This window comes from Prunus mume, linkage group LG3, assembly GCF_029339155.1.
Source record: "Prunus mume cultivar Tortuosa linkage group LG3, ASM2933915v1, whole genome shotgun sequence".
Taxonomy (NCBI): domain Eukaryota; kingdom Viridiplantae; phylum Streptophyta; class Magnoliopsida; order Rosales; family Rosaceae; genus Prunus; species Prunus mume.
Window position 1 is genome coordinate 19,127,579 of NC_142700.1, and position 64,258 is coordinate 19,191,836.

Here is a 64,258-nt window from a genome sequence, read left to right on the forward strand (position 1 = left end):
GTAAAGAAAACATCTTTCACAAAAAAAAAAAAAAAGGGTAAAGAAAGCATCATTGTCGAAAGTGAAAGTGAAAGTGAAAGAAGAAGCATTACATACCAAAAAAAACTAAATTTTAAAAATTATAATAAATAAAAATTATATTAATAAAAAAAAAAACAAGAAGCATTCAACACCCCCAGCCCCTCCTAACCCTCTATCTGCCAGACAGCCATACTTCCATTCCTCACCTCCCCAACCCAGTGCCCCAACCCAAATTGAATCACATGATGCTTTTGCTCTTACTTCTTATGCCTTCGGATATCTTCCAAAGCAACTTGTATTGGGTCCATATGCACCTCTTGGAAAATTACCTTGTCCCAAACCCAGAAAGAATGCTTTTTGAAATTCTATTTAAAAAAATAGAATTATGGGGGGAAATCCAAATAGAGAAATAATTAATCTAAAATGTATCATAAGTTATGAAACAATACATGAATATTTCTTCGTAAAATTTGGTGAAAAATCAAAATTTGTAAATAAAAAATGAAAAGAAATATTAGAAAAAAAGGGGAGAAAATTCATCCATCCCAGCTCATTCCCCTCCCCCTGCTCCTTTCTACCCTCCCTCCCCCTCGATTCTAACCACCCTAGCCTGCTAGCCACCCCTCCACCACGACCATCCCACCCCACACCCACCTGATACCCAACCTAGATCAAATTCAATTTTGTGTATGTCAGTCCTGTTAAAAGAAGAAAAAACAAACCCATATATGGAACTTGAGTTTCGTGGATGTCAAAGGGAGAGAAAGAGAAGAATTAGGTGGTGGGAGGAGGTAGAAGGAGGGTGCTGGATCATGGATGTGAGGTTGTTGGCTGTTGCATAGAGAGAAGGAGATGAGAGATAAAAGGGAGAAGGACGAAGGGTGAAACTGAAGTCACTCGCTGGTTGAGATTTTTCTTATGGGTCATTTAAACCCGGTTGTAATAAAACTACAATTTTGAAACTGAACCGTTCATTTTAATTGAACGGTTGTTAACATCCCGCAAATAAGCTCTGCATATTAACCTCCGCATTCTAGCAGCTCCCTTAGGTCCTAATACGTGACTCCAACCTCGGCAAGCCCTGGTCCCACCACCGCCTCTCCTCTCAAGGTGAGCGTAACCTCCATTCCTTTCTCGACCCACAATTTGATTCTTCTAAATAGATGAGCAGCTTCTGGGTTTAGTTGAATTGCATAGAGATGAATTTGGTTCTAGGTTGGACTCTTTGTCTCTGGACGTCCTGGGTATTGTTAAAGGTTTAGGATTTCACAAGAAATTCGACTTGGCAATAGATGTGTTTGAGTGGGTTAAGAAACGTGAAGATTGTGATTCAATTTTGAGCGGTTTAGTATTCTAACAAAAGTGGGCAGAACTTCTTTGTTTCAGAGTTTGCATAAGGATGGGTTTGCGCTTGATGTTTATCCTTACACTTCTTTGATTACTGCTTGTGCCAGTAATGGGAGATATAGGGAGGCTATTACTGTTTTTAAGAAAATGGAGGAAGAGGGCTGTAGGCCCACTTTGATTACTTACAATGTGATTTTGAATGTATATGGGAAAATGGGTATGCCTTGGAATAAGATTAGAGCGCTTGTTGAGTGTATGAAGAGTGCTATTGCCCCAGATTCTTATACTTATAATACACTTATAACTTGGTATCGCTGCGGGTCTTTGCATGTGAAGGCAGCTGAGGTTTTTCAAGACCCGATAAGGTTACGTATAATGCGTTGTTGGATGTGTATGGAAAGTCTAGGAGGACTAAGGAAGCAATGGAGGTATTGAAAGACATGGAGTTTAATGGGTTTTCTCCAAGCATTGTGTCTTATGCAAGAGATGGTTTATTGGAAGAGGCAATTTACATTCCCATATCTGATTCTTCCTTGTGCTTTCTTGTCTGTCTATTAATTGATATTATGTTTTTGGTTGCTTGGTCAGGATGGTCATTGGTGGTTCCCCTCTACCCCCTAATTAGTCCAAACCCTAATTCAGTCTTCTATCTATGTTCCGTATTGCCAAAACAAAACAAAAAACAAAAACAAAAACAAACAAAAAAGGTTTTTTATACCACATTCAGGAGAAATTTTTTATTTCAGTTACTCATTTGCACACCAAAATAAAGGGATTCTCAGAATTTGGGTGAAATTAAGAAATCTCCTTATTTATGTGTGGATGGATTCATGACATGGTCCACCCATTAACCCAAAGAATTGTGAATTTCTCATCATCTAGTGGAGGAATGGAGATTTCCAAGAGGAGAATCATCATTCAGTAGGAAAATTATTCAAATTAAAATCTTTGGTGGGTTTCCTACAGTGTCGTCCCCTTCTTTAGTGTAGGTAACCAGTGGGTTTGTCTTACCAAAGTGTTTTGTGATACGGTTTTGGAATATTTAACACTAATATAGTCTACGACGCATTTTCTTGGTATACGGTTTTGGAATATCAAAATTACTTGAATGTATGCAACCTTTAACACTAATATAGCATACAATATTTGCAGCAGAATATAGCATAAACTAAAATACACTGCAACCTTAACTTGATCACCCGGTTCTATCACTTTGCACCTCCCCGCTTATGTTTCGTCATTCTCAAAACAGCTAACCAGTTGAGTAGTTCATAAAGAAGATTTGGAATTTCATTGTCAGTCAAACTACTCAAAACTGGAATTCGACCTCATAGTGTACTCTGCCACAAGCTGAGCAAAAGATGACGACTTGTTCTCTAGCAATGTTGCAGGAGAATCATATTCCTCAATAAGCCCTACAACAAGAACAAAGATGCATTAAAAAATGAAAAAGAATTTGAGGTTCAGTGGTAACCAGAGGAAGTTGAATGCATTCATTTGGCAGTACTAACCATGACTCAGAAGCAGAACCATGTCACTATCAAGAACAGAAGTTATACGATGTGCAATAGTGATGACTGTACAGTCAGTAAAGTGTTGGCGAAGGGTCTGCTGGATGAGATTGTCTGTAGCTGTATCGACCGACGCTGTAGCTTCGTCAAGCACCAAGACCTTACTTTTCTTGAGCAGCACACGGCCAAGGCAGACCAACTGCCTCTGACCCATACTCCAGTTCTCTCCATTCTCACAAACTGCAGCAACCATATGAACATAAAAAAAAGAATTTCCATGACGTAAAATGGAATCTAGTGCATCATATATAGCCTGGATCTTAGGGTAGCCATAGAACAAACCTGTAGAATCCAGCTTTCCTTCCTTACTCCTAACTTCATCTCCAAGTTGACATTTATCCAGGGCCTGAAAAAATCAAAAGATGTTTTAACTAGTCCCACGAATTTAGAACTGCAAATCTATAAATGAAGAACATTTAGTAGGAAGAAGCTTCCTTTCATCAGTGTAAAACCAACCAACCTCCCAAATTTGCTCATCTGTGTACTCTTCAAGTGGGTCCAGATTGCTTCTTACAGTCCCTTCAAACATGGTTGGGTCCTGAGGGATAATGCTCAGCCTAGACCTTAGATCATGCAGTCCAATTGAAGATATATCAATACCATCTATCAAAATCTGGCCAGAAGCAGGATCCACAATTCGGAAAAGGGTCTGTATGAGAGTCGATTTACCACTGCCAGTTCTACCCACAATCCCAGTTTTCATTCCTCCAGGAAAGCTACATGTGATACCTCGCAACACAAGCGGCATGTGTGGGGCATACCGGACCTATATGAACATGAAATTTGAGTCACACATGAATGACCCTATATGTTATGAAAGAAATAAACCAGAACAGCAAGTACCTGAAGATCATGTACGTCAACTTTTCCACGTAATGGCCAAGAAAGATCTGGCTGATTGGATTCTATTACAAGAGGAGGCTCACTGGGAAGGGTAGTATACTGTAGTAATCTCTCCACTGATATTATTCTGTTCTCCACTCTGCAAAGATTCCATATAAACCACACTTGTAACGTGTTTAGATTAAGTCCATATGTGACAGCTAAGCCCGCAACACCTTCAGAGTAAAATACCAAAAACAAATAAGAAAACAGATCTAGAGAATTCATACCATTTGCTTTCAAAAGAATAATTAGTAACACACTAAATGAATACCACTTGCCTGGATCAATCACCCCCGCTGGAATAGAGATCAAGAAAACCAAACAGCACCCAAAAGTGATAGATGACAACATATCCAAGCGAAAACATAGCCATTCCATTGCAGCCGCAGTATGAAACTTAGGCCGACCATAACCATCCATCAGTTTCATGTTCGTATCCCTAAATCTCGATTCTTGATCGAAGCTCCTAATAGTTGTCGACCCTGAAATTGTTTCGGCAAAATGTTGTATCACTGGAGCTTTGCATACTCCAACCAACCGTGCTAGTTCTCTTGCTGAAGATATGTAGTATTGCTGCATGAATATAAATTTTTTGAGAATCTTTCTTCACATTTAACATAGTTCATATAGATTGCTGGCTGTAACAGGAGTTAGGTTTTTTATATGGATTCATATTGTCAATTGATAATATTACAATAATACATGTTTATTTCCCTGAACATTTATCTTTCAAAACAATTATAATGAGTAATTAAATAATCTTATGCATTTATATTTTTACTTGGTCAAATTGGTTTAATGTCATTTTATTAACTTTGATCAATGACTTCCTATGTAGGCTTTTGTGTTGTGAAAACCAACTCAATTTGCATGCCAAGAAGTGTGCCATCAAAAGATAATATGCTAGTGGCCAATTAAAGAACTCCAACATATCCATGAAGCAATGATGATGAAGGAAGAAGTGCAACTAGCACAAGAAGAAAAGAATTCAAAAGAATGCATGAAGTAGCTCACCCATGCCTAAAGAAGAAAGGAAAAGAAGTATGGGATGAAAGCAAACAAGAAGAGATGGAATTCACATGCTTGTAAGGTGTCATCCACTCCAAACAACAGCAAATTTAATGCATCTTACCTAAAAAGAGGATGAAAGCCACAAGAAAAGGGAAAAGAATAGAAAAGAATTCAACAATGGAATTATGGCAACCTCACCAACATAGACAAGATGAACTGGGAGTTATGGATTGTATTAAAATAGGAATAGTGGTGTTGGAATTCATCATGATGTTCCTCCCTCTTAGCCCTATAAATAGAGAAGTCTTCAAGCTTCAAAACACACACCAAGCTCACAATCTTCTCTTGAGCTCTATCTCCTTCCTCCAATTCTTCTAGTTCTAAATTTCTGTTTTAGTTTTATTTTATGGGGAACTAACTCCCTAGCTAAAGCTAGGGGGAAAGCTTTTAATATGAGTATGTAATTTTTATTAGTTTGATCCAAACTTAAGCTTTAATGAGAATTTGTAGGTTTGTTCAAATGGAATTTGTAGTTTTTCTTTTTAATTAATTGATGAATGTTTGATAATCTATTTCATGGATTCAATCATGTTTTTCCCATTGTGTAGTAAAAACTTTCATGCTTTTAAAAGATGAGATAATTACTAAGATCGATAGAATTTCGATGAAGATTATTTTTGGATAGTTTGCTGCCAATGGTACAACTTATGCTTAGAATACTCTTAAAGGAAATTAAAAAGAGCTTTAATTATTTTGAACAACTACAACGGAAAATGTTTTGTGGATCAAATTAATAAAAGTTGCATGCTTATGTTAAAAGTGGAACCCCAATGTCTTAGTGTTTTAATCAATTGAATTTTCTTTAAATCAAATCTTGCATAAATCTATTTCTCAATCTTAATTGTTCTATATCAACTCTGTTATTTTCTTGACACTGCTCTCTATGAATACAACACTTGGACTTCTGAGCTACACTGCTATATGATACCTTCGCTTGGGTTTTGCCAAGTGGTACAAATCATCAATCATTTTCCATGTTGTGTCAATTTAGAAGTTTCTAAGAACTGTAGCAGAAAAAGGCTGAAGAAAATGTTAATATATCAACTTAGTGAACTTTAGTGTGAATAAGGAAGCCAAGTTCCTCACTTCCACATCAAATAGAAGGTAGGGCATGTATAGGCATGAATAACAAGCATCAACAGCGCATGATCAACGAAGAATTAACACTAAAGGGACATTAACATTTCCATGTTAGATTTCATGTGCAAATTCATGTATTGATACAGCGTACAAGATAAGAGCAGTCGGACAAAGAAGCGTTACCTGTAACCAGATACAGATTGCAATCACAGGGATAAAAATGATGAAAACCTGCCATGCAACTTGCGACATCACAGCAATAATTCCCAGAAGCTGGATCATTGAGTTGGCAAGGTTCCCAATTTGACCGGGCATGTTCAAGTCCACTACATTTTGGTCTGTTGAAGCCTGCAAGAAATCAATTAGCTACATTGATGAGATTACTGCATTCAGTACAGCAGCAGAGGGAGTGGTAGCTGTTTAAAGCAAAGAAGGAAAGTACACAAAACTCATCTAATTCTCTTTGAATATATTTTGCTTACTCTGTTTAGGATTCGTCCACTTGGAGTGGCATCAAAAAAAGACATGGGAGCACGGAAAATGCATAAATGCATTTTACTAAAGAGTAGAGTGGCTGTCTTGTACCCAGCTGTTGCAAGAAACATGGATCTGAAGAGGATACAAAAAGAACTTCCAACGGCCAAAGCAACATAAACAGTTAGAAGTGTAGAAGTTTCAACAGCAGGTTTCACATCCTCTGAAACAGGAGTTGCCCAAGCCATCCAGTAATTGCTTCCAATTTGAAGGACCTGAAAGAGAACCTGTGCAAGCAAGATAAACGGAACAAGAGCACCTCCATATGCTGTCGTGATATACTTCCAGTAGACTGACAACCCAACTCTACCTTTCACTCTCTCTTCTTCTTGGACAAGCTGCCCTTTCGGTAAATCATCTGTTTTAGAATTTTGACCATCAGTGTCTTCTACGTTTTGGACAACCCCACTAGTACTAGCAAATTCTCCATCTTCTTTGCTAATGCTTATTTTTTCAACTGGCTCCACCTCTGCAGAATTAAGCACGGACAAAGCTTCCGCATGTGCTCCCACAAGTTCCATAAAATCAGTTCCTGAATTAAGAATGTCATTGAACTTTCCTGCTTGAGTAATCCTTCCGTCTTTCATGACCTAATGACAAACAATAAGTTTAAGCAGACAGATACTTAACTAGATAATAACACATCTTATAAATTAAAATTCGAAGAAAAGCTCTGGATTTTTTACCAAGATGAGGTCTGCAGCAGGTAAGAACTCCACTTGATGAGTAACATAGATTACTGTTTTTGAACCCAAGAGACCCAGCAAGCATTCCTGTAGTGCAATTATCAAGCAAACAAATTAATAATGAAGTGTCAATTTTACGGATGCATATGCCAATAATTCTACGCTGTAAATAATTTTGGATACTCAATTTAAACTAGATGTAATCACACTGCAAGACGGAAATGAAATACCTTAAAAAGGTGTGATCCTGTATGAGCATCAACAGCGCTAAAAGGATCATCAAACAGATAAATATCAGCGTCTTGATACAGAGCACGTGCAATTTGTATTCTTTGCTTCTGCCCGCCACTTAAATTGATTCCCCTCTCCCCTATAATTGTCTGATCACCAAACGATAGAATTTCCAGGTCCTTCTTTAATGAACATGCTTCAAGCACCCTCTCATATCTTTCTCTGTCCATCTCTTGACCAAACAATATGTTTTCCTCTATCTTGCCACTCTGTATCCATGGTGACTGAGAAACATAGGCCTTTGTCCCACACATTTTAAGAGTCCCCGATATCTTCGGAACTTCTCCCAGAATACAAGAAAGTAAGCTAGACTTGCCTGAGCCAACAGTACCACAAACAGCAACCCTCATACCTTGGCTCACTTTGAAATTTAGATCCTTCAATGTTGGACTAGGGGATGATAAAGCCCAAGAGAAATTCCCATCGACTATCTCAATTGCTGTATCAGAACTACCTCTTGGAAGATTCTCTATAACGTCAGGCGGCAAGTCATCAAGACTAAGGAATGATGCAATTCTATCAAGGGATACCTTAGCTTGTACTATCATTGAAATTGCTTCCGGAAGACTGTAGATAGGCTCTTGAAGAATCCTGAATGTTGCAAGTGCAGATAAGATCTTCCCCGACTCAAGTGGGATCCCCAGTAGCATGCAAGCAACGAAGGTGACCACTGACACAAATGTGGGAGCACCCCAGAAAACAAATGTGGTCATGGCAGATGTGTAAACAAACTTTCGTAACCATCCTGCCTCAGTCTTCCTGAGCTCATTAATTTTAGACAAAAACTTCATCTCCCATGCTTGAAGCTTGAGAATCCTCATGTTCCTCAAGATCTCAGATGTTGCCTTCATCCTTTTGTCTTTTGACTCCATTAACTTTTCCTGAAACTTCTCCTGCAAGGACCCCAAAGGAACATTTACCCACATAACAACTATTGTTGCAACTAAAGTTACAATCGCTGCGAGACCAAGATTTATGTACAAAATCACTAGGGCCAAGCCAACTTGTGGAATGATCATCCATGGATCATGCATGTACAAAGGGAAGTCACCAACCCTCTCAGCATCGACAGTCATAAAATTGATAATCTCACCGCTAGTGTGGCCCTGCTTGGACTGGCATGACAGGGTCAAACCCTTATTATAGATCGCTGTAACAAGTACCGCTCGGCTTCTTACTGCTGCCTGTTGTGCCTTAAAGAACCAGTGCCTTTGACAGATGCACTCCACCAGCTTCGCAACCATAAATGCAGAAACCAAAGCATAGCCTTCATTTTTGAACTTTCTCCGCCCATAGAGGTATTGAACAAATGTGTCGATTAGATATGGACCGACATAAGAAGCCAATGTGTAAAATATAGCATACAACCCAGTCAAGCCAACCTCTTTCCAGGCTGAGAATATCAATGCCTTCGCCAGATGAAATGTGGTAACTCTGCCATCCACACCACACTCCGCCTCCAGTTTATTTCTAAAATTTGGAAAGGACCCAGCTACACTATCGCCCTTGTATAGTTCAGGAACATCCTCAAGGTCTAATGTCTTCTTATTGCCAAGCGCAATTAGAGGACCCATCCAAGATAAAGTAAGGATGCTGAAAAATCCAGCATTTGAATAAGGGGTAACAGGTGTACCCCCTTTGGAATTATTTGACTCTGCATTACCATTACCATTCAAAAGGGGTTCCTCAAGAACGGTATTTCTGCCCTCTTTCTTCCCAAAAACCCCCACATATATAAAGAACAAACCAGAGATGACGCAGACAACATCAAAAACAAAAGATAGAATGGGCAAGGAAACGTGTTCCTTGTACAGAAGAATATCTATCACAAGGGAATAGCAAGAGATTGAAAAGTAGGAAACCCACCAAACTCTCAATAAATTTGGGAACTTTGATTCAGAAGAATTAGAGAACTGGGTATGCAAGTAGACACAAAGAGCACCCCAAGCAAGTGTTCTAATGGCTAAATCAAAAAGGATCACTAGCTTTTCCTCAGACCAATCATTTCTATGCCAATAGAAGTAGTTCAATAAACAAAAAACAAGACTGAGCCCAGAAACACCAAGACAACAGAGTAAAGTTAGCTTATAATACCAACTTTGAATACTCCCAAACCTCTGTTTTGGACCCTCTCCATCACCCACCTTGAATTTCTTCCACACACAAGAAACGAGCAACACAAATAACAAAACTAGGTGTAATAAGCCAGAAAACCCACATATGAAAACCGGTTTGAGAAGAAAATCGGAACCTGGATACGTTATGAATGATGATGAGTAGTGTGAGAAGAAGGCTGAGAGAGTACCGTGCTTTGAAGAATCAAAAAGCTCCATAATTTGAAGGACCTTCAATAGACGGGATTATATATATATAACATAGAATTATAATTTAGAAGTAGGTTCAAAATTCGAACAAAAAAATAAGTTGCATCAGAATTATGGAAATGTTAAGATCACTGGCCAACAAATAACCTACTGGAGATATACATGTAATAACAGGTCATGCACTACTCTATTTAAACAAAATTATTCTGTATATATTTCTGTTCGAGGAAAATTATTATGTATAGTTGTCTTTGACTAAAGAGATTCTATATGTGATATTTTTATCTGTGGTGGGGAAATGAGAACTTGAATCCAACTTTGACGGGAGCATTTCTGCTCATCACTTTAACTCAAGGTGTGCTCTCATCACCATTCTCAATATTTGAACGTGTCTATTGACATAACCATAGTTTCATAAATACAAAGTAAAGAATTAATTATAGTTATGCTAATGGACACATGTCACATGTTAAGAAGAGTGGTGAGGGTACACTTTAGGTTAAAGTGGTGAGCAAAAATATTTACAACTTTGACACACACAACAACAACAACAAAAGTAAAAATAAAAACAAAAATAAACAAGAAAAAGTATATGCGAGTTAGGTTAGTTGATTAAGATAGTAATTTTGAAATTTGTGTATGCTAAAGAGGAAAGTAAGCAAATCCCGGTTACACAAGTCAGCTCTACAACTTGTGTGACGGGTAAATTAGAGATTCAACCAGCTAAAGTTTGAGTTTACAGTTCTTCCGTATTCATCCTACCAACCAAACTCTATTAGGGCCCTAAGAGCAAGACTCACCACGTGAAGTGGTGTGGTGAAAATGGTTTTGCGTGCACAGCAAGAAAATAAGAAAACTAGAAGCCTGCGTATTATCGGTGGGCAAGTCCACATCACACCCTCCCCACTATTGGACAAAACATTCGACAAGAACTTCAAAATTCAAAGAGAATTCACTGTCATCTTTTAAATCCCAACACATGTTTTGACCAAGTATGTGAAGTGGTACACTCCGAGATTCCAAATTCCAAATTCCAATCCATTATTAATATTATTCTGTATATATTTCCTTTTTAGGGAAATTATTATGTAAAATTGTTCGGGCATGGCAGGAATGTAATCACAAAACAATCATTTTATGTGCGATGCCAAAGTGACTTGGGGAGTTAAGGTTTGGGCATGGTTAGGAGTGGGCGCGGTTCGGGTTGGATCGATTTTTGCCTCAAATTAGAACCGATTCGGTATTATTCATTTGGTTTGGTTCGGTTCGATTTTAATAAAAAAAAAATTTCAAAAACTGTCTGATTCGGGTTGAACTGGTTTCGGTTCGGTTTTGAACCGGATTATAAAAATTATTATTTTAAGTTATTATTTAATACAATTCTCAACTGAATTTTTTTTTTTTTACTTGAAAATTAACAAATTATTCAATTTCATATAACAATAAATATTAAAGTTAGAAAAGAGAGATATTTTGAAATTGAACTTGGATAAATATTAGTTTTTTTTTTTGGTGAAATTAAAAATATAGCATTAAATATAAATATATATTGAAATGATATATTTTTTTAATTTGATCGGTTTGGTTCGGCCCAGTCCGGTTTTTGAAGACATGGAATCGGATTCAAAACCGGTCCGGTTCGATTTTTGACTGGTTGTTGACTTTTTGGGCAACTCAATTTTTCGGTTTGGTTCGATGTGGTTCGGCTCAGATTTGGTTCGCGGTTTGAGTGCCCACCCCTAGGCATGGCAGGAATGAATACCCATGGTCGGCACTCGAGAGTGTCATTAAAGGGGTGGGTGGCACTGGCATGTGATCAAAATTAGCCAAAAAAATGAGAAGGCCCTAATTCTTATTATCATTATGTTCTACTGTTACTATAATATGTTCTACATGTATTAAAATGTTAAGGTAAGTTTCTTGTTTTTCATTTCTTAAATATTGATCAAAATAAGAAAATTGATAAATAAGATTTTGTCAATGGGAGCTGTTAGCGACAATAAAAAATGTCATCTTGCACTCATCATTTGTAATTATATAAGGGAAAAATATATGATGACTTTTATTTAAGTGCCACGAACAATTATTTTTAATAATAATATGAAAATTAGAATAGAAAAGTTGATATAGATCCAACTTCTCATTGAGGAGTTGGGTTTAATCCTCATATTTGATGACTTTGATCTAAGTCCTTTGACTTTTGTGCCACATAGGATTACATTCCTTTTTAAATATATTCGGATGTAATTTTTTTCATTTTTAAAATTATTTTTGTTCCAATGATGCCTCTTATGACTTAAATCGGGTAATAGTGATTGATGTCATAATAATTATACAAATTTAGTATATACCCAATCTTAGACATAGTTTTATAAACAAACCCTATAGCATTTAAAAAACTATAAACACACCCAAAAAGAAATCCAAAACAACTGTCGATTTTTTCAATTTAATAGCTATTGTTTTAGTTTATTTGTGTGTGTAAAATACATATATTGCCCTTCTACTATGGATTTCAGAGAGAAAAATTATATCTGCCAAAAAACCAAATCAGATTCCTTTTCTCCTTTCTAGCTGGTGCTTTCTACCTATTGGAGTAAGAGGAGCTTCCATTAAAGCTCAGTCTCAAATCCAACTATATTCTTCATCTCTGATCTACAATTTTTCATATTTCACCTTTGATTTTTTGTTCTAAAATCATGCTTATATTTATTTATTTATTTTGGATTGTTCGAAACCTCAAAAGAACCTTGATCAGATGCTCTTAGCTCTAATCCTTTTTCGCTACATTGTCGTTATCATTGTCGTCGTCATTTGGTTTTTCACTTGAGATTTTTTATCTTTTGCTTTAATTATGTATTTCTCTTCAGATTTTAGTTAATTTTCGAAATGTATTTTAAGCTTTGATGGCCGATTTATCTTTTGTTATTATTTTAGTTATGGATCTCATTTTTGTTTAACAATGTACTACTATGACAAAGCATTAACAATGTACTTCTTTGACAAAGTATTAACAATGTACTTTTATGACATATTAACAATCTAGGCTCGGCTTGTTTTTAATACACCACGAATTTTTTAGAATAAATTGTTTAGGTTTTTTTTAAAAACAAATCTAAGCTCGGCTTGTTTTGAGTTGGTCTGGTTTATTCTTTCTTCATCCTTTCTTTGGTAGACATGTATTAGAAATAGCAATATGACAGACATTAATCAACATGACAGTAAACTAGCAGTGTTATTACCCTAGACCGGAACATTATAGAGATAGACATACATTACAAATAGGATGTTATAGGAAATTAGTAGTGTTATTACCCTATATTGGAACATTACAAGGGAAGACATACAAGAAATAAGATGTCATAGGAAACTAACAGTGTTATTACCCTAGACTAGAACACTACAGAGGTAGACATGCATTAGAAATAGGATGTCATAGAAAACTAGTAGTATTATGTTAACTCGCAATTGTACGGGCCAATTAGTAGTATAGCAAGACTAGTACGAGGTCGTACCCATGTGGACTGAGAAGTTTAGACTTAGTTATGTACTTAGATTACCGAATTCAAGAAAGTAGGAGGTTAAGTCTAAAACAGAATTTAAAGCAAGAGTGATTGTGATTGTTGAGCAAATGAAGCAAAATGAAATCTGCAAATGAAAGCAAGTAAACAAGTGCAACAAAGAGTACTAAGGCATTCGATTCACTATAACAATTCAATTTTGGTTTACAAGGATTCAAGTGACAAGTCTAATTCAGATTCAAAGATTGATTCAAGCTAAAGTATGATTAAGCTATGGTGTCTGGTCCTAACCTTATATTCCTAATTCCCTAATTTGATCATCTGTTGTCTAACCTAAAATTAAGCATTAGGAATCCATTAAGCATAGAAGAATGTTTTAAACAACCAAATATGTATCTAATCCCTGTTGTCGAATGTCCATACATACTCTTCCTATTCATAGTTCAATTCGAATTAAAGCATGGTGTCTACTCTTAATTCAAACCAAGATACACAAATATGAATGGTAGCTAGGCATTCCGATTAGCATATAAGCTGGTAGGCACAATGAATAAGAACATGAATCTTGAATCAAACTTGAAACTTGAAATTTATAAACCTAGAATATTCATGTTAGGTTACATTGAAGCCCTAGTTATGGATTTAGCCCTCATACTAGGAATGAAACTTAAACATAAATGAGAAAACATAATGAATGCAATAAGAAGAAAAACCCTTTTTCTGAATTGTGGTGTCCAAGGTTTCTCCAAGTGCTTCTCCACTTCTAATGCTTTCTCCAGAGCTTCCTCACGTCTAGAATGATGTATAATAGTTAAGGAGCGATTTAGGATGAGTTTGGGTGAGTGGTGATGGCAGAGAAAGAGGAAATTTGTAAGGAAATTGAAGGAAGGCTTATTGGAGCTAATTTGGTGATTTGAAGCTGTTTAGAGTGTTGGGTTGATTGTTGGAGTGTTTGGGGTTGTGGTAGTGTTTAAGGATGATTTCTGAAGATGTTTAGGAAATGATGGGAGTGTGGAGAATGGATGCATTTAATTGTGAGATTGTGAATTTGTATTAATAGGGAGAAGGAAGTGAGAAATCAGAATTGAATATGGCTAATGCCTACAACACTTCCAATTGAAAATCAAGGAGAGCTGGGAATTTTTCTAATAGGGGATCATAATGGTTTTCCTTGGAGATGGAAAATCCACCCCCTGGGTTTTATTCCAATTGAAAATCAAATTCTTTTCTTATGTGGCTGCTGCACTTGACCAACTAATCCCGCCAGAAACCATAGCTCATGCATAACTCATCCTGACCAAGCAACAATTAGGTCATCCTTTTGTTAGCATGATGTGTATTTTGATGAGCTCACGGATTGGGTTTGCCTTGATCAATTGATACGTTTGAGTAGTCCATCTTGAAGTTCAGACTTTCTTCTTTCCAACAACATGTTATTTGGGCCAATCCAAGTTTGGAGGAAGAAGTTAAGGCCGAAGCGAATTGCTAACTTAGTCTGCACGGTTTTGCACCATTTTACATCTTTTCCTATCCAAAGCCACCATTGCTACCTAAGGCCCAATGAACTGAATAATAAACACAAAAAAGATTAAATGCACAAGTTTAACTCAATAACATAACTAAATCATAAGCTAGAAGGGTACACAAATGATATACAATTATGAACTGATCTGGAACATTACAACCATTAATCAACAACATGTTAATGAAGCTACGATTTTTGAGACATTTTGTTTGTAATGAATTGTTTGGGTTTTTAAAAAAAAAAAAAAAAATTGGGCTGAGCTTGATTTTGGTGCTTTTTAAGATTTTGTTGAGCTTTTTTTAAGTTGATCAATGACAGTCATATAATTTATAGGAACTTCAAACACCAATTTCTTATGTAGTAAATAAGTTTTGGGTGTGTTTCTAAAGTGCATTCCATGCGCGCGGGCCAGGGGGTGTTTAATAATAATTTCAGCCCCTATTTTGAGTATATTAGTGAAGCTCCCTAATAACTAATCATTTAAAACATTCGACATTGAATAGAAAAGGAAAATACAATAAACGGGGAAGCTATTTATATCATTTGGCATTGATATAATTGATTGCTTGTTTCTTTTTTAGTTTCTTTTTAAAATTTGAACTTTAAAACTACAATCAACTTGATGGGGGAAACCTTTTTCATTTGTTATGTATCATCCTTGCTGGACGAAGGTGAGTATTGGGTGGAGATATATTCGTTTTGATTATTCTAGAGATTTTAACTATCATAACAAACAAGGATGGAAAATGGAACAAAATTGTACAAGCTTATTTTAACTATGATGTGGACAGGTTAATGTTGCCAGTGAAATGATGATCTACAAATTAACTTGTCCAGAATGCTTACCGATTAACCTGTCCAGAATACTTACCAACTCTCTAAAAGTAAAAATTGAATTCATATTCACATATATGTTGATTCTTTGTATAGTTTAGTTTTTGTTGACAATTTTTGGCGGATGAGGACTTGTAGCAGTAGGGTTGTATGACTCTAAGATATTCGGCATCAAAAAGCAAGAAATCATGAGATATTAGTTTGAAATGAGCATGATTGTAGAAGAAATTTGTGGGATGTGTCTGCTGTGTTTTTCATTTTTATTCAATGGAACTAGAAGTAAATATTTTAAAAATTATGGACATAAAAATTGATTACGTGGTCATTGTCTAGATCTATGGACTGCAATTGAGAGAACACAATTGATGTCCTGCATCCATTATATCTTAATGAAATTGAACCTGTATCTAAGAAGCCCAAATTAGAATTAGGTGAGGGGTTGTATAATGAGGTGTATGTTAAATGTACTCCATTTGTGATTGACATCACCTACAATGAAGAGGTGTAAATGATTGTAAATTTGCATCACAACCATGATATGCAAATTTAGATGCACATGTGCATCTTTTTTTACATCCATTGCAGATGGGGCTTACATCTGAAAATACGAGGAAAGGTGGAAAAAGTGAGCAAAAAAGTTGTTGAATGTAAACCCACTTGCCCAAGACTAGCGGCTATAGTAGTTGCTGGACAAAACTTCATATGTAGGACCCATGCCTATAGGATGTCATCTCCCTAATGACTATATTGCAAAATTAAATAATGCAATTTTTTTTTCTTTTTCTTTTTCAAAAACAGCTTTAGCCAACAGGTTAATTTTTTCAAAATGAAATCTGGCCCAACGGCTAGTTGATCCAATGGTTCAATTTGAACTCTAACTTTAGCCAAATGCAATAGATACAATAATCCAAGGGGCCAAGAAAAATTCAGATTTTTCTATATATATATATATATACCCACCTCTTTGTTCATAAAACCACAATTCTTCTTCATTCACAATTCTTCTTTACTCTCAAGCATTTGGCTTTATTTTGTTTATTGTGCTTTCCTATCTTTTATGATCATCAAAATGAGTGGAATTGGAGATAGTTCAAAAAGAGCTAAATTGCCAAACTTTTCCATTGAGGAAGATGTCTATGCCATGTATACCTAGCAATTAGTGAAGATCCAATTATTGGAAACTCCCAACAAGTTAATGCATTTTGGACCAGGATTCAAAAACAATTCTTTGTGGGGAAGGAGAAAGAACGTCAAATAATATGGATGATTTTGATGAAGTGATGGTAGTGATAGGTTTGATATTTATAGGAAATCAATGGTATCTGATATAAGAATAAAAGGGTTAAGATGAAAATAAGAGAATCTGATCCAAGGGTTGAGATGAAGATAAAAGAATCCGATCCAACGGCTGAAGATGAAATCAAATTCTATCATATCATATCTTGAATTGTGTGCAAATAAGAAACAATAATGGATGTTGAATTGTCTACAAAAACGTGATAAGATACCAACAGTTCAGATTAAATGTACTTTATAATCCAACAATTCTTTTTGGATGAAATCATATCTTCTCCGATTTTAAATATTTTTAGGTCTATTTGTTTGAAAAAATAAAATAAACCTAACACACACAAAATTAATTCTATAAAGTTAACACAAAAATCAATTTTACATCTTCCCCATTGGGGCCAAAACCACATTTACAACCCCCCGAAGATATAAAAGTGATGTAAAAGTGACTTTACACTCTCCAAAAATACACCCATCCACACTATAAAAAGGATATAAAAGTGCTCTTATGATGGTTTGAAGTAAACTACAAAGGAAGCTGTTATTAAAACTCGGGTTATTTACTGTAGACGTCTCTGAACTTGGCCCTCAGTTGCAATTGGGTCTGTGGACTTTTTTTTTGCCAATTACATACTTTAACTAGACAAATAGTTGCAATTAGGTCCTACCATCCAACTCTGTCAATTTGTCCGTCAAAATGAGGGGTAAAAGCATCCTTTCAAGTCTGAAGAAAAAAACTGAAAAAAGTGAAAAAAATAAATAAAATTAGAAAGTAAAAGCAAAACCCAGAAAACCTCCACTCCTTCCTCGCAAAACACTGCCGCCATTTCCTCCCAATCGGGTCTCGGCTGATTCGTTCCAGTACCAGCCCGGCTTCCTCGGAGCCGTACCCGACCGTACTTCCACCGACGGAAATGACAACGGGAACATTGTCGACGCCATGGAATACTTGACGAACATACTGTCGTCGAAGGTGTATGACGTGGCCATCGAATTGCCGTTAGAATTGGCCACGAAGCTGTCGGAGCCATTAGGAGTGAGAGTTTGGATGAAAAGAGAGGACTTGCAGCCTGTAAGTGTTGTTCCAAGTGTTCAATTGAATAATTTGGATTGGAAAAATTGGGGATTTTTGACAGAAACTTTTTTGTTGAATTTGCAGGTCTTCTCGTTCAAGCTTCGGGGAGCTTACAACATAATGGCAAAGCTTCCAAGGGAGCAACTGGAGAGAGGGGTTATTTGCTTCTAAGTTGGAAACCATGCCCAAGGAGTTGCCTTGGCTGCTAAGAAGTTGAATTGCAGTGCTGTGATTGCAATGCCTGTAACCACACCAGAAATTAAGGTACACTTTTTTTTCTTTTTCATTTTGGAGCTTAATTTCACAATTCTAATTTGTGGGTTTGGCTTATTGAATGTTGTGAAATTTTGTATTGCTTGTTTGCAGTGGAAATCTGTTAAGAGATTGGGCTCCACGGTTGTTCTTATAGGGGATTCATATGATGAGGCTCAAACTTATGCTAAGAAGCGGGCTCAAGAGGAGGGAAGGAACTTCATACCTCCTTTTGATCACCCAGATGTTATTATCGGACGAGGAACGGTTGGGATGGAAATTATGCGTCAAACAAAGAGTTCTTTCATCTTTTGCGCGTTATTATTCATATTTGCCCAAGAGTTCTTTCATCATGTCCCAAGAAAACCCTTTCTCCCAAGCTTGTTTTTCCGCTCTGTTGAAGTTTCAAGGGAGGACCTTGCTAGATCTGTGACTGCTAATCCATGTCTCTTGATAGTAAGCTTGAGGGGACGGATTGTGCCCACTTTATCTTTAATTTTTAATTTTAAGTTAATTTATTTTTTATTTCACTTTTTTCAGTTTTTTTCTTCAGACTCGAAAGGACGCTTTTATCCCTCATTTTGACGGACAAATTGACAGAGTTGGACGATAGGACCCAATTGTAACTATTTGTCTAGTTAAATGATGTAATTGGCGAAAAAAAAAAGTTCAGGGACCCAATTGCAACTGGAGGCCAAGTTCAGGGACGTCTACAGTAAATAACCCTTAAAACTAAAAAAACTAATCAAGCACTCCATGAAGCGGTATGGTGAAAATGTTTTTGCGTGCACAGCAAGATAATTGACAATGTTGGATCTTCTTGTGTTATCATCATATGTTGGACTTCCTAAAGTAAAATAAGAAAGTAAGAAAACTAGAAGCCTGTGTGTTATCGGTGGGCAACAAGTCCACATCACACCCTTCCCCCCCATTGGACAAAACATTCGACAAGAACTTCAAAATTCAAAAAGAGTTCACTACCATCTTTTAAATCCCAATGTGTTTTGACTAAAAGTATGTGAAGTGGTATAGTCCGATTCCAAATTCCATGCGCCTGCCTGATATTTTGGACTTTGATGTTTTTCTAATGTTCATTATTGTGCAGGAGAAAAGTAAACAGACAAACAAACCACAGAGGAAAAGATTTAGTTATGACTATCTGACCACAAGATGTATATCTTGGTTGCCAAGCCATGCCAACCTGATACGACAGCTTTGAAGTTGGAATGTCATGTAATGGCAGACACCAACTTTCAACATAAGGTATATATATTCTAAATTCGTAATAATGCCAATTATCCTTTTTCTTTGTCATGACGCATATAAGTAGTCACTTTCTTCGACATTTCTTTGAGAAAGAAGAGGAAATCATGTGCAGCAAAAAGACAAAAAAGAGGAGCTAGCAACTCACTAACACCTATACTTAAATAATAGGGTGATTAATTTCAACTATCTTATGTAGACACTAGACTTAAAAACTTTGGGAAGAAATACCTCAAATAGTAGTTCGAAATTGCTTGTGCTCTTACCCAAATGATAATTCATTTTTAGGAGAGAAATTCTCATGTAATGGGGATAGAACTTTTTACTATCTCCGGCCAATAATACAATGACACGAAGGATCATTTTTTTCACGTATCATTATGTTATTAATTTGGGATAGTAAAATAGTATTAATCCCTAGATAAGGTTTTTTTCTTTTTTTGTTGCATTTTTAGACCATATTATGCAATACCGGGGTCCACTTGCAACCACGGACTTAGAAATTTTGAGCAGTGTGGGCCACAAATAGGGGTGAAATCAAATTTTTTTTGCATGTGCCATTCCAGCCAAAATGGTGAAAGAAACCGCACAAAGTCGGAACTTGACAAAGTTAAGTGAAAGATGTCAGAATAAAATGTGAAACCTAACCTGCCAATATTAACAATTGTTATTAGAACTCATATTGAAAATGAAAATAGAGGTATATAATTTATAAAACATTGCTACAATTTAATTAACCATTTAGAATTTTTTATTTTTTAAAAAATAATCTCACTTTGTAATGTTAAACTGAATTATAAGAAAAAGAGAAGGGAATAAGATTTTTAATTAATTATAATTTTATATTAACCCGTTGTTCTGTTAGATCAATGAAATATGTAAGTTGACCAAAATTGATAACATATATAAACTACAAAAGGTAGGATTGACAAGAGAACTTTTGGCCAAAACTTACCCCACACAATATAGCATTGAAACAAGAGACTTTGAATTTGCCGATCACGGCAGACGAACAAATATCAAACCCAAGAAATATTAGGCTTTCCCATTGTAGGGTTGGAATATTGCTACTGTATTGCGTCTGACAATTGTATCACGCCGTCTGACCCAAAAAAGGACCCTCGGGACAAATGGAATCGGATATTCCTTGAATATTGAGTCCAACTGTGTGGACCTTGAGTCTGATTTCTGCACGCCAGTCCATCTGGCTTTTGGGTTCTCTTTAAACAAAACAATTTGGGCTCTATTTGCGAAAAACAGAGAATAGCCCAGGTCAAATTTGGGGAGGGTTAAAATAAATCAATTACCCAAAGTAATTTTCACATATTGGATTTTAATTACCATTAATGGTGATTCAATCTAAATACCCAGATCTAATTGGATCATTTTCACCCGGACTCCAGATTGTATATTTTTTAAAATTGAGGATTGATCATCATCATTGGTTATCAATTCCAAACCAAACCAACAAATGCTAAGAGCTGGAAAGGTGAAATAGCACTCGGCACTCGAAACCACAGCCAGAGACTTCCCAGGAAAACAGGCAACTACAAGCCAGGAATAGTTTATTGACAGTAGGCTTTTGCATAAATGGATTGAAAAAAGCAAGGCTAGAAAGTTTATTTATTCTCTTAGAGTTACCAAGGGTTAGTAGGCTGAGCACTTTCCAGCAATTGTGCTTCAGTCCCCATTATTCGATTTTTTTTTTTATAAAAAAAAAAAAAAATACAAGTATTGTGTTTTGGTTGACTCACGCGTATTTTGAGTTAAGAACCTAAAATCAAGTTTCATGTATTGCTAAAGTTAAACTTGTCACAAAATGAACATTCACTTAATCCGGAGTAATAACAAAACCATTATAAAAAAAAAATAGTCCCATAACTTATCTAACAATACTTTATTAATAAATAAATAAAAAAGAACATTTCTTCATATAGATAGAAAAGGACATGCTACTTGCCTTGGTTAACTATATAGACATGGCGACTTGAGTTGATCTTTGAGTTTCCTTGGCATAAATTCCCACTGGGTTAGGTCCTCATAAGGTCTCGGACCCTAATGGGAGGAGATTTCAGGAGAAAATCGAAGGCGGGTATGGGGATATCCAAATTTAAAAAATTTCCGGTTGAGGACGGGTCGAGGATGCTATTGTTATCCCAATACCCATACCTTCGATGAGCAATATATATTAGAAATTTTCCTATGCGAACATCCAAATGTTATTATCCTGCAGACGCCATGTATTTTGTACTACTCCTACCTGTTTTCCGACTTATTTACAAGATCATCCGTACAATAATAATGTATATATATATATTAATATATATATATATAATATAATATACCCATGTAAGAGTAAGCTTATGATTTAATATAAAATTTATTTTGTTTTGCCAAATTGAATTAAGATTATTTGAGTTGTTGAGTTGAATTTTATAATTCAATTGAATGTAATTGAGTTGAATGATAATGAAAGATGAGATTTAAGTGTTATGATGTAGGATAAATTTTTGCCAAATTGAATTAAGATTATTTGAGTTGTTGAGTTGAATTTTATAATTCAATTGAATGTAATTGAGTTGAATGATAATGAAAGATGAGATTTAAGTGTTATGATGTAGGATAAATTTTTTTTTAAAAAAAAATTGGGGATCTAGGGCGGGTTTAGGAGATTGCCCCCAACGGAGATGAAGATTCCTCAAAAAAATTTTACCAAGCATAAAGTCGAGAACAAAGATGGTATTGTCATACTCGGCCCCGAACCGACCCATTTGCAAACCCTCTTTGAGTCACTGGAAGGGCAGCTTGCCTGCAGCAAAAGAAACAGAAACTGCACGAATTTGTCATATCTACAGAGAAAGTAATGGGATGTGGGGTGCCTAATGTGTACAAAATCTGGGCTTATCTTTTCTATCCCCAGCTGTGCCCTTGGACATCAGATGGGTTTATTTTTTGCTTTTGGGCCTCTCGGTTCACACTAAAAAATGTCCGCTAATTTCGTTCTGGTTTCAAGAATCTATCCAGGTTGTAAACAAAAGGAGAAAGAGACCCTCAACTTAAGTGATTAACACATTTTATTTAATATGACAAGTACAAAATAGAATATACATACATATAGGCGTACATAGACAAATGACACGCTATAAGAGTGATACATTGTAGAAAAATAGAAAATACGTATAGTCCACAAAATATTACAAATAGAGACATTGCAGAGAGATTATGATCATTTGTGTAGGTGATAGAAAGGAATAGCGAGTAGATGCTTGGCCCTTGATATCGTAAGACCAAACACCTCAGTCATGTCCAACTCTTCTGGCAACATGCTATCCTGAAGCTCCCAATTAAACAATGCACAAGTTGTGCCAACAATATCTGGACCACAGTAAGGCCTAGATGCATTCCAGGGCAACGTCTTCGGCCAGAGCCGATGGGATAAGCTCAAAGTGATTTCCTCTAACATCAATGTTGCTACCCTCAAATCTTTCTGGTATGAACTCCTCTGCATTTGTCCAAGCACTCGGGGTCCCTCCTGATTGCCCACGCGTTTATGATAACATGCGATTTTTTGGGTATGTGGTAGGCATTGACAGTGCAATCTTTAATGGCTGCATGAGGAAGCAACAATGGTGCCACTGATGTAGCCTCAAGGTTTCCTTCAATACCATGTTCAAGTACTCCAATTTCTCCAAGTCTGATTCGTCCACCATTCTGTCCAATCCAACAACATTTTCTAGCTCCTTTTGGATTTTCTTCATTGCTTTTGGATGCCTCATGAGTTCAGAAAATGCCCACTTGGCTGCTGTTTACATGAAGTAGTGTAAAATTTGGACTCAAATTCTGTTTTAAAGTTAAAACTTTGGATTCAAATAGAATACCAAACAAGCTTTAAATTTTTGTGTGTACTCACCAATATTATGGCTTTGATATTGGGGGGGAGGGGGGGCGCGGCAGTTCTATACGGTATTAAGATTCTTCATATCCCATGAAGCCCACCATGACATCAACAAAGTCCTTAGTTCTTTCTTCATCGTTAGATTGAAGATGCTCCTCAATGATCTTCTCAAAGAAGGTATCGAAAGCCTTGTTAACAGACTTCATGCGCTTTGTAAACCCTTGGAGGTCAAGGGGAGCAATAAAAGGAATGTAATCGCCCAACTTAGGGGCAGACAATAGTTGTGTGCCCTCTTTGACCACAGACTTGAACCCCCTCGCATCAAACTCCTCATCCATGTACTTCATCCCAAACACCATCTGGCAGCTCATGTCCAAGCTGAGAGATGAGACCTTGTCACTCAGATCAACAACAATACTTGTTAGAGTTTGTATAAGAAAATACACTTGCATTTAGTCCCACATTGGAAGGGAGTTGTTTTCTTCCATGGTTTATAAGCACCAACACTTTAGAAATACTAAATAGAGTATGGGCCTAGTGGAAGCAAAGTTAGACCTCATCATGGTTTGTGTTTGGATTATATATATATTTGTGTAATAAATAAATAAATAAAATTAATTGTCAAAAGATGGGCCTTGGGCCTTGGGGCTCTGTTGATTTAATTAATAATTTATTTTTATTAATTAAAAATTCACTTTTTTCAGATAATAACAAAATTTGAAATTCGAATTAGTTGAACAGTTAACATAACCAGACATATACGTTTTGAACAACATTATCATTCTCACATTTTAACACTTCCTGAGAGAATTCATATCATTGTTCGGCAGAAATCAAAGCCACTGTGCTTAGGCTTTGATTTAAGTGTGCTTAGGCTTTGATTTAAGATAGTTTAATCCTGGTGGATGACTCTATCGAACTACAAGCACAAGGGCAGAGGAGAAATACTGTCTAAAGGACACTGCAAGGTCGTGTGTTTTGAGGAACAGCTCGGCAGTTTTGGAGATGAGACAACAATGGTAGGCACAAGGCCTAAGCGCATGTACATGATGTCGTCGTATTTTTGGGCTAGTCAATAAAGGTACTTGTTAGGGAACTCCCCTAGCAAGTGACGGCTTCCAAAAATGGGAAACCCTCTTGGACCAGGAGGTAACGTCGTCTTCTTGTTCTTGCACCATGCTTGCAAGATAGCAAGGGCAAGCAACCCAATTGTTATCCAAATCCAAACCATTGTTCTTTGAGGTTGTGTTTTTTTTTTTTTTGGGGTCGAATGCTCTTTGGGATGATCTCAAATGGTTAAGCTATTCATAGCCGAGTGTGTTGAGCTATACGTCACTTTTGAATAGGTCTTACATTGTTTCCTTGTGTAAAAAGAATGGGCATGCTTGATTACAAAAGTGTATCGAGCTGAGTGTGACTTAAATATTATTGTACGTGGGATTTTCAAAAGGGATTGCCAGTTTTTCTTCTTTTTTTTTGTAAACTTTTTTTTGGTAATTTTTTTTAGGAAAAGCATTGAAATTCTAGTGCCTCTTATCAATCCAGCCTTGTAAGTGCTTACGTCACAGGTCGAGAAGTGTGTGTGACTGCTATCCATCATCTTTATAAAAAAAATACTGGAAGACGTATGGAAATTACAACGTTGTTATGTCTATACATAAACCAGATTGAAATTGCTTTGAAGTTATGTCTATGCGTAACAAAGCTAATTTGAGAAGAACAGCTGTATGATTGGAGTTGTTCATAAACCAGATTGAAATTGCTTTGAAATCAGCCATAAAGAAGCACAATGAAGCTCCCATTTGGACTATGTGGGTCAAGAAGAGAAAACTAAGGGGAGAGAGGTGGGCGATATGCGATATTGGGGAGGACATTGGTCAGCAAAATTAAAGGAACAAGTTGACCATGGATCCTTTAGAGAGAGGGAGAGAGAGAGAGAGAGAGATGGGTGGTGGGTGGTGGCTGGGAATGTGGAGGATAGGTTGAGCTGGGTAGGGATGTTTTCAATTTTTAAATTCTTTTTAATTGTCCAAATATTTAGTTCCTAATAATTTATGTTTTTAAAATAACTTTTTGGATGGAAAATGGATGAAATTTGAAAATTTTGTTGATAAAGGTTAAAGTGGTTGTTTTAATGAGTTCGATACTGCTTTGTTAGTTTTGGAGGTTAAGTTCGATTAAGGTTCGGAGGATAAAACAGCTAAAAATTCAAACTAATTTTTTGAGAAACAGAATGAGGAAAATTGCAAAACCAAATACAAAATAGTTGATTATGTCCCAGATTGACTAATACATGCTACCATGTTTGCTTCTCATTATCTCTAATATTGTGATTGCATAAACCATGCTTCTGTTGACAAGTTCACGTGAGGAGAGGAAACTCGAGTAAGACAATTTTCTTGGTTTATTCATGTCAGCAACAACATTTTATCCAATCCAACAACATTTTCTAGCTCTTTTTGGACTTTCTTCATCGCTTTCGGATGCCTCATGAGTTCGGAGAGTGCCCACTCAATCGTTGTCGATGATGTGTCCATGGAGGCCACCAACATGTCCTACAAAGAAATTCGCCATAGTTTACATGAAGTAGTGTAGCACACATGACATAGATGATAAATTAGATAAGGGAATTTACATGTTAAATATATATTTGAAGGTAATGTTACTCCTAAATAATGATTCAGATTCACAATCTTAGACAATGAGATGTTGAATTATCTAACATGAAACAATGTCCTTTTACTTTGAGCAATGCAAAAATAAAAGGACAAATAATTTATATAAAAAATGATGCTAGGATTCGGTGTATATGTATACTCACCAACATTATAGCCTTGATATGGGGGCGTTCGATTCGGTATTCGGATTCTTCGGACCCCATGAAGCCCACCATAACATCAACAAAGTCCTTAGTTCTTTCTCCATCGTTAGGTTTAAGATGCTCCTCAATGATCTTCTCAAACAAGTTATCAAATGCCTTGTTAACAGACTTCATGCGTTTTGTGAACCCTTGGAGGTCAAGTGGAGCAATAAAGGGAATGTAATCACCCAAGTTAGGAGCAGATGCCAATTGGATACCCTCTCTGACCACAGACTTGAAACCCCTCTCATCAAACTCCTCATCCTTGTACTTCTTCCCAAGCACCATCCGGCAGCTCATGTCCACGCTGAGAGACGAGACCTTGTCACTCAGATCAACAGCAACACCTCTATTATTTGCGGCCGCTCGAATAGACTCAACACAGAGAGAAACCTCTTCTCTTCTCATGGACTTGAAGGAGTTGATTTTGTGGTTGCTGAGCAACTCAATTGTGCACATCTTCCGGGTGTCGCGCCAGTACACGCCATACTCAGAAAAGATCAAGTTTTTTTGTCCGAAAGAGATGTGCTTTGAACTTTCATGTGGTGGCCTGCTAGCAAAAACAAGGTCGTGTGTTTTGAGGAACAGCTCTGCGGCCTCTGGAGATGAGATGACAATGGTATGCATAAGGCCTAAGCGCATGTACATGATGTGGCCGTATTTTCGGGCTAGCCGATGAAGATCCTTGTGAGGAAACTCCCCTAGCAAGTGAAGGCTTCCAAAAATGGGGAACCCTGTTGGACCAGGAGGTAACCTCTTCTTCTTGTTCTTCCACCATGCTTGCAGGATATGAACAAGGGCAAGCAACCCAATTGTTGCCCAAATCCAAACCATTGCTGGCTTCTTGGGGATGATCTCAAATGGTTGAGCTAGGCGAGAGAGGTCTCTCTTCTATAACTTTTGGAAAAGGTCCTACTTTTGTTTCTCTGTGTTCTTATACTTTCAATCCTCTTGGTGTAAAAGTAAGACGATTTTCTTCGTTCTTTCATGTCAGCAATAGTAAATGGCATTTATTGTTCCGCGGCAGTGAGTTTAATTCTTTTCTTCTTTTTCTGTACTTGTTGATCACTCTCCCTGTTCGGTCCAATTGAAAACGTCACCACCTCTAAGTTTCGAAGAGTGGGCCATTGGAGAGCCACTATATTAGAATAAATCTAGAACTCCAAATGAAAATATTGTCTTGTTTCGTATGTTATCCCACTGCTGAGATATAATGATTTTTATTTATATCTTTTGTGTAGAATGAACTAGCAAAAGGTGCCGCGCGATGTCGGGTTTTAAAATTGTGTGAAATGTGTATAAAGCGATGAAAATAGGCCGGGAACATCTCAACTACCCAGTTGCCAAAATACTCAGGGTCTACCAACATGTTCAAATATTGTAATCATCTAAACCTATCATTACAACAACAAATTAACACCAACTAATTGCCAATTGATGCCATTAGCTAATTCCTATGCTCTATTCATAAAACTTAAAACAATTAATTGAAATTTCAGCCTAGAAACTCACCCCTTACTTAACAGAACTGAAAACACCAACCAAACCGCTCTATCCAAAGCAACAAAAGACCACCTGCAAAATATCAAAAGAAAACATGGTTTTAAAAAAAAGAAGAAGAAAAGGAAGAAAAAACAGAAAAATCGGAGAAGAAATTAGCTTGAGTATTTCATGCATGCACAATCTTTTCATTAAACCAAAAAATTAGCTTGACCAAAATCTGTAAGGAAAGAAACCACTCAAGACTACCCAAATTAGAAACCACTCAAGACTACCCAAATTAATGTGTTTTGGGTAAAGAAAAACATTGTAAAGGCATAGGAAAAGGGCTGTTTAAATGATTCTAGATGCATTTGAAACAAAGAGTATATGATCAAAAAGCTATTGGTCTAAACAATCAAAAGTTACCTATGCAAAAGTCACCCTAAACAATCGAAATCCCAAAACAACTATCTCTGCATTGTCGTTGTCATCAAAGATTTGAAAATTCTATCTCGTAACCCTACACCACCAAAAACACAGAATCAATACTAAACTCAAAGAATAAGAACTAAAATTAATAGAGAAAATTGAACTTGATTTGAAGGTTACCAATGTGTCGTGATGTATAAATACCTCAGCTTTTATATAGCATTAGGGATTATCCAAGAACCTGAAATCAAATTAACGAAATAAATGAAGCGAAATTTGTAAAAAATAAATCAAAAATAAAAATACCCAGAGCAAGACAGCAAGACAGAGAATGAGAGAGACACAAAGTCCAACACAAATCAGTGGCCAGTGTGGAAACTAAAGCAAAATTTGGAAGCTGAAAGACTCCCCACAAACATAGACTAAAAACTTGGATCCGAAGAGAGGTTCGGTAATGCTTGTAGTAAAAGCTTAGCCAGAACGAAAAAGCAAAAGAAATGGATAACAAAATCACCCGAAGAGAAAGAGAAATAATATTTTTTGTAAAAATGGTGTTCTAGAACAAAATCAGAGTGTTAGCTAAGAATATCCAGAAATTAAAGTGAAATCATATAAGGATGCCAAAAAAACAAACACAATTTAGGTAAGCGAAACCAGAGATGGAGAGAAAAGGAAATTTGCTAATTTGTTTTAATTTGCTAACAATATCCAGAAGAGAGAGAGAGAGAGAGATTAATCCCCGAAAAATAATTAAAAAAAGCAGAAAATCAAAATGGATGAAAACCATTTGGTGAACCAAAAACAAAACCAAAATATGAGAGAGAGAGAGATTCATACCATTGACATCAAACCCATCAAATCTAAATGCTTTTTTCATTGGTGGTCTGGAGAAACAACATATATAATCAAAGAAATTCCATTAGGATCCAAAAATTAGAGATAGTAAACATATCAAACCTAAATGCTTTCAACATTGAACCAAAAAGAGGAAGCATGGTCTAATGTATGAGAAATCCGAATATCACAACAAAACACAGATTCAAAGAACAACAACATTGAGCAAGCATATTGATGAGTACTTCATCGACCCTTAAGCTACATATTTTTGGGAAAAATCACAACTAATAAGTAACAACAACATTGAGATTCAGAGTGATTAACTGGCATTTAGAAACCCTAATCCACTACTGAAATTAGCTAAACACAAAACAACAACAGACCACGAAATCAACATAGGGGTAATAGTCCGTATGTTACCTAAATTCTTTCTTTATGAAACTGTAAATTTCCTTCTACTCACTACATTGGGGTTGGCTTAACCAACAAAGTAGAAAAAGGAATGTTACCCAATGATGAAAAATATGTTCAATTATTAGGGGAAAAAAATGGATAAAGGGAAAAGTTAAAACAAATGAAATAGATTCTCCAAAAAGGGAAATGCCAGGCCAACAAAAATTGAACTTAAAATGCATGTTCTAAGTAGTTAGCAGGAAGACCCAAAAACAACCAAACTAATGTGAACTTTCGACTTTAGCAAGTAAGATGGACAAAATTGAAGAATTAAGAGCTGCAACAACTGTACATCTCATATAAAAAAAATCAGAACAGATAAAAACCATTTGGTGAACCAAAAACAAAACCAAAATGAGACAGAGATTCATACCATTGACATCAGATTCTTGTATTAATTACTCTAGTTCTTTTTCTTTCAATCTTCCTCCCTGTAACAACAAACCAAAGTCAATTTCTGATTTACTTCTCAATTTTCAACATGACGAATGAATAAACCAACTTAGAAAACCAAAAGAACCTTAAAACCAACAATTTTTTTCCTTGAAAACAATGAAGACCAAAGAGAGTCGAAGGGGAAGTTGCAATTTTCAAGAAGGATGAGATTAGAACGCAAGAAAGGATGCGAAGAGCAGATGAGATGAGATGAATTCGCAGGGGGTGAGATCTGAAAATAAGCTATGCAGGCTTACCTTGAAAGTACCCATGTCTGAGAATTAGAGAAGACGACTATGATCTGAGGACTCTCTCTCTCTCTCGCACCTCTTCAACATTAAATATAAATCTTTGCTTGTCAAAGAATAGCAACACTAAAGGAGATGTATCCTGCGTATCCATTCCAGTCCCTAGCAGCTGCAAAGAGTAGAAGCATGACCAAATTATTAGCCCAAGAAAAGGAAAAAAAACAATAGAACCAAACTCTGCATTCTGAAATTAGGATATACAAACTTTTTTAGTTTTGAATAAGTCTCCATTCAACGCAAAAATCAGCAAAAATCTGCTTGGTAAATCAAACCCATAAACAAAAAAATTATGAATTTTAACTCTTCTGAATTCTTTCTCTTCATCACTAATGTCCACAAACAGAATTCCAATTTAGAAGTTTTCAAATCCCACATATATTTCCTAAACCAGTCTTCTTCAAGTCAACTATGCTAAAACATTGCAATCAGTTCCTAGAATCACACTCCCAAATTTTCTTTCCCCTACGAAAACAAAAATTATCAAATTCAGATCCCTAGTCCCATAAACCAGTATAAGAACGAATTTGAATTAAAACCCTGTAGTAAAAGAACGAACATATCCTTTAAACAGAGCTATCAAATAGCAGCACATCCTGCTTACCAAAACAGAGCTATCCTAAACCCTATAACAAAAGAACCAGCATATTCAAATACCGATTTCAGGGTTTACCAACTAATTTTTAATAACCAAACAGAAAACCTTACCAAAAGCAATCATATAGTATTTTAATAACTAAATTGTTTAACCTGATTTCATGAAAATAATAACACAATCAAATCAATTGTAGTATTTGGATAAAATTTGCAAATCAATAACACAGACCCACTATGAGGAAAAATTAGGGATTTGGACTTTTAGGGCAGCAAATTAAAACAGGTCTCATAGTTTAATCAAATAAGATCCAAGATATTAGTAACAACAAAAATGAAAAAGAAGGGCAACAAAAATCGAATGGAAAGATGAAGCAAAATTTACTTATAGATTAGTGAGAGAAAGAGGCTGAAACAGAGAGAAAGCTGGAGTTTGATCTGAAGAAGAAGACCAACACACGCCACTCCTATAAAGTCGAAGCCTCCAGATAATCGTTCGCAACGGAGGAGAGAAAGGAAGAGAGAAGAGAGAGAGAGAGGGCTGCAATGAAGGGGATGAGGTTTTCCTTCTCTCAACGACTCCAACGACAATAATTGAATGATCTATTTTGATCACACAGCATAAAAACATAATTAACAATCCGAATCAAGCATGTGGGCGAAGAAATTATCTCATAGTTCCTTAAAAAAAAAAACAGCCATATACCACAACCTTACCAACTGAAAAAGACAATTGTCGCAGAGCCTCAATGAATGGCATGGATTCACTGTTACCTAACAATAAAGAAAATAGTTAGCACTTGCATATAAACACAAAAAAAGAACAATGAGTCATATAACATGTCTATGTTTTAACTATCGCTTACCCACAGTCGCACCCAATTCTATAATATAAAAATATGCAGAGCGCTCTTTTCCATCGACAGGAATGAGAGAAACTGGTTCAATCCAGGTCTTAATGGCATTGATGTGTGGAACAACCTAAATCGAGTCAAACATGGCTGGAAGAGAATGAAAACCTGGAGAAGTAAATCAAGCCTGCAAGCCAAATAAATGAGGCTTCAAATGCAGCTCCTAACCTTTTCTGTCATACACATGAATTAATCAAACCAAACAGTCATATCAATTAATCAACAAATCATTTTTTTTTTAGACAAATGAACAAACAGTGGGAGGAAAAGAAGTCCATCACAAAATTTAAGCAACAAATCAAATAATCATATATAGTCACTTAATCCAACAATCATTATCCAGACATAAAATCATCAATATTAATCCAATCCAATAAATCATTATCCACAAAAAAAAAAAAATCATTAACATTCATCCAATAACTCATTATAAAAATTTCATTTAAATATTAACGTTCAAAATATATAAGAAGTTGTTTGTTTAATGGACATGAAGTAATGGGATTTTTTGTGTGGCGTACACGTTATTTCATATGCGTTCTATTAAATTGTAGGAGTTATTACAAATTGCAATAAATTTCAAGCAAAAATCAGATAAACAAACTATCAATCTGATAAGCATACACGATTAATGAGGGAATAAGCATTCAAAACGAATGGTGTTGTTTAAACATAAATATACCTTTAATTGAATGCGGTGAATTTTCTAAATGTAGATGAAATACCAAAATTATGGCAAATGGCAAGGGTTAGATTGTATAATTTACAATAAGAGTTTATTAATAAGACTTGTGTTAACAGTGAGATATTAGTGTTCAAGCAAATACACAATTCATGTATATCCAGTTATTGTTTAAGTTGAAATAGTATAAAAAACTGATTTTCTCACCATTGCATCAACCGAGACACATTGCAAAGCAGCAAGTTGATCATCAAATCTGAACACCTTTGTTCTCCAGGTTTTGGACACACATTCTAATTTTCACACTGGATTGAAAGCAGGTGCAAATTGTGGATCGGAACAATGTTCATTGTGCCATCAATCTGAAGAAAAAACATATATGCCCTTCGTTAGTATAAAGATGCATAAAAAATTATTGCATAAATTAGAGGAATGTTTAATCATGTATGAATAGAAGCTGAAACCTCAGAGTAAATTTTGAAGAACATCTTTGTACACTATGTTTTTAGTGTATTTATTTGGCACTTCGTTATTATTATCTATTATGATTTTGAGGCCTTCTCTAGACGTAGCTCTAGATAACGCGACATAAAGCTGCCCATGACTGAAAACAGGTTGGGGAAGATATAACCCAACTTGTTTTAAAGATTGACCTTGACTTTTGTTTATTGTCATAGCATAGCATGGTCTAATTGGGAATTGGCGCCTTTTAAAAATGAAAGGCCATTTGTTTTCTGTTGCTGAAAGAACGATCCTAGGTATAAACACTTTGTGGCCAATGTGGCTACCAGTGAGTATTTTTGCTTCAATAACTCTATCAACCATTTGGGTCACAACTAATCTTGTTCCATTACATAAACCTGAAGATTGATTTAGGTTTCTCAATAACATTATAGGCATGCCTATTTTTAAAGTCAAACTATGTTCAGGCAAACCATTGAATTCAAGTTGATTGAGAAATTCTGTGGGATAGATCATACAAAGGTTTTCAAAATTGGTTGATGATGAACATAAAGAATCTGAGCTCAAATAAATGCGTTTTTCTCCAGGCAATAAGTCTATTGCGTAATTATTTATCTCTGTCACAAGTAGAATTCCTAGTCAGTAACAATGGCTCGTTCCCTTAAATAAGCAAAATCGGCAAAATTTTTGTCGAAATCTGGGTAAGTTGCCAAAAAAATTGATTGAATAGGATCTATGTTTGATTGAATGAGTAAATCTTGAGGAATTTCAATCCAAGGTGCCTCTTCATCATTTGGATCGTCAATATCAATTATTTGGCCATTTCCAATTTGAAGAATCCAGGCAGCAAACTCACTTATTTTCTGTTTTTCTTCACTGTTCAACCCTTTTTTTGATAGCCTCATGTTTTCTTTTAAACAGAATATTTTAAAATAAGGCCATAAGTAAGAGCTATTAAGAGAGGCGTTATGATTTCTTCTCTTGTTCCTCCTGGAATAACTGGTAATATTTGTCTAAAATCACCACCTAGTAAAAAAGGCTTGCCACCAAATGGAGCATTTTGATGTGATAAAATATCACGAAGTGATTTATCTAATGCTTCAAAACAATGTTTGTGATTCATAGGAGCTTCATCCCAAACAATTAGTTCAGCCTTTTGAATCAATCTAGCAAGATGAGTTGTTTTTTTAATCTGACATGTTGAGGAATTGGTAACAATTAAGGGAATCTTAAATCTAGAGTGAGCTGTTCTACCACCTGGCAATAATAATGACGCTATTCCTGATGAAGCAACAGCTAAAACAATCTTGCCTTCAGATCTAATTTTACTTATTATAGTATGCCACAAAAAAGTTTTTCCAGTTCCTCCATGGCCATGAACAAAAAAAAGGTTCTGGTTTTTTTTCATTCACAGCATTAATCACAGAATCATATACATCTCTTTGGCCTTTGTTTAGCTGTGTTATCAAAATTGAATGTTCTTTTGCTAAATGATGAACATCATAATTTAACTCTTCTCTTAGCAATTTAATTCTAATTTCTGACATTTTATGTTCATCAGGCATTGGAAGATAATGATCTTTTAAAGAGCTAGATGATGTGTTAAAAAGTTGTTCTAATTCAAACAAAAGCGAATTTTTTAATTCAGATTCTGACAAAATAAGATTTGGCATTAGAAAAGCTTTCTGTAGTTTGTACAAAATGTCATCACACATATTTTGCCAATAAGTATCAAAAAGCAATTGAGGATTTCCTACATCACAAAACAAAATGATTGTAACAAACAATTGTCTTAGTTGAGAACATGAGGCTGTGTCCACAGCATTTGCTAAAGCCTCAATCCATTCTTTATCATCTCCTAACAAACCAAGGCATTTGCATGCAGCCTGATATGACGGATGTATGATTCCATCAATAGTTTTGATGTGATCAAAATTTAAGGCACCTTTTTGCAAATTCAAAAGCATTCTCAAGTAATACAATTCACCAGATGTAGGATGTACATAGGCAATTCTACCTATTGATCTCCTTTGTTTCCTAGGTTTCCAAATTTTGTTGCGAGAATCCCATACAAATTTTGTAGGGAATTCTGCATAAGTCAATGTTCGCGCTTCAGGAAACATTTGGTTTGCTTTAAACCAACTTGTTAGCATAGTATCTTCAATACCCTTTTGGCTAACAATTGATTCAAGTGATTGATCACCATTGAAAACAACATTTTGTTCTAAAGGCAAATGTATGGATAATCGTTCAACAGCAGGCTCTCTAGAATGAATAGGGTATTGAAACAATCTCCAAACGGCTTCATATGGAGATATGTATCTACAATTAAGATAAGCTAATATCTCATCCTCTGGCTTGTCTTGAAAAACTACTCTAGCTCTATCTGAACCTTTGTTTATGTATTTAAACAGATATTTTATAAGCATTGATTGGCAACATGATTCAACATTTATGTGAGCGTTGTATCTCAATAATAGTTCTGAATTGTAAGGCACCACAAAGCTATTGTCAACCTTTATTCCATTTTTTAACACAAATTTTGTTGGATCTTCACGGCGCCTATATGTGGGAAAACCATTTTTTTCAAAAACTGATTCACTCTTGTATTGTTTGGGAAAAGATTTAGAACACATACCTCGCCGCATGCATGGAGAATTACGATTGATTTCTCCGCACGGACCGTGGATCATGAATTGGTTTACAACGTTATAAAGCATAGGATCCACATCCTTGTCTGGTAATTCAGCACAAATGATAGAATCTATATCTACTGCTGAGAAGCATTTATAACCTTCTTTCAACCAAACCAACATATGACAATGAGGCAATCCCCTTTTTTGGAACTCGATCGTGCAAATTTCTGTTTGTGATGAGGGCAACAAATACACACAAAAACCTAATAAGTTTTATTATCATTAAAAAAATATATATGCATATATATATATATATCTTAGAAATTGAGGATAGCAGAAATTATGAGTTTGTAAAATTCACCTGCCTCAACTTCTCCAAAAACTTTTCCTGATTTGATATAATTGATCATATCATCAAGCTTCATTTTAAACACTCTAGAAATTAGATCAGCTCTATCCTCTCCTTTATATCCAGGTTTGTTGTCAAGTTCTCTAACAATTTCAGGCCATTTGACATTGCATGTGAAAGTTATAAACAAATCAGGATTACCATAATGCCTACAAATTGCCATAGCATCTTGATAGTTATTAAGCATGTATCTAGTACTTCCAGTATATGAGCTAGGCAATATCACTTTTTGTCCCACATTATTGGCATCACTATCACCCTTTGAAATTGCATCATAAATACCTTTATAAATCTCACTTCTCAAATTTTTTTGATTTTTTCTAATGTAATCCAATCGATCTTCTTCAAGTGTTGCATAAGAATCTACTAAAAACTGTTGGAACAATCTTCCACCTTTTAACAATGTATCCAATAAAGGTCCTCTTTCCTGAATCTGGTAAGCTATGAAAGCTCTCATAGGCACCCTTCCTCTTTTGGGGTCATGACCTTTGTAATCATTGCTCCATTTTAAATCAGGTCTATAACCATCTTCGCCATAAGGGAAAAGAATAGGATATTGCAAAGACATGAACTTTGGATTTAATTTTGTGATTCGTTTCAACTCTCCAGCTTTCAACTCTATAACAATATCTCTATTCGAATCAAAAAGGCCTATATCTCCCACAACCAAACCACCAATTTCATCACATGTCGGTTGTTCATATTGTTTACTATCATCTGCCTGTCGGCCCAACAATCTCAGTTTTAAAGAAGTTAGACAACCCCTTTCGAATTTATCCCTGACTGTTCGAAAAAGTTTTACCAATTCATTTGATTCATCAAACATCTTAATCAAACCTTGAACAATGTCTTCATCAAGCTTTTCATTCCTTTCTTTACAATTAACAGCATTAAGGCGATTCATTGTTTCATTATGGGTGTCATATATGTAAAGCTGAGCAAATTTTGGACATTCACCTTCAAGGGGTAACAAAGAACCCATTAAATGATGAACTTGACCACTAATTTTAAAAATGTAAGGACCTGGTCCACTGTTAATTGAGTGATCAACTTTGGCTCCCATTGAAGTAAATGCAAACATAGAATTATAGGCCCTGATATTCTCTCTAAACAGCAAACTTTTTGGGCCTTTACTCGGATCAAGTAAATTTTCTAAAAAAGGAGGTGTTGGCTTTGAAATCGGAAGTTTGATCTTTCCTTGTTGACAACAAAGAGTAAAAAGAGGCTCATTGGCTGCATTTGCTTTTTTAATAGATTCTTTGAACCAAAAAAGTGCACCACAATAAATGCACTTATAATTTTTATCTCCCAAATCCACATACTGTTCCATCATTCCTACAAAGAAAGGAAACATAGAACAGGGCAAAAAGAGAAAAAAATAAGACAAATGTATGCCATGAGTAATATAAAGATAGGGTTTAAAATAAATATTTAACAGAGGAAAAAACGCACTTTGCCTCTTCCTCTGATAAAATGCTTGACCCCTATTCATCTGATCAGAAATGTCAAATGAAATCTCTTCTCTGGTTGTTTGACTTGTGCTAGCTTGCTGCACTATGAAAGCTCTATTGGAAACTCTGGTTCCAGAATTTTTTTGGCTTGATGCTTATGCTTAGTATTAGTGCAACAAACATTTTCATGACAGAGTTGTGCACCACTCAAAGTGGTAGAAATATGGGTTTCCTGTGTTCTCAGCCTTTTTCTGGTTTTTGCAATCCTTTTAGACATGATATCCAAAAATTACAAATTCCAACCAACAGATCGATAGCTGGGAAGGGAAAAAAAAAATGCATGAGTTAACTTATAATATTTTTATTACATCTATAGCCTAATCAAGCAAAATGGACACACACCAACAGTACTACAGCTATAAAAATAAGATTTTTCAAATAACACAACATCTGAAAACAAATTAAACACAATTTCTGCAGCCTAACCAAGCAAACCAGATATACGCAAGAACATCATAACCACAGAAATAACAATTTTCAAATGAAACAATATCCAAAAACCAATTTTCTACAGTTGATATGCATGACTTCTTCAGAAGACGAATAGAAAACTGACCTGTTGCCTAACAACAATGGGAAGAGCTATCAAACAGTCGAAAACGCAGTTAAGACAACACCTATAACAAACGCAACCGAAAAAATGAAATCAAGGAATAATCAAAAGAGCAAAAAATAAAAACATACAGATTCTGTTTGTGATTATGGTTTGAAAGCACATGACTTATATATACATTCTGATTAATATATATATATATATACACACACATACATGCTCTAAATAAAATGTAAGAAAAACCGAAGTAACAACACATTAAAAGCAGCAACTTCTAAGCTAATTACTTTTGAAAATTTCAAACTTTCATATATATATATATATGTATAGAGAGAGAGAGAGAGAGAGAGAGAAATTACCCATGCAAAAGCCAAGGTTCTCGCCAAGATCAGCAACAAAAATTGTATCTGTCAATTACAACCAAGGTCAAAAAATCGTAGGCAAAGATATTGACGCATGGTGTATCCTTAATTATATAACTGATCTGTTATATTTGAGTATCCTATTAACTCTAAAAAGTTAGTGATAAAGTTGGTGATTTAGTTTGTTAGATTATAGATTTCTTGATTAGTAAGAATGAGCAGCCTGAGACTATGAATTACATATAGTCTCAGCTAGCTTTCATAAAATCTTTAAGAGAGGTATCACTCAGCCAAAAGAAAAGTAGATACCTTTAATCAATAGTGAGCAATGAAATTATGCCTTTTTTTTTCTAAGCAATTTAGTTGAAAATAAAATATCAGAAGCAAGATTGGTCTCTAGGGATTTCAATTATCATCACATCTTATACTTCGGGTTCAAGCATGGCATAAACAGTAATTGAGAACAAAAACAAAGATTTTATTGACACTTAACCAATGAGATATTCCTAGCATACATTAAACCTAACTATTTTGACACACCATCAATGATACATTCCTAGCATACATTAAACCTAACTATTTTGCACATCAATAGACTTGAAAATCAAATATGAAAAGCAACATTGGTCATGCTTTTATGCATCAACTTTTGGTTCATTAGTTCATTAGCTTTAATATACCAACCTTTGGTCAAAACTAATTACTCAGTTTTTTTTTTTTTTTTTGACATCATTCATTATAATTGATTAATGAATTAATACGTTTGTTTTTATGAATTTGCATATTATTCACATATAATTCATGGAATCTAATTAACCAATTTGTGCATTTTCTTAAATTGGATCGAAGTTTTATTATAATTGATGCAACAAAGGAAGAAAAAAGGAAAAAAAGGTTATCAACAATTACTCATTTATCAACAGAGATTGTAAGAAATTATCTTCTTGTTTATCAACCAATTCAATCAAAAGCAACAATCAAAGGCTGAGATAGCTAGAATACCTCAGTTGTAATGATTCAAAATGAAAAACATAGAGAATAAACTCAGCAAGCAACAAAATCCCAGAAACACGGTGCCTAAAAAAATTATACTAATAGAATCAACAACAATTTTCCATGTTTTCCTGTAAAGTGAAAAACAGAGAATTTCAAAAACTCATTACAGAATCCTCATTCATAATCTCACTTATCTTGTTAAGTATTAGTGTCATCCGCCAATGCACATTACAAAATTTTGCTTCACAAAAAAAAGAAAAAAAAAAGGAATAATAGATGCGAAGTTCATTAATTTGATTTAAAAAATACTAAACCTTGAACATGTCCGGTTCATAACCATAGTCAAATGTTTAATATAACATATACTCAATTCATCAATTCAATGAAAAATCAATCATACCACTTATCTAAATCATAATTTCAATGGAAAATGCCTTTATACAAACACAATTTAGAGTAATCCATCAACAGCTGATGAATTGATTGTTTTTGTTGGGGGACAAAAGCAAGTGTTTCTAAAACAGAGAATAAAAACATAAAAGTTTTTGAATCTTAGATTCCCTTTTTTACTTTTTGTTCCTTTTCATCTGTTTTCCCACAAAGCACAGGAATATTATTTGGTATCCATTACTATCATTTATCATAGACTACAACTAAACAATGGCTATGAAATGCCAGCAAAAAATTAGATATAAAAGAAAACAGAAGCCAAATACACAAAAAATTTCACACACATTCAATCACAAAAGAACCGTAAAATACGTGGCACCAATAAACACTATGACTCAAACGAATCAAAATTAAGATAAAAATTAAAATGTCCAAGAGCTATAGAGAAAATCTCACCAAATCCAACATGTTAAGAATTTCTTTTCCTTAAACACAGAAATGGAAAAGAAAAGAAAAAAGAGGGAAAAACAGTTCCACCTTTCCTTCCATTTCCTATATTAACCATTTTCAGTTTTGAAAAAAGTTGGGAATCCCATTGCTCTGCTAGTGATTCAAAATAAGAAAATTAAAGAAAACATAGGAAAAGATTGAATGTCAAGACGAAGAGTGTGTTAAGAAGACAAACAAAAGTCCCAAGATTCACAGGTATTGCATTTGGAATTTCCCTTTTCCACCACCAAATGTCCGTTTGTGTGTTGGCTCTCTACTCTATCATTCAATCTACCAAAGTTTCTCCTTTTTTGTCTTCTTCTTTTTTTTTTTTTTTACAATAAACAAAAGAAAACCATGCTCAAGAAAATCTAATAATAAACTCTTTAAAGCAAGACGAACAAAAAATAGAGCATGAAAGATGTGTCTATATGGTGGATGTACTAATATGATATGGAAGTCAAATAAGAAGGAAAAAAATACCCAGGAATCCAATAACAGTAGCAGATCAATTGAAATATTATAAAGTGATTCTTTAGTTCTAACTTTTGTAAACAAAACAATAGCTAATGTATATGGATCCTCAATTGAAAACAAAACTAAAGATAAAATTCGAGTAAAAACAACAGCAAAAGCGTACATATCAAATTACGACCTTGTAATCCAGAGGCTTTCTTTACTTGTACAAACACTCTATAAACTAAACAATGTGGAAATCAAAAACAAAAAAAGAAAGCCCAATTGTCAAAACACTCAAAGGATTCACCAACATGCTCAGATATTGTAAACATCTAAATCTATCACTACAACAACAAATTAACACCAACCAATTGTCAATTGATGACTTAAAACAATTAATTGCATTTTCAGCCTAGAAACTCACCTCTTGCTTAACAGAACTGAAAACACCAATCAAACTGCTCTACCCAAAGCAACAAAAGAACTCCTGCAAAATATCAAAGAAAACACGGTTTAAAAAAATAAAAAAATCAAAACAGAAAAATTGGAAAAGAAAACGCATGTATATATATGAATCAATCAAAATGAAAACAACATGAATTAACAAAAGAGAAATTACCTGAACAACAAAAACCATAAATCAAACACAACCCAAAACAATTATAAATAAATAAATAACAAAAACCAGAAATTAAACACAACCCAAAACACAACAAAAACCAGAAATTACCTGAACAACAAAAAGGAAGAACGATGGAATGAAAGAGGAAGAAACGATGAGAGAGATGAAGAAATTTCGGAGCAGCGGAGGACAGAAAGGAAGAGAGAAGAGAGAGCGATGAAGGAGAAGAGGTTCTCCTCCTCTCACTCAGCGACTCCAACGAAGAAAAGAGAGGATGAGATAAAACGGAGAACGATGGAATGAAAGAGGAAGAAACGATCAGAAAGATGAAGAAATTTCGGAGCAGCGGAGGACAGAAAGGAAGAGAGGAGAGAGCGATGGAGGAGAAGAGGTTTTCCTCCTCTCACTCAGCGACTCAAACGAAGAAAAGAGAAGGGCTAGAGGACAAAAAGGCCAATTCACTGTCCATAAGTCAGCTCAAGGAAGCTGACCATCTCTTAAGCGGGGCAAAACCGCCATTTTACTATTGCTAAGCTACAGTCTAGGAACAAGAACTCTGAACTCAGCTTTTAGTATATACTAGTAAAGGTGCCACGCGATGCTGGGGTTTTAAAATTGTGTGAAATGTGTATAAAGCGATGAAAATAGGCCGGGAACATCTCAACTACCCAGTTGCCAAAATACTCAGGGTCTACCAACATGTTCAAATATTGTAATCATCTAAACCTATCATTACAACAACAAATTAACACCAACTAATTGCCAATTGATGCCATTAGCTAATTCCTATGCTCTATTCATAAAACTTAAAACAATTAATTGAAATTTCAGCCTAGAAACTCACCCCTTACTTAACAGAACTGAAAACACCAACCAAACCGCTCTATCCAAAGCAACAAAAGACCACCTGCAAAATATCAAAAGAAAACATGGTTTTAAAAAAAAGAAGAAGAAAAAGGAAGAAAAAACAGAAAAATCGGAGAAGAAATTAGCTTGAGTATTTCATGCATGCACAATCTTTTCATTAAACCAAAAAATTAGCTTGACCAAAATCTGTAAGGAAAGAAACCACTCAAGACTACCCAAATTAGAAACCACTCAAGACTACCCAAATTAATGTGTTTTGGGTAAAGAAAAACATTGTAAAGGCATAGGAAAAGGGCTGTTTAAATGATTCTAGATGCATTTGAAACAAAGAGTATATGATCAAAAAGCTATTGGTCTAAACAATCAAAAGTTACCTATGCAAAAGTCACCCTAAACAATCGAAATCCCAAAACAACTATCTCTGCATTGTCGTTGTCATCAAAGATTTGAAAATTCTATCTCGTAACCCTACACCACCAAAAACACAGAATCAATACTAAACTCAAAGAATAAGAACTAAAATTAATAGAGAAAATTGAACTTGATTTGAAGGTTACCAATGTGTCGTGATGTATAAATACCTCAGCTTTTATATAGCATTAGGGATTATCCAAGAACCTGAAATCAAATTAACGAAATAAATGAAGCGAAATTTGTAAAAAATAAATCAAAAATAAAAATACCCAGAGCAAGACAGCAAGACAGAGAATGAGAGAGACACAAAGTCCAACACAAATCAGTGGCCAGTGTGGAAACTAAAGCAAAATTTGGAAGCTGAAAGACTCCCCACAAACATAGACTAAAAACTTGGATCCGAAGAGAGGTTCGGTAATGCTTGTAGTAAAAGCTTAGCCAGAACGAAAAAGCAAAAGAAATGGATAACAAAATCACCCGAAGAGAAAGAGAAATAATATTTTTTGTAAAAATGGTGTTCTAGAACAAAATCAGAGTGTTAGCTAAGAATATCCAGAAATTAAAGTGAAATCATATAAGGATGCCAAAAAAACAAACACAATTTAGGTAAGCGAAACCAGAGATGGAGAGAAAAGGAAATTTGCTAATTTGTTTTAATTTGCTAACAATATCCAGAAGAGAGAGAGAGAGAGAGATTAATCCCCGAAAAATAATTAAAAAAAGCAGAAAATCAAAATGGATGAAAACCATTTGGTGAACCAAAAACAAAACCAAAATATGAGAGAGAGAGAGATTCATACCATTGACATCAAACCCATCAAATCTAAATGCTTTTTTCATTGGTGGTCTGGAGAAACAACATATATAATCAAAGAAATTCCATTAGGATCCAAAAATTAGAGATAGTAAACATATCAAACCTAAATGCTTTCAACATTGAACCAAAAAGAGGAAGCATGGTCTAATGTATGAGAAATCCGAATATCACAACAAAACACAGATTCAAAGAACAACAACATTGAGCAAGCATATTGATGAGTACTTCATCGACCCTTAAGCTACATATTTTTGGGAAAAATCACAACTAATAAGTAACAACAACATTGAGATTCAGAGTGATTAACTGGCATTTAGAAACCCTAATCCACTACTGAAATTAGCTAAACACAAAACAACAACAGACCACGAAATCAACATAGGGGTAATAGTCCGTATGTTACCTAAATTCTTTCTTTATGAAACTGTAAATTTCCTTCTACTCACTACATTGGGGTTGGCTTAACCAACAAAGTAGAAAAAGGAATGTTACCCAATGATGAAAAATATGTTCAATTATTAGGGGAAAAAAATGGATAAAGGGAAAAGTTAAAACAAATGAAATAGATTCTCCAAAAAGGGAAATGCCAGGCCAACAAAAATTGAACTTAAAATGCATGTTCTAAGTAGTTAGCAGGAAGACCCAAAAACAACCAAACTAATGTGAACTTTCGACTTTAGCAAGTAAGATGGACAAAATTGAAGAATTAAGAGCTGCAACAACTGTACATCTCATATAAAAAAAATCAGAACAGATAAAAACCATTTGGTGAACCAAAAACAAAACCAAAATGAGACAGAGATTCATACCATTGACATCAGATTCTTGTATTAATTACTCTAGTTCTTTTTCTTTCAATCTTCCTCCCTGTAACAACAAACCAAAGTCAATTTCTGATTTACTTCTCAATTTTCAACATGACGAATGAATAAATCAACTTAGAAAACCAAAAGAACCTTAAAACCAACAATTTTTTTCCTTGAAAACGATGAAGACCAAAGAGAGTCGAAGGGGAAGTTGCAATTTTCAAGAAGGATGAGATTAGAACGCAAGAAAGAATGCGAAGAGCAGATGAGATGAGATGAATTCGCAGGGGGTGAGATCTGAAAATAAGCTATGCAGGCTTACCTTGAAAGTACCCATGTCTGAGAATTAGAGAAGACGACTATGATATCTGAGGACTCTCTCTCTCTCTCGCACCTCTTCAACATTAAATATAAATCTTTGCTTGTCAAAGAATAGCAACACTAAAGGAGATGTATCCTGCGTATCCATTCCAGTCCCTAGCAGCTGCAAAGAGTAGAAGCATGACCAAATTATTAGCCCAAGAAAAGGAAAAAAAACAATAGAACCAAACTCTGCATTCTGAAATTAGGATATACAAACTTTTTTAGTTTTGAATAAGTCTCCATTCAACGCAAAAATCAGCAAAAATCTGCTTGGTAAATCAAACCCATAAACAAAAAAATTATGAATTTTAACTCTTCTGAATTCTTTCTCGTCATCACTAATGTCCACAAACAGAATTCCAATTTAGAAGTTTTCAAATCCCACATATATTTCCTAAACCAGTCTTCTTCAAGTCAACTATGCTAAAACATTGCAATCAGTTCCTAGAATCACACTCCCAAATTTTCTTTCCCCTACGAAAACAAAAATTATCAAATTCAGATCCCTAGTCCCATAAACCAGTATAAGAACGAATTTGAATTAAAACCCTGTAGTAAAAGAACGAACATACCTTTAAACAGAGCTATCAAATAGCAGCACATCCTGCTTACCAAAACAGAGCTATCCTAAACCCTATAACAAAAGAACCAGCATATCCAAATACCGATTTCAGGGTTTACCAACTAATTTTTAATAACCAAACAGAAAACCTTACCAAAAGCAATCATATAGTATTTTAATAACTAAATTGTTTAACCTGATTTCATGAAAATAATAACACAATCAAATCAATTGTAGTATTTGGATAAAATTTGCAAATCAATAACACAGACCCACTATGAGGAAAAATTAGGGATTTGGACTTTTAGGGCAGCAAATTAAAACAGGTCTCATAGTTTAATCAAATAAGATCCAAGATATTAGTAACAACAAAAATGAAAAAGAAGGGCAACAAAAATCGAATGGAAAGATGAAGCAAAATTTACTTATAGATTAGTGAGAGAAAGAGGCTGAAACAGAGAGAAAGCTGGAGTTTGATCTGAAGAAGAAGACCAACACACGCCACTCCTATAAAGTCGAAGCCTCCAGATAATCGTTCGCAACGGAGGAGAGAAAGGAAGAGAGAAGAGAGAGAGAGAGGGCTGCAATGAAGGGGATGAGGTTTTCCTTCTCTCAACGACTCCAACGACAATAATTGAATGATCTATTTTGATCACACAGCATAAAAACATAATTAACAATCCGAATCAAGCATGTGGGCGAAGAAATTATCTCATAGTTCCTTAAAAAAAAAAACAGCCATATACCACAACCTTACCAACTGAAAAAGACAATTGTCGCAGAGCCTCAATGAATGGCATGGATTCACTGTTACCTAACAATAAAGAAAATAGTTAGCACTTGCATATAAACACAAAAAAAGAACAATGAGTCATATAACATGTCTTTGTTTTAACTATCGCTTACCCACAGTCGCACCCAATTCTATAATATAAAAATATGCAGAGCGCTCTTTTCCATCGACAGGAATGAGAGAAACTGGTTCAATCCAGGTCTTAATGGCATTGATGTGTGGAACAACCTAAATCGAGTCAAACATGGCTGGAAGAGAATGAAAACCTGGAGAAGTAAATCAAGCCTGCAAGCCAAATAAATGAGGCTTCAAATGCAGCTCCTAACCTTTTCTGTCATACACATGAATTAATCAAACCAAACAGTCATATCAATTAATCAACAAATCATTTTTTTCTAGACAAATGAACAAACAGTGGGAGGAAAAGAAGTCCATCACAAAATTTAAGCAACAAATCAAATAATCATATATAGTCACTTAATCCAACAATCATTATCCAGACATAAAATCATCAATATTAATCCAATCCAATAAATCATTATCCACAAAAAAAAATCATTAACATTCATCCAATAACTCATTATAAAAATTTCATTTAAATATTAACGTTCAAAATATATAAGAAGTTGTTTGTTAATGGACATGAAGTAATGGGATTTTTTGTGTGGCGTACACGTTATTTCATATGCGTTCTATTAAATTGTAGGAGTTATTACAAATTGCAATAAATTTCAAGCAAAAATCAGATAAACAAACTATCAATCTGATAAGCATACACGATTAATGAGGGAATAAGCATTCAAAACGAATGGTGTTGTTTAAACATAAATATACCTTTAATTGAATGCGGTGAATTTTCTAAATGTAGATGAAATACCAAAATTATGGCAAATGGCAAGGGTTAGATTGTATAATTTACAATAAGAGTTTATTAATAAGACTTGTGTTAACAGTGAGATATTAGTGTTCAAGCAAATACACAATTCATGTATATCCAGTTATTGTTTAAGTTGAAATAGTATAAAAAACTGATTTTCTCACCATTGCGTCAACCGAGACACATTGCAAAGCAGCAAGTTGATCATCAAATCTGAACACCTTTGTTCTCCAGGTTTTGGACACACATTCTAATTTTCACACTGGATTGAAAGCGGTGCAAATTGTGGATCGGAACAATGTTCATTGTGCCATCAATCTGAAGAAAAAACATATATGCCCTTCGTTAGTATAAAGATGCATAAAAAATTATTGCATAAATTAGAGGAATGTTTAATCATGTATGAATAGAAGCTGAAACCTCTGAGTAAATTTTGAAGAACATCTTTGTACACTATGTTTTTAGTGTATTTATTTGGCACTTCGTTATTATTATCTATTATGATTTTGAGGCCTTCTCTAGACGTAGCTCTAGATAACGCGACATAAAGCTGCCCATGACTGAAAACAGGTTGGGGAAGATATAACCCAACTTGTTTTAAAGATTGACCTTGACTTTTGTTTATTGTCATAGCATAGCATGGTCTAATTGGGAATTGGCGCCTTTTAAAAATGAAAGGCCATTTGTTTTCTGTTGCTTGAAAGAACGATCCTAGGTATAAACACTTTGTGGCCAATGTGGCTACCAGTGAGTATTTTTGCTTCAATAACTCTATCAACCATTTGGGTCACAACTAATCTTATTCCATTACATAAACCTGAAGATTGATTTAGGTTTCTCAATAACATTATAGGCATGCCTATTTTTAAAGTCAAACTATGTTCAGGCAAACCATTGAATTCAAGTTGATTGAGAAATTCTGTGGGATAGATCATACAAAGGTTTTCAAAATTGGTTGATGATGAACATAAAGAATCTGAGCTCAAATAAATGCGTTTTTCTCCAGGCAATAAGTCTATTATGCGTAATTATTTATCTCTCACAGAGAATTCCTAGTGTAATAATGGCTCGTTCCCTTAAATAAGCAAAATCGGCAAAATTTTTGTCGAAATCTGGGTAAGTTGCCAAAAAAATTGATTGAATAGGATCTATGTTTGATTGAATGAGTAAATCTTGAGGAATTTCAATCCAAGGTGCCTCTTCATCATTTGGATCGTCAATATCAATTATTTGGCCATTTCCAATTTGAAGAATCCAGGCAGCAAACTCACTTATTTTCTGTTTTTCTTCACTGTTCAACCCTTTTTTTGATAGCCTCATGTTTTCTTTTAAACAGAATATTTTAAAATAAGGCCATAAGTAAGAGCTATTAAGAGAGGCGTTTATGATTTCTTCTCTTGTTCCTCCTGGAATAACTGGTAATATTTGTCTAAAATCACCACCTAGTAAAAAAGGCTTGCCACCAAATGAAGCATTTTGATGTGATAAAATATCACGAAGTGATTTATCTAATGCTTCAAAACAATGTTTGTGATTCATAGGAGCTTCATCCCAAACAATCAGTTCAGCCTTTTGAATCAATCTAGCAAGATGAGTTGTTTTTTTAATCTGACATGTTGAGGAATTGGTAACAATTAAGGGAATCTTAAATCTAGAGTGAGCTGTTCTACCACCTGGCAATAATAATGACGCTATTCCTGATGAAGCAACAGCTAAAACAATCTTGCCTTCAGATCTAATTTTACTTATTATAATATGCCACAAAAAAGTTTTTCCAGTTCCTCCATGGCCATGAACAAAAAAAAGTTCTGGTTTTTTTTCATTCACAGCATTAATCACAGAATCATATACATCTCTTTGGCCTTTGTTTAGCTGTGTTATCAAAATTGAATGTTCTTTTGCTAAATGATGAACATCATAATTTAACTCTTCTCTTAGCAATTTAATTCTAATTTCTGACATTTTATGTTCATCAGGCATTGGAAGATAATGATCTTTTAAAGAGCTAGATGATGTGTTAAAAAGTTGTTCTAATTCAAACAAAAGCGAATTTTTTAATTCAGATTCTGACAAAATAAGATTTGGCATTAGAAAAGCTTTCTGTAGTTTGTACAAAATGTCATCACACATATTTTGCCAATAAGTATCAAAAAGCAATTGAGGATTTCCTACATCACAAAACAAAATGATTGTAACAAACAATTGTCTTAGTTGAGAACATGAGGCTGTGTCCACAGCATTTGCTAAAGCCTCAATCCATTCTTTATCATCTCCTAACAAACCAAGGCATTTGCATGCAGCCTGATATGACGGATGTATGATTCCATCAATAGTTTTGATGTGATCAAAATTTAAGGCACCTTTTTGCAAATTCAAAAGCATTCTCAAGTAATACAATTCACCAGATGTAGGATGTACATAGGCAATTCTACCTATTGATCTCCTTTGTTTCCTAGGTTTCCAAATTTTGTTGCGAGAATCCCATACAAATTTTGTAGGGAATTCTGCATAAGTCAATGTTCGCGCTTCAGGAAACATTTGGTTTGCTTTAAACCAACTTGTTAGCATAGTATCTTCAATACCCTTTTGGCTAACAATTGATTCAAGTGATTGATCACCATTGAAAACAACATTTTGTTCTAAAGGCAAATGTATGGATAATCGTTCAACAGCAGGCTCTCTAGAATGAATAGGGTATTGAAACAATCTCCAAACGGCTTCATATGGAGATATGTATCTACAATTAAGATAAGCTAATATCTCATCCTCTGGCTTGTCTTGAAAAACTACTCTAGCTCTATCTGAACCTTTGTTTATGTATTTAAACAGATATTTTATAAGCATTGATTGGCAACATGATTCAACATTTATGTGAGCGTTGTATCTCAATAATAGTTCTGAATTGTAAGGCACCACAAAGCTATTGTCAACCTTTATTCCATTTTTTAACACAAATTTTGTTGGATCTTCACGGCGCCTATATGTGGGAAAACCATTTTTTTCAAAAACTGATTCACTCTTGTATTGTTTGGGAAAAGATTTAGAACACATACCTCGCCGCATGCATGGAGAATTACGATTGATTTCTCCGCACGGACCGTGGATCATGAATTGGTTTACAACGTTATAAAGCATAGGATCCACATCCTTGTCTGGTAATTCAGCACAAATGATAGAATCTATATCTACTGCTGAGAAGCATTTATAACCTTCTTTCAACCAAACCAACATATGACAATGAGGCAATCCCCTTTTTTGGAACTCGATCGTGCAAATTTCTGTTTGTGATGAGGGCAACAAATACACACAAAAACCTAATAAGTTTTATTATCATTAAAAAAATATATATGCATATATATATATATATCTTAGAAATTGAGGATAGCAGAAATTATGAGTTTGTAAAATTCACCTGCCTCAACTTCTCCAAAAACTTTTCCTGATTTGATATAATTGATCATATCATCAAGCTTCATTTTAAACACTCTAGAAATTAGATCAGCTCTATCCTCTCCTTTATATCCAGGTTTGTTGTCAAGTTCTCTAACAATTTCAGGCCATTTGACATTGCATGTGAAAGTTATAAACAAATCAGGATTACCATAATGCCTACAAATTGCCATAGCATCTTGATAGTTATTAAGCATGTATCTAGTACTTCCAGTATATGAGCTAGGCAATATCACTTTTTGTCCCACATTATTGGCATCACTATCACCCTTTGAAATTGCATCATAAATACCTTTATAAATCTCACTTCTCAAATTTTTTGATTTTTTCTAATGTAATCCAATCGATCTTCTTCAAGTGTTGCATAAGAATCTACTAAAAACTGTTGGAACAATCTTCCACCTTTTAACAATGTATCCAATAAAGGTCCTCTTTCCTGAATCTGTAAGCTATGAAAGCTCTCATAGGCACCCTTCCTCTTTTGGGGTCATGACCTTTGTAATCATTGCTCCATTTTAAATCAGGTCTATAACCATCTTCGCCATAAGGGAAAAGAATAGGATATTGCAAAGACATGAACTTTGGATTTAATTTTGTGATTCGTTTCAACTCTCCAGCTTTCAACTCTATAACAATATCTCTATTCGAATCAAAAAGGCCTATATCTCCCACAACCAAACCACCAATTTCATCACATGTCGGTTGTTCATATTGTTTACTATCATCTGCCTGTCGGCCCAACAATCTCAGTTTTAAAGAAGTTAGACAACCCCTTTCGAATTTATCCCTGACTGTTCGAAAAAGTTTTACCAATTCATTTGATTCATCAAACATCTTAATCAAACCTTGAACAATGTCTTCATCAAGCTTTTCATTCCTTTCTTTACAATTAACAGCGTTAAGGCGATTCATTGTTTCATTATGGGTGTCATATATGTAAAGCTGAGCAAATTTTGGACATTCACCTTCAAGGGGTAACAAAGAACCCATTAAATGATGAACTTGACCACTAATTTTAAAAATGTAAGGACCTGGTCCACTGTTAATTGAGTGATCAACTTTGGCTCCCATTGAAGTAAATGCAAACATAGAATTATAGGCCCTGATATTCTCTCTAAACAGCAAACTTTTTGGGCCTTTACTCGGATCAAGTAAATTTTCTAAAAAAGGAGGTGTTGGCTTTGAAATCGGAAGTTTGATCTTTCCTTGTTGACAACAAAGAGTAAAAAGAGGCTCATTGGCTGCATTTGCTTTTTTAACAGATTCTTTGAACCAAAAAAGTGCACCACAATAAATGCACTTATAATTTTTATCTCCCAAATCCACATACTGTTCCATCATTCCTACAAAGAAAGGAAACATAGAACAGGGCAAAAAGAGAAAAAAATAAGACAAATGTATGCCATGAGTAATATAAAGATAGGGTTTAAAATAAATATTTAACAGAGGAAAAAACGCACTTTGCCTCTTCCTCTGATAAAATGCTTGACCCCTATTCATCTGATCAGAAATGTCAAATGAAATCTCTTCTCTGGTTGTTTGACTTGTGCTAGCTTGCTGCACTATGAAAGCTCTATTGGAAACTCTGGTTCCAGAATTTTTTGGCTTGATGCTTATGCTTAGTATTAGTGCAACAAACATTTTCATGACAGAGTTGTGCACCACTCAAAGTGGTAGAAATATGGGTTTCCTGTGTTCTCAGCCTTTTTCTGGTTTTTGCAATCCTTTTAGACATGATATCCAAAAATTACAAATTCCAACCAACAGATCGATAGCTGGGAAGGGAAAAAAAAAATGCATGAGTTAACTTATAATATTTTTATTACATCTATAGCCTAATCAAGCAAAATGGACACACACCAACAGTACTACAGCTATAAAAATAAGATTTTTCAAATAACACAACATCTGAAAACAAATTAAACACAATTTCTGCAGCCTAACCAAGCAAACCAGATATACGCAAGAACATCATAACCACAGAAATAACAATTTTCAAATGAAACAATATCCAAAAACCAATTTTCTACAGTTGATATGCATGACTTCTTCAGAAGACGAATAGAAAACTGACCTGTTGCCTAACAACAATGGGAAGAGCTATCAAACAGTCGAAAACGCAGTTAAGACAACACCTATAACAAACGCAACCGAAAAAATGAAATCAAGGAATAATCAAAAGAGCAAAAATTAAAAACATACAGATTCTGTTTGTGATTATGGTTTGAAAGCACATGACTTATATATACATTCTGATTAATATATATATATATATACACACACATACATGCTCTAAATAAAATGTAAGAAAAACCGAAGTAACAACACATTAAAAGCAGCAACTTCTAAGCTAATTACTTTTGAAAATTTCAAACTTTCATATATATATATATATATGTATAGAGAGAGAGAGAGAGAGAGAGAGAAATTACCCATGCAAAAGCCAAGGTTCTCGCCAAGATCAGCAACAAAAATTGTATCTGTCAATTACAACCAAGGTCAAAAAATCGTAGGCAAAGATATTGACGCATGGTGTATCCTTAATTATATAACTGATCTGTTATATTTGAGTATCCTATTAACTCTAAAAAGTTAGTGATAAAGTTGGTGATTTAGTTTGTTAGATTATAGATTTCTTGATTAGTAAGAATGAGCAGCCTGAGACTATGAATTACATATAGTCTCAGCTAGCTTTCATAAAATCTTTAAGAGAGGTATCACTCAGCCAAAAGAAAAGTAGATACCTTTAATCAATAGTGAGCAATGAAATTATGCCTTTTTTTTTCTAAGCAATTTAGTTGAAAATAAAATATCAGAAGCAAGATTGGTCTCTAGGGATTTCAATTATCATCACATCTTATACTTCGGGTTCAAGCATGGCATAAACAGTAATTGAGAACAAAAACAAAGATTTTATTGACACTTAACCAATGAGATATTCCTAGCATACATTAAACCTAACTATTTTGACACACCATCAATGATACATTCCTAGCATACATTAAACCTAACTATTTTGCACATCAATAGACTTGAAAATCAAATATGAAAAGCAACATTGGTCATGCTTTTATGCATCAACTTTTGGTTCATTAGTTCATTAGCTTTAATATACCAACCTTTGGTCAAAACTAATTACTCAGTTTTTTTTTTTTTTTTGACATCATTCATTATAATTGATTAATGAATTAATACGTTTGTTTTTATGAATTTGCATATTATTCACATATAATTCATGGAATCTAATTAACCAATTTGTGCATTTTCTTAAATTGGATCGAAGTTTTATTATAATTGATGCAACAAAGGAAGAAAAAGGAAAAAAGGTTATCAACAATTACTCATTTATCAACAGAGATTGTAAGAAATTATCTTCTTGTTTATCAACCAATTCAATCAAAAGCAACAATCAAAGGCTGAGATAGCTAGAATACCTCAGTTGTAATGATTCAAAATGAAAAACATAGAGAATAAACTCAGCAAGCAACAAAATCCCAGAAACACGGTGCCTAAAAAAATTATACTAATAGAATCAACAACAATTTTCCATGTTTTCCTGTAAAGTGAAAAACAGAGAATTTCAAAAACTCATTACAGAATCCTCATTCATAATCTCACTTATCTTGTTAAGTATTAGTGTCATCCGCCAATGCACATTACAAAATTTTGCTTCACAAAAAAAAGAAAAAAAAAAGGAATAATAGATGCGAAGTTCATTAATTTGATTTAAAAAATACTAAACCTTGAACATGTCCGGTTCATAACCATAGTCAAATGTTTAATATAACATATACTCAATTCATCAATTCAATGAAAAATCAATCATACCACTTATCTAAATCATAATTTCAATGGAAAATGCCTTTATACAAACACAATTTAGAGTAATCCATCAACAGCTGATGAATTGATTGTTTTTGTTGGGGGACAAAAGCAAGTGTTTCTAAAACAGAGAATAAAAACATAAAAGTTTTTGAATCTTAGATTCCCTTTTTTACTTTTTGTTCCTTTTCATCTGTTTTCCCACAAAGCACAGGAATATTATTTGGTATCCATTACTATCATTTATCATAGACTACAACTAAACAATGGCTATGAAATGCCAGCAAAAAATTAGATATAAAAGAAAACAGAAGCCAAATACACAAAAAATTTCACACACATTCAATCACAAAAGAACCGTAAAATACGTGGCACCAATAAACACTATGACTCAAACGAATCAAAATTAAGATAAAAATTAAAATGTCCAAGAGCTATAGAGAAAATCTCACCAAATCCAACATGTTAAGAATTTCTTTTCCTTAAACACAGAAATGGAAAAGAAAAGAAAAAAGAGGGAAAAACAGTTCCACCTTTCCTTCCATTTCCTATATTAACCATTTTCAGTTTTGAAAAAAGTTGGGAATCCCATTGCTCTGCTAGTGATTCAAAATAAGAAAATTAAAGAAAACATAGGAAAAGATTGAATGTCAAGACGAAGAGTGTGTTAAGAAGACAAACAAAAGTCCCAAGATTCACAGGTATTGCATTTGGAATTTCCCTTTTCCACCACCAAATGTCCGTTTGTGTGTTGGCTCTCTACTCTATCATTCAATCTACCAAAGTTTCTCCTTTTTTTGTCTTCTTCTTTTTTTTTTTTTTTACAATAAACAAAAGAAAACCATGCTCAAGAAAATCTAATAATAAACTCTTTAAAGCAAGACGAACAAAAAATAGAGCATGAAAGATGTGTCTATATGGTGGATGTACTAATATGATATGGAAGTCAAATAAGAAGGAAAAAAATACCCAGGAATCCAATAACAGTAGCAGATCAATTGAAATATTATAAAGTGATTCTTTAGTTCTAACTTTTGTAAACAAAACAATAGCTAATGTATATGGATCCTCAATTGAAAACAAAACTAAAGATAAAATTCGGAGTAAAAACAACAGCAAAAGCGTACATATCAAATTACGACCTTGTAATCCAGAGGCTTTCTTTACTTGTACAAACACTCTATAAACTAAACAATGTGGAAATCAAAAACCAAAAAAAGAAAGCCCAATTGTCAAAACACTCAAAGGATTCACCAACATGCTCAGATATTGTAAACATCTAAATCTATCACTACAACAACAAATTAACACCAACCAATTGTCAATTGATGACTTAAAACAATTAATTGCATTTTCAGCCTAGAAACTCACCTCTTGCTTAACAGAACTGAAAACACCAATCAAACTGCTCTACCCAAAGCAACAAAAGAACTCCTGCAAAATATCAAAGAAAACACGGTTTAAAAAATAAAAAAATCAAAACAGAAAAATTGGAAAAGAAAACGCATGTATATATATGAATCAATCAAAATGAAAACAACATGAATTAACAAAAGAGAAATTACCTGAACAACAAAAACCATAAATCAAACACAACCCAAAACAATTATAAATAAATAAATAACAAAAACCAGAAATTAAACACAACCCAAAACACAACAAAAACCAGAAATTACCTGAACAACAAAAAGGAAGAACGATGGAATGAAAGAGGAAGAAACGATGAGAGAGATGAAGAAATTTCGGAGCAGCGGAGGACAGAAAGGAAGAGAGAAGAGAGAGCGATGAAGGAGAAGAGGTTCTCCTCCTCTCACTCAGCGACTCCAACGAAGAAAAGAGAGGATGAGATAAAACGGAGAACGATGGAATGAAAGAGGAAGAAACGATCGAAAGATGAAGAAATTTCGGAGCAGCGGAGGACAGAAAGGAAGAGAGGAGAGAGCGATGGAGGAGAAGAGGTTTTCCTCCTCTCACTCAGCGACTCAAACGAAGAAAAGAGAAGGGCTAGAGGACAAAAAGGCCAATTCACTGTCCATAAGTCAGCTCAAGGAAGCCGACCATCTCTTAAGCGGGGCAAAACCGCCATTTTACTATTGCTAAGCTACAGTCTAGGAACAGTGAACTCCTGAACTCAGTTTTAGTATATATAATTTCAACATAAATGCTTGTTATATCTTGATAAGTTAAAGGTCAATTTATATGTTAGCTCTCCTATATGAGCCAACTATTTGGCTAATAGCTGACGCGCAAGGTTGCTGTTGTATCAAGACTGTTGCATTAATTATGTGTGTTAAGAGCATTTCCACCGCTTAGCCCTTGCCATGGCAAGGAGCCCTAGGGCAGTTACTATTCACGTGAATAGTGGCTGCCTAGCTCCCAAAGAAATGTGTGTTTCAGCAGTGATAGCCCCTTGCCATGGCAAATACTATTCATTTTTTTGTTTTTTTCACAACTTTGTTTATTTAAACAATTAATTTGGATAATATTTTCGGATAAGATTTTTGGGTTCCTACGTGTCAATACTATTCATATCGGATAAGATTTTCGGTTTCAAATTTCAGATAAATTTCAAATTTCAGATACATTTCAAAATTCAAATTTCAGATAAATTCAAAATTTGAATTTCAGATACATTTCGAAATTCAAATTCCAGATAAATTACCAATTCTAAATTTCATTTGAATTTCAAATTTCAGATAAGATTTTCATCCTCTAAAATTGCGCCACGTGTCATCTCTATCTGTCTAAATTTTTCTATAAAACCAGAGGCTCAGCTCATACCTCCCACACCATATCTTCTCTGCATCTTCATTTCTCATATTTTAGATTTCATTTCTCAGATTTTAGATTTCATTCTCCATTCTCAATGTCAGACATGGAAGATGTTTTGGATAGGCAAGAGCGAGAAAGGCGAGCAAGAATGCGCAGAAGAGCTGCAAGCAAAAGGGCGCAGAGAGAACTAGATGAGCAACTTGGTGTGGCCGTTGCTTTGATGGAGGAAGAAAACCAGAGCCGTCGTGGTTCACGAGAAGGCCGGGCATCGAATGTGGACAGACATAGACATTCTCGGGGTAAGAATCTTCTGGAAGATTATTTTATCCCACAATCTCTGTACTCTGATGTTCATTTTCGAGCAAGATATAGAATGCAACCCCATTTGTTCAATAAAGTCATGCATGATATTTGCAATTATGATGACTACTTTGTTCAAAAGAAAAATTGTGCTGGAGATTTGGGGCTGCTTCCGAGCAAAAGTTCACAGCTGTGATACGAATGTTGGCGTATGGGTCATCTGCTGATCAAGTGGATGAGATTGCCCGGATGGGGAAGTCCACTATTTTGGAGAGCTTGGTGCGATTTTGTGATGCAGTGGAAAATCTGTACACCATGGACTACCTGCGCGACCTACGCCCGAGGACTCGCAACGGCTTCTACAAAAAGCCGAGTCTCGTGGATTTCCTGGAATGATTGGTAGCATTGATGCATGCACCGGCAATGGAAAAATTGTCCACCGCTTGGCAAGGGATTATGGTAATCGGAAAGGGCGAAAAGCATCATCCTCGGCAGCTTGCTGGTTTTGATACCGGGTTTGGCACGCCTTCTTTGGAGTTGCCGGCTCTCAAAATGATTTGAACGTCCTGGGTCAATCCCCGGTGTTCAATGATATTTTGAGAGGTGAATGCCCAAATATCACATATCAAGTCAATAATACCGTGTATCAAAACGGGTATTATCTAGCTGATGGTATCTACCCGAGATGGACAACATTTGTGAAATCAATTCCACATCCCCGATCCGAGAAGGAAAAATTTTTTGCTGCCTATCAAGAGGGGTACAGAAAAGATGTGGAGAGGTGCTTTGGTATCCTTCAAGCTCGGTGGGCTATTATCAGGGGCGCGGCGCGTCTATTTGACGAGGAGGTGCTCAGAAGTATAATGATGACTTGTATCATCCTCCACAACATGATTGTGGAAGATGAGTATGATTATGATGTTGAGGAAGTGTATGAGCCAGATCCCATGAACACGACCTTAACACGAATTTATGAAAAACCTATGGGGCCAAATGGAGAACCAGTGCAGCATGATCCGTTAGTTAGAGACGGTACTTTCATGCATCGCATGATTGAGCGCTACACGGAGATGCAATCGTCAGTATATTCATGAACACCGTCAAGTTGATTTAATGGAGCATTTGTGGGCGGTGAAAGGCAATGAAGGTCAATGAAGTCAAGTGAAGAAGTTATTTTAGTGCATTATGTTTATGTTGTATTTTTAGTTATGCTTTGTTGTTTTTTTCATGCTTTGGTTGTGGTTTGTTTATTTTTTATGCTTTGGTTGTGGTTTGTTTATTTTTTATGCTTTGGTTGTGGTTTGTTTATTTTTTATGCTTTGGTTGTGGTTTGCTTTTTATGTATGGAATGTTTTGAATAAAAAGGAATTTTGTTGAATATTTTCTTCATTCACTACAAGAAAATCAATACAACTCATAAAATAAAATACATCAATTACCACTAATTTTTTAAATAAAAAAAAATTACAATGAAATGAAAGGCAAGCAAACTAATTTAATGGTACAATGAAATGAAAGGTTTGCAAACTAATTTAATGGTACAATGAAATGAAAGGCAAGCAAACTAATTTAATGGTACAATGAAATGAAAGGCAAGCAAACTAACTTAATTGTTTTGATCATTTAACCAATCCGTGTTGCTAGGTCCATCGTCACGAAAAAGTCTTCGTCTCATAACATCCCTTCGTTCTAGCTTCCAATATTGTTTTGTGTCAGGGGACATATGGGTTGTATCCATGGCCATTGTTTCCCGATCCTTATTTTCAATCTTTTCTTGTCGCATACTCCCTTTCTTGGCGTGCATACTCCCTTTGTTGGCGTACATACTCCCTTTCTTTTGCATTTTCTACATCAATTACCCTATCGTGCTCTTGTTGTTTCATGTCCATTTCAATTCTCATGGCTTGCATCCTTGAAAGTTCCTCCAAAAATTTAGATGATGACTTGGTAGAATTACTCCCTCTCTTCGCCTTCGCCGCCTTCCTCCCAATAGGCCTCGGCTCCTTTTCGAGCAGGTGAGTCTTGACTCATCGGGAATCCATAGGTGAATCCGATGCCGGTGTCTCATAGAGTGGCGTCTCGTTCAAGACTACCGTCGGACCCGTTGGAATAATTTGGAATTTCTTACAATTCTTCACCACCTCCCAACAATGGGTATGGTTGAAGCTTTTTTTTCCTTGCCCAAGAGCACCAAAAACATTTGTGCTTGTATAGTCTATAAAAAAAATAGGAATGCAAGAAACTTTAAAAATTATTGGCAATTCAACAAGTATAAAAAAATAATAATGGAAATACAAGAAACCTTAACAATTTATTAGAAATGAAAAACAAAATTTAAATATTGCAACAAACATTCATATTAATATTGGAAATACAAGAAATATTAACAAAATATATAAATTGCAAGAAATATTTAAATTAACTTTAATATGACATAGAAATTAATAAAACAAAAATTACAAAAATATTACCTCACTGGTAAGGTTTTCCCCGCTTCTATGGTTGTCCATCGCCTTTGCCAAGGCATCCCTCCATTTCGCCAACTCTTTGTTAAGAATTTTCCACCTACTAGATAGTGCTTGATCTGTACGGGTCGTACCACTTACCCTTTCACAAAAATCCTGATGAATTTTTTTCCACATATGACAGAATTTCATCTCATTGCCCGTTACGGGACAATGACTAATGTGGAGCCAAGACTCACACAAGCTAACATCTTCCATGACACTCCATGCCCCTCCGGTTTCACTAGAAGAACCCATAAATTTTTCTAGAAAAATTCAACTTGAAAGTGAAAAAAATTTAGACTAGAAAGTGAATAATGGTAGAATGAGAAGAAAATGTATGAAGAGGTGGTGTTAAAAGTGAAGAGTATTTGTTGGTATTTATAGGAAAAAACATCAGTATTTTTTTGGGTATTTTTTCAAATTTTTTCCGATTTTTTTCATTTTTTCATTATTTTTTGGCGATTGAACAGCCGTTGGATTGCCGGAAGGACTTCATCGAGCGCCAGAGCATCGCCACGTGGAAGAGAGCCGTTGGGTGCAACTTCCGATTTTTTTCATTTTTTATTCGCGAAAAATGAGAAGCGTTGGATTTTGTTCAAACCCGATCGGACGGCCGGCGCGCCACGTAATAGAGCCGCGGCGATCAGCGGCGCGGCAAATTTTTATCGTTGCGCGTGCACGCCGCCAACGTTAAAATTTAAAGCATACCGACGTTGCCGTCGGACGTCATTACATACGACGAGGCCCAAAACGCGCTTTTGTTCTCTGGCCGACTCGCCGAGGGCTAGCCCATGCAACATTTTTTTCTGGGGCCCACACCTTGCCCCGGCAGCTTTGGGTTCTGGAAACAGTTTTCTCCCAGCCCCCCTCCCCACCGCTTCTGGAAATGCTCTAATTTGTATTAGCTGTAATAGTCACGTGTATCTTTCAGTTAGTTACGGAGAGCTAGCTTAATTACTAAGCAAAGCCCGAAGTATAAAGGTGTCTTTGGTACTGTAATATTCAACAATTGAAAAAAGAAATCTTAGATACTATTCTCATTTTCTCTATCCGATTTCTCGATTCTTCTTCTTCTTCTCACTTTTTCCTCAATTATATATTAGCATGGTATTAGAGCCTTGCGTGGCTCGTACCCTCTGATCCTGATGTGCTTCCATTGTTTTCCTTGGCATAAATTCCCACTGGGTTAGGTCCTCATCAAGAACGAGACCCTAACAGGAGGAGATTTTAGGAGAAAATCGGAGGTGGGTATGGGGATCCCCAAATTTTAAAAATTTCCGGTTGAGGACGGGTCGAGGATGTTATTGTTATCCCAATCCCCATACATTCGATGAGCAATATATATTAGAAATTTTCCTATGCGGACATCGAAACGTTATTATCCTGCAGATGTCATGTATTTTATACTACCACTACCTGTTTTCCTGCTAATTTACAAGAGCATCCACACGATAATAATGTGTATATATATATATAAATTAATATATATATATATATTAATATATATATATATATATATAATATAATATACCCATGTAAGAGTAAGATTATGATTTAATATAAAATTTATTTTGTTTTGCCAAATTGAATTAATATTATTTTGAGTTGTTGAGTTGAATTTTATAATTCAATTGAATGTAATTGAGTTGAATGATCACTACTACATTTCACACTTTGCGCGACAAAGAGAATTTCATCACGCAAAGTTACCTTTAGTCGCACATAATTATGCGCGACAGAAAATTCGTTGCGCACAATCCGTCACGCAAAGAGCATGAAGAAAGACTTTGCGCGACCAATTTTTTTCATTCGCCGCGCAAAATTGTGCGACGTAGCACATTCGTTACAGAAAATATTTTGGGACGTCCACAACTGTTCGGTGCACAAACCTTTGTGCGACGAAGGGTATTCGTCGAAAAACACTGCACGACGGAATTTTTCGTCATGCGAGATTAGCGTTTACGCGACGACATATTGTGTGACGAAAAATTGTTGTCGCACATACATTTTGGAGCGGCACAAAGCCTTCGCGCAAGAATAAATTAAGTGTATTTAAAATATATTTTTTACGTTTTTTTTTAAAGTGAATTTTTGCGACGAGAAACATTTCGTTGCGCAAAATTAATATATATTATTTAAATTTAATATTACGTTTTTTTTTATTTTGTAAAAAAATAAATTTGGTTTTTTTTGGGTAATAAAATGAAATTGCAATTAAAAAATGAATTGTAAAGAATACATTTATTATATAAAATAAAATAAATGTATAATACAAGAGAAATATTTAAAAACTAATTATGAAAATAAAAAACTAATCAAATAATGTTCCAAAATCTACATGGTCGTCTGGCATATGCGGCTCTGAGGTCTGGGGTTTAAAGGGCCCTGTCCGGTGGGGATGCTCGTGGTGGACGGGCTCGAGGTCGGTGCACCAAAATTTGGGATTGGAATGCCGCATCGCGCGAGGACCGCAGAATCATCGACATCCGACCTCAAGCTCGCCACTGCGTGATGTCAAAACACCACCGACCGCTTGCTCGCGACGATGACCAGTGGTCTAGGTTCCTCTCGCCGGGCATTCCCATCCTCGACAAGTATGTTCCCTTCCTCCCGAGAGTCCGATCCAACGCCTCCGCCAAGATCTCAACCGATCTTGTGGAGGATCTACTGACTGATCGGAGTCTCTGGAGGAAGTTGGGAGGCGCACTCAATGACCAACTGCTCCTCTCCATTATTATCGTCTATTTAACGTAACATAAAATATAAATTAAAACATGCATATAATTGAATGCGTAACATAAGAATTAAAATTAAATAATACTTACATGAAGGGACTCGGCCAACTCATTCCCAGATCGAACATAAACGTCACCAAAGATGTCGATCTCTGGGAATTTCGACCCCCCTAAATTGAACAAGAGAAGAAAAATATTAGTATGAAAAAAATAAATTAATAATAATGACATATCAAAAATTCAATATAAATTATTTTATTATTACCCGCCACCGTGCATCCATCTTATATAAGAAGGGCCTGGAACTGGAATGGTGGAGAAGAGTCTTCTTCTTCCTATTGCCTTTATTCACTTGGGCTTTATTTTGTTATACAAAAAATAAAACCTATTAGTTGAAATATAAAAAATTAAATAATAATGAAATATAAAAAATGAAATAAATATTAATAAGAAATATGTAATAATTTGTAGGGGCTTTTTTTCTTCCAAAGCAAGCAAATGGGCGGGCTTGTTGCAAAAAGCAGATGAGGAGATTGCCCCTTTGTTTAGGTTCGAAAATTAAGCCCCAAAATACCTCGAAAGGGCAGCAAAACCTTAGGAGATATTTTGGATAATCTTCACCAACAAGAATAATGGTGACTTGCAGGAAGTTTTGGCATGCTTACAGATGGTCTTTCAGCTCAACATGAGTGGCATGAGGCATGGGGAGCAAAACCAACATGGGTTTAGCACTAAGAGAGAGATTAGGCTTGGTTTATGAGAAATGAAAGTGTTTAAGTAAGGAATGAGGTGTTTTGTGAGGAATTTTGACTAGAGAAAGGGAAAAAAAAAGAAAGGCAGGGTTCTTCCGTGCTAAAAACAAATTGGAGAAGAAGATGAATAAAGCACGAGTCCGAAGTTTTGCGAGATAGAGAGAAAAGCTTGCTCTCTGCAGGTTGTGGGTTGTTTTTGTTGGGTAGGGGAAGACTCAATTTATAGCTGCCGGAAATCATCATTTTTCAAGAAACCCTAATGGCTTTTACTTACTTTGGCTAAGCTTTTCTTCCCTTCTCCTCCCCTTCTCTGACTTCCCCTTCTTGGCAAAGATTGCTTCTATTTTCATGAATCTGGGATTTGGGGCTCAACATCCTCCTTTCCCCGGCTGTCAGCAAAGGGGAGCTTCTACTCTTGGTTTGCTATTTTTTCTTCTTTCCTTTCCTCCGTTTTAACCAAATTTGACAAAAGAAAGGTAGTGAAGATGCATACTGGTCCAAGGGATGCTTCTGACAGCATGCGGATGGTATTCATCGGTTCTTTGGATGTCTCTCGCTTGGGATCGTTTCAAAGCAGCTTTGCCTAAGGAGTCTGCCATCCTTTCTTCACGTGTCCTCTGTTTTCTCCAAAAGCTGAGGTTTTTTGTGGGCTATTTTAGGATTTTATATGGGCTAAGGTGATTTCCTAAGCAAAAAGGGTTTTTACTAAACATTGGGCTTCTTAACTTGGGCTTTATTTTGGTTGGGTTGTTTTGCTTGGGTATTGGGCTACTTTTCTCTCTTGTGCTTACCCACATGTTTGGGCCTAAGAAATGGGCTTGAGTCTCGAGGTTCTCCCAAGCAACCCGAGACCTTCCATTTCTCGGTCCATCAATGGGTCTCAGGTTGATTTATCACCATCCATGCCACAACCCACTCAAGCAAGCCCCGGGTTTTTTTTGAGTGGCTTGGGCCCACCTAGGCTTGTAGCGTGGTTGGGTGAGATAACTTGGCATGGCATGTTGCTCGGCATATTTTACCTTATCGCCTCTTGGGAAGGATTGTTTTAATTTTAGCATGAGTTAATCATATTTTGTCGC

The 64,258-nt window shown here is 35.2% G+C and overlaps 3 protein-coding genes, 1 long non-coding RNA gene and 4 pseudogenes across 6 annotated transcripts; 1 reads left to right on the top strand and 7 right to left on the bottom strand.

The window, feature by feature from the left end:
• Nucleotides 1–2,462: 2,462 nt before the first annotated feature.
• LOC103326655 (ABC transporter C family member 3-like) lies at nt 2,463–9,967 on the bottom strand. Its single transcript, XM_089049374.1, has 10 exons — nt 7,426–9,967; nt 7,196–7,282; nt 6,458–7,099; nt 6,159–6,323; nt 4,103–4,397; nt 3,783–3,997; nt 3,400–3,705; nt 3,222–3,285; nt 2,880–3,119; nt 2,463–2,783 (listed from the first exon to the last, which is right to left on the bottom strand). Exons 1-10 carry the CDS (start codon nt 9,817–9,819, stop codon nt 2,674–2,676), a joined length of 4,518 nt encoding a protein of 1,505 aa, XP_088905500.1. The 5' UTR covers nt 9,820–9,967; the 3' UTR covers nt 2,463–2,673.
• Nucleotides 9,968–17,732: 7,765 nt separating this feature from the next.
• LOC107880786 (uncharacterized) lies at nt 17,733–18,837 on the top strand. The gene is made up of 3 exons (XR_001677536.2): nt 17,733–18,052; nt 18,140–18,319; nt 18,422–18,837. It is a non-coding gene; the product is annotated as an uncharacterized LOC107880786 (long non-coding RNA).
• Nucleotides 18,838–22,796: 3,959 nt separating this feature from the next.
• On the bottom strand, nt 22,797–41,886 carry LOC103326652 (cytochrome P450 71AU50-like; annotated as a pseudogene). The gene is made up of 16 exons (XR_016125265.1): nt 41,451–41,886; nt 41,145–41,207; nt 38,384–38,431; nt 38,028–38,088; nt 32,661–32,815; nt 31,727–31,898; nt 31,578–31,634; nt 30,219–30,378; nt 29,900–29,957; nt 29,074–29,120; nt 28,417–28,477; nt 28,234–28,327; nt 27,838–27,900; nt 26,287–27,399; nt 25,953–26,020; nt 22,797–23,341 (listed from the first exon to the last, which is right to left on the bottom strand). The product of XR_016125265.1 is annotated as a cytochrome P450 71AU50-like (transcript).
• On the bottom strand, nt 32,855–33,531 carry LOC148918996 (uncharacterized). Its single transcript, XM_089049222.1, has one exon. The coding sequence runs from the start codon at nt 33,429–33,431 to the stop codon at nt 32,919–32,921; it is 513 nt and encodes a 170-aa protein (XP_088905348.1). The 5' UTR covers nt 33,432–33,531; the 3' UTR covers nt 32,855–32,918.
• On the bottom strand, nt 34,076–37,023 carry LOC148918997 (uncharacterized). The gene is given in 3 exon segments (XM_089048756.1): nt 34,076–34,316; nt 34,319–35,652; nt 35,913–37,023. Coding segments are annotated over 3 exon segments (2,514 nt in total). The 3' UTR covers nt 34,076–34,247.
• A 63-nt stretch (nt 41,887–41,949) lies between the features above and the next one.
• On the bottom strand, nt 41,950–56,076 carry LOC103343560 (uncharacterized; annotated as a pseudogene). The gene is made up of 16 exons (XR_016125358.1): nt 55,790–56,076; nt 55,485–55,547; nt 52,724–52,771; nt 52,366–52,426; nt 51,752–52,066; nt 50,254–51,634; nt 49,895–50,119; nt 47,006–47,159; nt 46,078–46,249; nt 45,929–45,985; nt 44,569–44,730; nt 44,250–44,307; nt 43,424–43,470; nt 42,791–42,827; nt 42,584–42,677; nt 41,950–42,249 (listed from the first exon to the last, which is right to left on the bottom strand). The product of XR_016125358.1 is annotated as an uncharacterized LOC103343560 (transcript).
• On the bottom strand, nt 47,167–47,776 carry LOC148918998 (uncharacterized; annotated as a pseudogene).
• LOC148918999 (uncharacterized) lies at nt 47,914–49,887 on the bottom strand (annotated as a pseudogene).
• Nucleotides 56,077–64,258: the final 8,182 nt, after the last annotated feature.

Excerpts from the sequence above, each read along its gene's own strand:
- LOC103326655 (XM_089049374.1), bottom strand. The coding sequence starts at position 9,819 with ATGGAGCTTTTTGATTCTTCAAAGCACGGTACTCTCTCAGCCTTCTTC. Across the intron at positions 4,398-6,158 it reads CAATCTGTATCTGGTTACAG|CAATACTACATATCTTCAGC; the intron begins GTAACGCTTCTT and ends ATATTCATGCAG. Across the intron at positions 3,706-3,782 it reads TTGACGTACATGATCTTCAG|GTCCGGTATGCCCCACACAT; the intron begins GTACTTGCTGTT and ends ATGTTCATATAG.
- LOC148918996 (XM_089049222.1), bottom strand. The coding sequence starts at position 33,431 with ATGATCTATCCCACAGAATTTCTCAATCAACTTGAATTCAATGGTTTG.